Below are 72089 nucleotides of genomic sequence, written 5' to 3'. Positions count from 1 at the left end.
CTATTCCTAGTCTCGACCCCGACCCCGACCCGCCCCACCCCGACTTTGTATATAAATTATAAATTTTTAATATATATATATATATATATATTCATATTAATATTATAGACTTTATTAAGATAATTATGGATATTTTAATTATTTAAGTTCAAGATTTTTATTACTTTAATTCTTTAGATGTTCTAATATTTAATATATGATGCTCTAAATGTTGAATTTTAATTACAAATTATGAGAATTTAGCATTTTAATTATATTTTTTAAATTATATGTGTATTATTGTTTTAAATAGTAGAATTGATAATATTTTATTTAAATGAAGATTCTATTAAAAATGTTTAAAGAATTATAAAAAATGTATTTAATTGAAAATTTAAAAAAATGTTAGAGAAAAATAAAGGCGAGGAATTTTTCCCCGTGGACATCTCTGAATGCTAAATAAATAAGTTGAACTCAAAAGACCTTCATTAAATTTAGATATTAAAAACAGACGATAGGATACCCATAAATCATAAATGATAATAAATAAGTCTGAAACAAATATTAATAGTAAGTTTCAAATATCAAATTGAAAGTTGAAAAACATGGAAAGAATTCTAAATATCATGAGCGGAAGCATAAAACTGGTCCCTAGTGGCTCGTTCAAGGATTCCTCTTGTCATTCGCCAGTGCGTCCTTGCCCTTACCTGAAACATAAACATGAGAAAGAGTGAGTATAAAAATACTCAGTAAGTAACCCTACTACTAGGGTCGGGCTAGGCATCTATGTCACACCCCCTCCCAGATTACCATTTTATTCTGGAAGAGGAATGACCGTGATAGCTACTAGCCCTACTACCAGCACTCACCACCCAAGCCTTCTAATCTAGATACCAACTTATTCATTTAATTAGTAATATACGTAAACAGCTAACCTCCTCTTAAGTTCTTACGAAGATTACATAATTACAAGCATACAGCCAAAACGTCACTTTTATAGAAAAATATTCATAGGTGCCCCAAACATTTCTACAGAAACCCTAGTCCCTCACAAAACATGTGTATATAAACGGATTATCAACTTAAGTCTTTCAATAAGCCGAGTCTTTCGGTGGCAAGCAACAGTAGGATCAACCTTGAGGAAACTGACCACTACCTGAAAAGAGAAAACACATAAATTCTATGAGCTAAAAGCTCAGTGGGTGACTATATAATTGTAATGCAACAAGCGTAGCATCACTATAAACATGAAAATATACCAATGCGTAAACTCAAGCATTTGTCTCTATATGTAGCTGTAAACCAATCTCAGACATCATTAAACATTATTATTCCCTAGTTGAGAATGAGCCTAAACGCTCTAGCTCCCAAACCTTTATTAACAACCAAGAAACTCATACTTCGGTTTCTCATTCATAACTTCCTACGTGCACGTGGCCACACTAAGTACCATCATATTTTAGGTACTTCTGCTTAGATACCTTCTCAAATTTGTCCTTCAATATCGAGCTACTATGATACCTTCTCATATGTCCTTCGGTATCAAATTGGCCAGATACCTTCTCAAATGTCCTTCAGTATCAAATTGGCCAGGTACCTTCTCAAATGTCCTTCAGTATCAAATTGGCCAAGTACCTTCTCAAATGTTCTTCGGTACCTAATTGGTTAGATACCTTCTCAACGTCCTTCGATATCAAATGTGTATTTTGTAACACTAAATTAAGTTCCATTGCCTAGTATTTACACAAAAGTTGTTCCATTGCCACTCATTTACAACAAAACTCATTCTCTAATAGTCTTCCTCTAGGAACAATATATCAAAATCAGAAACATGGCTTTTGCAATGGTTACACAACATACCTTGGCCTGTGTTACACACATACAAGTCGGGACACATGCATTAAGTTATTCTCCAACCATTTGTTGCTTGAGGAAATTTAAATACATCATTAATGTCATTGTGCTTTACTTGATCATATATGCATGAGTATTGGAAACCTTAAGTTTACTGAGTCACTCATTGTTCATCAGGCTCTTATTGGTTTATACGCTTCCCCTAGCTCTTCTTGGCCTGAAAAGATATAATTCCCGATTAAACTACTTAGATTTCCTAGTAAAATATCTCAAATAATTCATTTATTAAAGGAACTTCCATCAATACAGACAGCTCTACTAGCAAGATCCCCCTGAGCGATGCTAGCGAGATCCCCTAGAGCGATGCCAGCGAGATCCTCTAGAGCGATACCAGCGAGATTCTTTAGAGCGAGATCAAGCTTTTCCTGTGAAATTCTTAGCAATACTCACCTCAATTCCTAGCAAGATTTCCCTCTAGAGCGAGATCCTCCTTACAAAATCAGCGAGATTTCTTTTATAAACGAGATCCTCATGCCCAAATCTCACTATAATTCTTTCTGATGAACTGCTTGCTTGTTCCTTACAAGCAGCTGTCTGCTTATGCACCAATTCCCTGTTATAACTTCAAAAATTCATAACTCAAAATCCAGAGCTCTTTTCAAGAAACTTCTTTAGATTTGAGCTTCCTTACCTTAAAATTCCAGCCTAGAATTTCTGATAGTTTTGCTTGGAACTTCCAAACTTCACCTCGGGCCCTGATTAATCTGTGGTTCTGCCTCTTCTGCAAATTCTCCACTTTGTTCTTCTCCCCTTGTAATCTTTCTCCAGCAGAACAACCTTGAAAACTAGATTCTCCCAGCTTTCAAATGGCACCGAATTCGCTAAATTTACTCTTATCAATTGCCAAAACTATGTTGTTGAAGTTTCACTTCCCTTTTTAACTTCCTGCCGCTTCTTGAGTTCAAGGAATTAATTGCCACGTCACTCCACACTTAGTGCCTCCAGCAGATTAATGATTGAGTTTCTTCATTTGATTTTTTTTTTTTTCCTTCCTTCATAATTCCTATAAACAACATGAATTTCTATTTAATAAATATGTAATATAACATTCCTTTGGCTAAACATGCTTATCTAGGGAACCTAAGTTTCGGGGTTTACAATTATCCCCCCTTAAAAGAAATTTTGTCCTCGAAATTTTACCTGATATGTCATTTGAAAAGTTGAGGATATCTCTTCCTCATTTGCTCTTCAGGTTCCTAGGTTGCTTCCTCGATCCCATGATTACGCCATAACACTTTCACCAAAGGAATCATCTTAGTTCTGAGTACCTGATCTTTCCTGTCCAAAATCTTGATGGCCTCTTCCTCGTAAGATAAATCTTCTTTGAGCTGCACCAGTTGTGTTGCTATTATGTGCATAGGATCAGGCACGTATTTTCTTAGCATCGACACATGAAATACGTCGTATATACAAGCTAGCTCCATCGGCAATTGCAACCTATAAGCTGCTGGACCAACTCGTTCCACAATTTCATATGGTCTGATGTATTGTGGACTTAACTTCCCTTTTCTCCCAAACCGAAAAATCCCTTTCCATGGGGATAGCCGGAGAAATACCCGTTCTCCAACTTCAAATTCTAGTTCTCTTCTTCGTTTATCGACGTAGCTCTTCTGTCTATCGCGAGCCGCCTTAAGATTATCCCTGATAAGTTTCACATTCTCTGTTTTTTGTTGAACTAATTCTGGACCCAGTAATTGTCGTTCTCCAACTTCGTTCCAACATACTGAAGTCTTGCAAGGTCGGTCGTACAATGCTTCATATGGAGCCATTCTGATACTAGAATGGTAGTTATTGTTGTAGGAAAATTCAATCAACAATAAGTGTGTATCCCAACTTCCTTTGAATTGTAGTACACAAGATATTAACATATCTTCCAGTGTCTGTATAGTTCTTTCCGACTGTCAATCTGTTTACGGATGAAAAGCAGTACTAAAATGCAATTTAGTGCCCATAGCCTTCTGTAAACTAGGCCAAAATTTTGAAGTGAACCTCCAATCTTGATCTGACACTATCGACATTGGGGCTCCATACTGACTGATTAACTATCCACATAAATCTTAGCTAGACGGTCTAGTGTAAAAGTAACTTTTACTGGTATGAACTTGGTCGTCTTAGTTAGTCTATCAACTATTACCCAAATGCCATCAAATCCTGAGGGTGTCTTAGGCAAACCAAAAAGGAAGTCCATTGTCACATGCTCCCACTTCCACTCAGGCACTGGAAGTGGATTGAGTAATCCTGCTGGTCTTTGTCTCTCAAGTTTTACTTGTTGACAGACTATATATCGGTCCACATATTCTGCTATGTCTTTCTTCATCCCAGGCCACCAATAAGATTTCTTCAAAGTTCTATACATCTTGGTGCTACCTGGATGCATGGCATAAGCAGAACTATGTGCTTCCTCTAAAATGGATTGTTTAAGCTGTAGCTTCTTAGACACACACATTCTCCCCTCCTTTTCTAGCACACGGTCTGCTCCCAGTTGGAAGTCAACCCTAATTCCCTTACTCACATCATCAGCAATCTTCTGCAAATCAGGGTCTTCCAACTGATCCTGCTTATGGTTTTATACTAAGGTCGATCTTATCTGAAAAGTAGCTATCAACCCTCCTGACGGTTCCACTTCTCTTTTGTGTCCACTAGTCGAGGGATAAAGTGGGACAAGCGATGAAATTTTCGTTCATACTCTACCACCGACATGTTCTTTTGACAAAGATTAAGAGTTTCCACTTCCTTTTGACATCTCACTGTCAAAGGGAAATACCTGTTGTAAAAAGTCTGATTGAATTACTACCATAAGACTGTACCTTTGATTGTTCTTTGTGTCGATTCCCACCAGAACTTTGCATCGTTTCTTAACATGAAGGTGACACAATTTACTTTTTTTTCTTCTGGGATGTTTATATGGCGGAAAATAGTTATATTTCTATCCAATTCAATGTTATAGTTGGATGAACAGATGATTCGTCAAATATTGAAGGATGGAATGTCCTGTATTCTCAAATCATTTTTTTTAACTCATACCTATGTTTACTAAATTATTTACTAAATTACTTGTTCAAAAATTCTACTTACCAGCGTATTTGGCATGGCTATGGGCATCACTTAACAAGCCGAACCATCAAACACCACGACTCTTCTAATGCAATAGAGCCTATTTGGCCCAAACACTCTGATACCAAACTGTAACATCCGGATCCTTACACATTATGATCCAACCGCTACGACATGCATACTTAGAATTTTCTATCATGAGATGAGTTTTGGTGAAAATTTCAAAGAACATATCTAAATTTTATTAATTAGATAGAAAAACTATATAAAAAGTTTATTTATCAAAACACCAGGATCCATAAAATATTAGCGTGGTGGTACAAAATGCATATGTCAATAATAATGAGTTTGATGGTTGGCCATTTGAGCGACGTCCAATTCTGCCATCTACGTTATGTCTTTACCTACAAAGTCTTTAAAAATATAGGATGAGTATATAATATACCCAGTAAGTAGTTCTCACGTAGGGTAGTGAACAAATGCACAATCACAAGCAACATGTCATGAAAACATATGGTTGGGACCGAAAACGTATAATAACATGTGATAGTCGGTTATGCTTCCAACATAAATCTCTCCGCCCTGATAGGAAGATGAGGACCTAAGCGGAAACTAACTCATCTGATGATTAGCGGGTCATGTAGTCAGTAGGGCCAGAGTCACATCCAATATCAACCATTAGCATAAACGTAATATTGGACTAGAGGGTGCAACCATACATACCCTGCTAGTCCCTAACATAAACATAATGTAAGATTAGGCTTGGAGGGGTGCAACCATACATGCCCTGCCAGCCCTGGAAGCATAAATTTCTCCGCCCTGATAAAAAGATGAGGACTTAAGCGGAAACTAACCCATCTGATGATTAGCGGGTCATGCAGTCAGTAGGGCTAGAGTCGCATCCAACATCAACCATTAACATAAACGTAAGATTAGACTGGAAGCATAACTTACACCTAATTAAAACTTGATTTTAACGTAATCGTGAACAAACATAATGCATGGGGTCCCTTGTAGAGAAACGTGTTCTAAACATGTAACGCAATATAACAATTAACATAATCATGCAACATAATAAAGGTACACTACCATAGAACATATAAAGAGAGGGTGAGATAAACTACTTACTGTGATCTAGTTATTCTTTATTATTTTTTATGATTTGATGAGTAGAGCTTTCCCTTTTTAAACTAGAAGGAAATTTGGGAAGAAATGTGGGCAGCACCTTACCCGAGCTTTTCTCTTTTAACCTCACAGAACTTCCTCACTCATACTTACTTTTTCACACGATTCTTTGTTACTGAGATTTGTTTTGAGAATGGGTTAAATCTTCAAGCAAAGGTTCCTATTTATAGTAGTTTTCAGCTCTTCTCAATGTGACAAATCATCCTACAGGTGGCTTCTTTAAAATTACTTAGGGTTTAAGGATTCCTCTCAATAAGACACCTAATCTTGGCTAACATTTACCCTTACGTCATCATTCTTTGTTTGTATTCAATTTTAGGGTTTTTCCATGTATAATCTATAAGATCGTGGCCAAATTCAACGCATAATCCATGCTTCTGTCCAAATCTCGCTCTTTCTATTCTTATAATCTCGCTCTCTCCAGCTTTCTCGCTGGTTTGCTCTCGTGACTCTCACTGTTGCTGTCGCTGGTCTCGCTCTCGCTCTCGCTGGTCTCGCTCCTGCTCTCTCCCACTGTCTCTCTTTACTCTCGCTCTCTCCAATTTTCTCTCCAATCTCGCTAGTTTTCACGCTTGGTTACCTTCACTGTTTGTGGATTCCACTTCCTCTTTTTAACTCTTTCAAATTTTAAGAGTATATGGGCAATTAATTCACCTCCAATTCTTCCAATGAGCAGTGCCCAAAGAAAAAGTTATCTACTGCCCGTTGTCTCCAGAATTAGCTAGCATCCAACTTCTAATTAATCCTCCCTCATTCTGCTCCTTTATTCATTATTTTTGGATAATGAATAAATTTCCTATTTTTCCCCTTCTAAATTTCCACCCGATTTTCTTATTAAATTTATATATTTTTCATTCTTAATTATATATTTTATTTGTTTTCCTGCATTCTAAATTAGGGTTAAGGTATTACATTTACCACCCCTTTAAATAAAATTTCGTCCTACTTAACATTTGACATTTAAATTCCTGTAGTGTATGCGTACAAATTTGGGTTGTTACACGTAGCATCACTATAAACATGAAAATATACCAATGCATAAACTCAAGCATTTGTCCCTATATGTAGCTGTAAACCATTCTCAGACATCATTAAACATTATTATTCCCTAGTTGAGAACGAGCCTAAATGCTCTACCTCCCAAACCTTTATTACCAACCACGAAACCCATACTTCGGTTTCTCATTCATAACTGCCTACATGCACGTGGCCACACTAAGTACCATCATATTTTAGGTACTTTCGCTCAGATACCTTCTCAAATTTGTCCTTCAGTATTGAGCTACTATGATACCTTCTCATATGTTCTTCGGTATCAAATTGGCCAGATACCTTCTCAAATGTCCTTCAGTATCAAATTGGCCAGGTACCTTCTCAAATGTCCTTCGGCGCCTAATTGGTTAGATACCTTTTCAACGTCCTTCAGTATCAAATGTGTATTTTGTAATACCAAATTAGGTTCCATTGCCTAGTATTTACACAAAAGTTGTTCCATCGCCACTCATTTACAACAAAACTCATTCTCTCATAGTCTTCCTCTAGGAACCATATATCAAAATCAAAAACACAGCTTTTGTAATGGTTACACAATATATCTTGGCCTGTGTTACACACATACAAGTCGGGACACATGCATTAAGTTATTCTCCAACCATTTGTTGCTTGAGAAAATTTAAATACATCATTAATGTCACTGTGCTTTACTTGATCATATATGCATGAGTATTAGAAATCTTAAGTTTACTAAGTCACTCACTGTTCGTCAGCTCTTATTGGTTTATACGCTTCCCCTAGCTCTTCTTGGCCTGAAAAGATATAGTTCCTGATTAAACTACTTAGAATTCCTAGTAAAATATCTCAAATAATTCATTTATTAAAGGAACTTCCATCAATACAAACGACACTACTGGCGAGATCCCCCTGAGTGAGGTTAGTGAGATCCCCCTGAGTGAGGTTAGCGAGATCCCCCTGAGCGATGCTAGCGAGATCCCCCCATGAGCGATGCTAACGAGATCCTCTAAAAGGAGATCAAGCTTTTCCTGTGAAATTCTTAGCGATACTCACCTCAATTCCTAGCGAGATTTTCCCCTAGAGCGAGATCCTCCTTACAAAATCAGCGAGATTTCCTTTATAAACGAGATTCTCATGCCCAAATCTCGCTATAATTCTCCCTGATGAACTGCTTGCTTGTTCCTCATAAGCAGTTGTCTGCTTACGCACCAATTCCCTGTTATAACTTCAAAAATTCATAACTCAAAATCCAGAGCTCTTTTCAAGAAACTTCCTTCTACAAGCTTGTTTAGATTTAAGTTTCCTTACCTTAAAACTCCAGCCTAGAATTTCTTATAGTTTGACCTGGAACTTCCAAACTTCACCTCGGGCCCTGATTAATCTGTGGGTCTGCCTCTTCTGCAAATTCTCCACTTTGTTCTTCTTCTCTTGCAATCTTTCTCCAGCAGAACAACCTTGAAAACTAGATTCTCCCAGCTTTTAAATGGCACCGAATTCGCTAAATTTACTTTTGTCAATTGCCAAAAACATGTTGTTGAAGTTTCACTTCCCTTTTTAATCTTCCTGCCGCTTCCTAAGTTCAAGGAATTAATTGCCACGTCACTCCACACTTAGTGCCTCCAGCAGACTAATGATTGGGTTTCTTCATTTGATATATTTTTTTTCCTTCCTTCATAATTCCTATAAATAACATGAATTTTTATTTAATAAATATATAATATAACATTCCTTTGGCTAAACATGCTTATCTAGGGAACCTTAGTTCGAGGGCTTACAATCTATGTCCTCTAGATGCCTACCTCTAGTGGAACATAAAAATTGCTCTAGTCCTCATGGGACACATACATACATGCAAAACTGGTTTCTATCCTACTGTAGTTAAGTATGCCCACTACCTCTGGTGAATCCCAAAGGAAATACAATATCTGCTGAATCCCGAAGGAAATACAATATTTGGTGAATCCCGAAGAAAACACAATTTGGTGAATCCCGAAGGAAACACGATATCTGGTGAATCCCGAAGGAAACACAATACCTAGTGGGCATCTAACTAATCAGTAAAGACACTATCACAGTCTCAACATCACAATTATCACATTATGGTTTTATAACATACATATATACCTCAAAATCATGGCTATACAACATGCATATATGCCTCTATATCCTCATATCAAATACACCCTCAGTGAATCAAGTATCATTTCTTACTAACATGCAAGTCTCTACGTGCACAAATAAATCTTTCATATTCTCATACAAGAATATATATCGGTCATACTATACTATCCATCTATCATGTTATCGTTCTGTCATAATATTCATCTATCATGCTGACATATATCTAGTGTCTGGCCCGTGGACAGTTCCAGTAGTAAGGTTACTTATTTTGATATTAGGTTGAACCAAAAAGCAATTGAATCTTTGGGAAATTCTTGAATCCTTAATCAAGCCAAATATTTGACCAACTAACCCCTTCTAATCTCCACAATCTTTGAATTAAATCCTAGTACATAAACCAAAATAAAATTTAACCTTTAGGTTCACACCTAAGCGTTTAATCATGCCAAAATCAGCAACAAAACTTAATAACTTAATTCGTATAAATTACATTCGAATTGAACAAGTCACAAAGCCCCAAATCTTACCAAAATTCTTGCCGAAATCACCTTAACTCTGCTTGACAGCATGCTAACGACCTTTTAAACTCCTTCAAAACTTTCAAATTCAACCTCCAAAATCATGATTGAAATGATAATTAAATACATTATTTATTGGGTATTCAAGATCCTTAACAAAAACATGAAAATCATTTAGATCTTATCCCAAAACTACGAACCTCACGACGACGTTCAATAGAGGACAACGACTGAAAGAGAGGAGGACCAACGGCAAGCAGATCTGGCGACGTGAAGGTTGGAGCGGTGCGGTTGCAACTTGATGAAGGAAAGAATGTGGACGTCAGCGGTCCGGCAGCCGAAGTTCATCTAAACCAGAGAGAAAGTGAGAAAGTGGGGGTTTGAAAATTCAATTTTCTTTTCTTTTTAATTCTCCACCACACAAATACATAAATACTACATACATACATACATACATACATACATACATACATACATATATATATATATATTTCCTTTCCTTAATAAATATGTCATATCAAACTCAAATCTTTCACCTCTTCTCCAATTAATTAAATAAACCTAAAAATAAATTCACCAATTTTAAATCACTTCTTTCCAAATTAACTTGAATCCAAATTTACAAATCTTTTTAAGTACTTGATTTAATTACTTCCAAATAAACCAATTATCTTTTCCTAATTCATTACTTAAATTTTAGATCCAAGTTCCAAAACTAAAGAGGGTAAAATCTTAAAACCACAATTTCCTCTTTTCCCTTTCAAATTTCACAAAAACTCAAAATTTCTTATACAAATAATTCAATTATCCCTTCCAATTAATTTAAAGCTCATACCCAAAGAATCCACATTAACCAATATAACTTCTTCAACTGTAACAATTTGTTTCCAAATTCCAAAGATTAAGAAACTAAAACTCAGCAACTTGAGATAATTAACTTTAATTTTCCTAAAAAAAATCGGGATGTTACAATAAGATTATTCCTATCTCTAGGAACACTGCTTACTTTACTTAGTGAGTTCCACTCCTTACGCTTTCAGGCAGTGGTTATAGCTACTCAACTCATAGATAAGCATTGCGATAGCCTCGCACTAAGCAAAGAGGATTGACTTGTTATACTCATAAAACGTACACCTCTCGATGGGTTACTACATGCATCATATCTTTATGCCGAATGATTGAGTATGCGATAACTCTTGCAATCTACACTTAATTCTCTGCAAAGGAAGTAAAATATGATCAAGAAGAAGATGGTGATGAAGACAATGTTGAAGGAACTAAAGAAATGCATTGGTTACAAAATGTATTAATGTCTTAAGCCAAAATGTAATACAATACAAAGATAAGAAGGAAGATGGAGGGCTAGATGTAGGCAATCTCTTATTTCCATCAAATGTTCGTCAAGGATGCTGGTGGTGCCATGGAAGGGTGGTGGAGTAGTCTCCCGCGAGCTCTATCTCTGGCGAAACTCCGGTCGTCACTCGGAATAGGCTGTTGAGGTGAAGAATCCTCAAAGAAAATCTTTCTCATGCTCTCATCTGTGATCACAAGGATCTTCCTTAGGGCAGAAGTTCGGATGCCTTGAATTTAGGCTCTAAAACTTTATTTATAGAGCTTAAACGTTGATAGCATTGGTGGTCCCGCTCTGAATCACTGCCATTTTTTATGCGGTAGGTGAAATGTCAACATCATCTTATCCTTTTGATACTCCCAAGGTATATGTTCATGCTTGTTTTTCCGAAGTACCAACGCATTCTACCCACCTTGCGATCATTCTTCTATCATGATTATTACCCTATAGCTGCAACATCCATGCGATGAACGCATGCGATCAACCTTGCGATGGTCTGGGATTCAAACCAACATGCGATCGATTCCTGCGATAGCTACGAAAATATACATTTTGACGCAGAATAACGCATAATATTAGGTTAGCAGAGATTTTCAGTGCTGATCGACGCAAGCACACTTTTCACATGAATTCTTAGTATTATCAACGCATATTCTACTCGTTAGCCCTCATAATTCTAAATAAAAGGCTACAATAGCTTGTATTTCTGCCAGCTATCAGGCCCCACCCTCTCATTGACCCGAGAGGGATTTGGTTGGTTGATCAGATCACAAATCAATTGTTCATTAGAGGAAACTTAAGAAACAAGAGGTAATCTCGAGGGTAAAACAACCATTTGACCCAGTCGTTATTATGAACAACCTGTGAAGGGTTAACTTACTAATCATGATTATAACGAGTGGACATAATATATCTACAGTGAGGGGGTGCAACTCTAGGTTTTAGTGGAGTGACTCAACAATTCACGAATGGGGGTTAATTTGGTGTAAAGAGTTTAGCCAATTAATCCAAAATCATTGGAGCCCATGATCTGTAGGTCCACGAGGTCCCCCTACTAACTCATAAATGGATTAACCTTAGAGTAGCGTGATAAGTTCATTTGAAATGTTCAAATTAGAATTAAGGGAATTAGTAATATGTGATATAATTACACGTTTAATTTTGGAATTAAACAGAATTGGAGAATCAATTAATATTTAAATATGATTTAAATATTAAATTCATGAATAGGGATTCATGATGGTGAAATTTGTGTTAAATTAATTTAATATTTGATATTGAATTAATTAGAATTAATTAAATTGTTTAATTAATTATTTATTATTAATTTTATTAGAAAATTAACTATTGAATTAATTCTGTAAAATTAATAAAGATTTCATTTTTTAAAATAAAATTGATTTTGGAAAACAATTTAGACATGTCAAAAATTGAAAAAATGGAAAATGGAAAAAGTGGGATTTCTCCACTTTTCCATTTCCAAGTAGCTCACTCATTATCCACCATTTCCTTGAGTCAAATTTCCAAGCATGAGGTGCAACTCATGCAACTATCTTCTTTGCATGATAGTCTTGCAATAAATAGAGAAAATTGAAGTGGAAACTGGGCATGCAACTAATGCACTTGATAAGTTTTTGCTGAAGAACGTCTTCTTCCATGGTGCAGCAGTGATTTTGTTCTCCAAATTCCCTTTATTCAAGCTTATTTTGAGTCTCACAACTCAATCTAAGGCACCAAGAGAATAGTAAAGAAGGCCTTAAGGTGATTCACAAGTTGATTTGGAGAAGATTTACAGTTGGAATCAAGATTCAAGTGGTTCTACAAAGATATGTCATGAAACCCTCTTATTAGTTGATGAGCATGCTTAATTTAAAGCCAAAATTAATGAAATATAATGCTTATTGATCCATTTCACTTCTTCTACGTGTTCTCTAGCTCTAACATATAGGTGCTCGTGAGCTAATATGAACTCAACGTTGTCGTCATCATCCCTTATGTACACTAGAAATGATGGCTGAGTAAAGTTTTCCTTCAATGCAATCTCAACATTATATCCATCAGGATCTATGCTGGATGCAAGATATATTCAGTCTACGATTTCGTTGTATGTTCTTGTGATCGAGACAAGGATCCCTTTCACTATTTCCTCAATATAGAGTGTCTATCGTCGTTCCACTTACCCCCGAACTAAATATACAAAACTTTCCTGCGATGTAGTATTGAACATAGTTACACCATAGAATGATTGACCCGCACGTGTTTTGCTTCTAGTGACAAGTTTTGTAAGTTTTGATTCTTAGTTTGAACTTATGGCATTTGGACCTGTTAGGGCAATACTTACTGAGATTGGGCATGTTGAACTATTTGTACCGCCACTATATCCTTTAACGTTTGCATCACAGTTGTTGTAACAACATCCCCTATCTATACTTCCATTGTAGCATAATCATCTAGGAAAGCAGTTAGGATCTATGTCTGTAACGACCCAGATTTGTACGCATACAGAAAATTAAATATCAAATAATAAGCAGGACGAAATTTTATTTAAAGGGGTGAAAATTTAGAAGGAAAAAATAAATAAATTGGAAATTGGAAATTTATTCATTATTCATTATCCAAAAGATAATGAATAAGGGAGCGAGCAGGAGCGAGAAAGTGGGAAAGAGCGAGAGTCACACCAGCGAGAAAACTGGAGAAAACGAGATTCTGATAAGAGAGCTGCGCGATCGAAGGAAGAATTGGAGAGCGAGAAACCCAGCGAGCGATGCTAGCGAGATTGAGGCTGGCGAGAGTAGAGAGAGCGAGATTGAAGGAAAATTGGAGAAAGCGAGAATTGTAGCAAGGAAGTTGGAGAGAGCAAGAGTAAAGAGAGAAATTCTTAGCGAGACAGTAGGAAAGAGCGGGAGCGGGAGCGGGAGCGAGAGCGAGAAAGTTGGAGAGAGCGAGACAGAAGAGAAAATTTGAGAGCGAGAGTGGAGAGAGCGGGATTTCCAGCAAGAAAGCTGGACAGAGTAAATTCCTAGCGAGAAAACGGGAAAGAGCGAGATTTTAAGAGCAGAGTGAGCGAGATTTGAACAGAAGCGCGAATTATGCGTTGAATTTGGCCACGATCTTATAGATTATACATGGAAAAACCCTAAAATTGAATACAAACAAAGAATGATGACGTAAGGGCAAACGTTAGCCAAAATTAGGAGTCTTATTGAGAGGAATCCATAAACCATAAGTAAATTTTAAAGAAGCCACCTGTACGATAATTTATCACGCTGAGAAGAGCTGAAAACTACTATAAATAGGACCCTTTGCCGAAGATTTAACCCATTCTCAAACAAATCTCAGTAACAAAGAATCGTGTGAAAAAGTAAGTGTGAGTGAGGAAGTTCTGTGAGATTAAAAGAGAAAAGCTCGGGTAAAGTGCTGCCCAAATTTCTTCTTTTGATTTAAAAAGGGAAAACTCTGCTGATAAAATCATAAAGAATAATAAGGAATAATTAGATCACAGTCAAGGTAAGTAGTTTATCTCACCCTTTCTTTAAGTGTTCTATGGTAGTGTACCTTTATTATGTTGCATGGTTATGTTAATTGTTATATTGCATTACATGTTTAGAACACGTTTCTCTACAAGGGACCCCATGCATTATGTTTGTTCACGATTACGTTAAAACCAAGTTTTAATTAGGTGTAAGTTATGCTTCCAGTCTAATCTTATGGTTATGCTAATGGTTGATGTTGGATGCGACTCTGGCCCTACTGACTGCATGACCCGCTAATCATCAGATGGGTTAGTTTCCGCTTAAGTCCTCATCTTCCTATCAGGGCGGAAAGATTTATGTTGGAAGCATAACGTTTATGCTAATGGTTGATGTTGGATGCGACTCTGGCCCTACTGACTGCATGACCCGCTAATCATCAGATGGGTTAGTTTCGCTTAGGTCCTCATCTTCCTATCAGGGCGGAGAGATTTATGTTGGAAGCATAACCGACCACCACATGTTATTATACGTTTTCGGTCCCAATCATATGTTTTCATGACATGTTGTTTATGATTGTGCATTTGGTCACTACCCTACGTGAGAACTACTTACTGGGTATATTATATACTCATCCTATATTTTTACAGACTTTGTAGGTAAGGACACAACGTAGATGGCAGAGTTGGACGTCGCTCAAATGGCCAACCATCAAACTCACTATTATAGGCACATGCATTTTGTACCACCACGCTAATGTTTTATGGATCCTGGTGTTTTGATAAATAAATTTTTATATAGTTTTTCTATCTAATTAATAAAATTTAGATATGTTCTTTGAAATTTCAACCAAAACTCATCTCATGATAGACAAATCTAAGTATGCATGTCGTAGCGGTCGGATCATAAGGTGTAAGGATCCGGGCGTTACAATGTCTATGGATGCACAAGCACATTCTAGGGCTGACTTCTCGATGCAATTCCTTGTCTCCCTGACCCCGAAAGGTCACGTGGTTGAGAGAGATCTTGTGGTGCAAAAGGGTTTAGGACCTAAGGGTCCTGGATTTCTGGGTCCTGAACTTGTGGATTTCATCCTCCCTGTCTAGCATTCTTACCTCACCTGCTTCTTTCTCTAACTCGTGGTGTCATCTCCTAACAACCATACATAACCCAACTGTTGGGATTGATGTCCTAAATCTCATAGGGTCCTATAGTTTGTAAATGTTTTGAACAAACTTATTGTTTATTTAATAAAATATTTGATATTTTATTCAAACTCATTGTCTATTTAATAAAAATATATGATATTTTATTCATATTTTAGTTGTATTAACCATAAACCAATAAACTAACATCCAAGGTTATCTTGTAACTTAAACATGTATGTAGAGACATACGGGTGGATCATGTTTAAATGATAACCTAAATGGTCTGTAATAGATGGATAAGGTTGGGTACCTTATACTGGTGACACTACGAGTATGACCCGTTTTGTAGGTATTACAATTGTTGTAAAGTGCTACAAATGATCTGATCCTGATCATTCATGTATAGACATGTGAGCGGGGATATTCTATACAAAGATGTGTGTACAAGACCGGACCACGAAATGTTTAGTCTCATTATATAACACTATTCATAATAGAGACTTAAATTTCACTAGGATGACCATAGGTAACATGACCTGAATCCTGAGTGAGTTGTAAACTTCTGCCTGTGAGGGCAATCCTTTGATTTGTATGGGTGAGAGTGGCCAAATCATTGACTCAACAAGACTACAATTTTAGGGTTTCGGCTAATTGGGGAGTTAGAAACACTGCTACACAAGAAAGAATTTACTCTTTTCCCCAGACAGGGTAAGTAGATAAATTGCTCCCTTAATGTTGATTATGGGGCTTGAACAATGTGGCGTCACACCTCTCCTGGCCCGAGAGAAGTTTAGTCATAGTTAGACTATGATCTATTATTCATTAGAAGGATAAGTGGTACTTAAGGAGTTAGATGTAACTATAGGGACAAAACGGTAATTTTGGTCTAGCTGTACTTATGAGCAATTTGTGAAGAGTCATCGTATTATTGATTGGTTATATCAAATGGACACAGAAATATATCTGTAGTGCAAAGAGTGCAGCTATCAATCTTTAGTGGAGTGCTCGACAGTTAACAGACGGTGAATAATTTAATTAAAGAGTTTGATTAATTATTCATATACGGTTTGAGCTTCAAGTTATGGGTCTATGAGGTCCTCTTAGTAGCTTAATAAGATTAAATGAGAATAAGTTTTTGGATTAATTTGAATTGTTCAAATTAATAGAGGGAATTAATTATATATGATATAATTAAGTTATTTTTAATTATATATGATATAATTATTATAATGCATATAATACATTATAGTTTTAGTGAGAGAAAATAAATATTTGAATATGATTCAAATATTATTAATATGAATTAGATTCATAATTATTAAATTTAATATAAATGTGATTTATATTAAATGTCATATAAGAGAGAAAAGAAACTATAAGTTATATTGTATATGATACAATATTAAAATTATAGATTATATGTTATATTTGATATAATATATAATTTATTATATATCATATGATAAGTTAGTTATCATATATATATTAAATGTTATTTTTTTAAATCAGTGAGGGAGTTATAACTCCTCCCATTTTTCTCTCCATTTGGGTGGTTGGTGTGTATTTGGCTTTTGAAAGACAGGAGAGAGTCTCCTTCATCATCATCTTGTTGATCGAAATATAAAAAAAGAGTTCTGCAAGTTTTTGGGTTGTTGGTGAATGATCAACAAACTTCCTCCTTTATACTCATCTAATTTTTCTCATTCCAAAATAGCCAGAGCCCACCACTCCTGAGTTCTTTGCCTTAGAATCCCAAGGAAACCTTTATATTAGTGTTCGCATTCTATTCGAGAGATTCTTGAAGAAGGTCTTCAAAGGTATGGTTTTCTAAAACCCTAAGTTTTTTTTTTTTTTTTTTTTTGTTAAATCATGTTGTAATTTTGTAAATGCATATCTTGTTCTTTATTTACTGTAAAAATTTATATTCAATAAAAAATGGGATTTGGGACGATCTTGCTTCCGCTCAAGGTTCCCTTCGATATGGGATCCTTCACAACCTTTATCAAATTCTTAGTCAAGAAAAACATGTCGGTTATGAATCTAAATCAAGCAAAGTTGTGTGCATATAATTCTAGAAACATTTTCTTAAGAGACATATCTGCCAATGACGAAGAATTCATTATTGTGCCATAGAGATATTCTAGACTAACACTGTAAGTTATTCTACAGAACTTAAGAACTTGGTCACTGATACCAACTGTAACGACCCAACTTTCTAAGACTAAAAGATCGTTGCCTCATGCATGCATAGATCTCAAAGTACCTCCTAAGTAAATTTTGGCTAAAATCAAAACTAAAGGAAAATAAAACCCAATCATTTAAGATAATAAATTTCAATTTACTTTAAGCTTGGGATGTTACATAACTAGTCACGCTGACAAATATATACAAGTTGGGCCCAGACTTGCACCCTACAACCTCGAGCGCCAAAATATTCTTAACATCACTGTCGTCACACGTAACTATAAATGTATGTCAAAGGATTGACTTATAAATAGCCCTATTCGACCATCCAAAAAATGGAGTAAGTAATCTCCAAAGGAGAGATCTGACCTTACTTATTTTTTGTAATGACCCGAGTTCAAGAGGGGTACATGAATAAACCGATATCACATCCGAATGAGAGGGATCCTAAGGACATAAAAGTATGGTTAAGAAAGGCTTAAAAGAATTGAAAGTTACTACCTATACCAACAAGATGTACCTTCCTTTTCGGTGGCTCAATCATAAGAACTCTAAAGTTAAGTTAAACGTGCTTAGCTTAGAGCATGAGGACAAAGCATACTGAAAGGGGACGCAGGGGAATGTCGGGTACATTATAGTTTTTAATTTTGAATTAGTTGATCTGTAAATTTTAGAAAATACCATATGGATAAAAAAAAGTTAGAAAAAATATCCATTTATATCTCTAAACTTTAAAATTATATCAATTTAAATCATATCATACACTAATAAATGTATAAATTTTAACCGGGTCCATTTCCATCTCAATTCACGTCAGGAGGAAAACACGTGGAATTTCGAAATGGTTGGTTATGGTTACAAAGAAATCCACAATTCCAATCAATTTTGAACTTCAAATCTACTTCAACTCAGAGTTGAAAGAAGAAATCATGCAGAAGCAGGGAACGAAACAATATAGTTCAAAATCAGTTCAGGATTTTCATTCTCCGGAGCATTAGAACTTGAACTCCACTGGAGCCGTTAATTCCGATACAGTGAATCACCAAGTTTCTTCAGAACCGAATCCGCGACGATCTTGTAGGCTGCTTCAGTCGGATGAATGCTATCCTTGGAAGCATTGCATTTCACAGAGGCCCTGCTTCTTTAAATCCACTTCCACATCAACCTTTGTCGGTATGCTCAAAACCTGTTCGACCAAATTCCTGTAGTTCAAAATGGCTCTCAAAATTGCATTTCCTCTTACATATTTACTGCTTTTGATTCAATTTTTAGTACCATTGACTGGGACTTACCATATTTCTCAGGATTATTGAGCATGTCGTTCATGGGGGTGTAGATGTCGGCATACAAAATTTTGCTTCCAGGAAGCTTTGGCGAAAGCTTCTGATTAGGCTTTTGAATCTGAGTTTTGTTCTTTCGAATATTCCGAATTGATAAGGTCTGTTGAATGGGAAGACAACCAATTGGAGGGAGGCCAGCGACCACCATATTGCGACCTCCAAGTTGGTAAATTTTCTGTCCATTTTCAATTAAAAACAGAGTTATAAGTGTTTATTTTCTGTAGTTCAAGTGTTTGTTTTGGTGGTACAAGTAAAAACTAAGAATGTTTTTCAAGTAACTTTTAGAAATAGGACTAAAGCTTAGATGCCTAGGTTTTTTTTTTTTTTTTTAATTAAAGTACAAGAATTGATTCAATACAAAACTAGATATAAAAGGTTACAATTTAGACTCTAATTGATAACTATTTGGTTCGTGGTTTTTCATAAACACTACTTTTACTCATGTTATGATATCTACTTTTCTTTTTTTTAGATGTTTTCAAAACCCAAGTTGAGTTTATGAAAATTAAAATAAAATAAAATAAAATAAAAGATAGTCTTTTCATATAAACTATGGTCTGCCTATTGTATAATGTACCTTGATCAAGCTTTGTAGCCTATTCTGTATAAAATCTTGGTAACCACTAATACTATAGTGTAGCCGCCTTGTGGGAATGTCATAAAAGTTGAAATTGAAGTCATTGGTTCCTGCACTAATCACAACAAAAGCATTCTTAATAATCCTTCTACTTTGAGTTGCACCCACAATCTTTTGAAGCCTTTCAGTGTAGTTCTTGAAAAGATCGATTTGTTTCATCACAGGAATGACTCTAGATATAGTGGCTGTCAGATCGTCGAAGCCAGTGCCAGCCGATGCAAAACTAACCCCTGTTTTCACATCATCATTCGAAAGTTTAGGATCCAAAAATGGAGGAACAAACTCCTTTATCCCTAACCTAGAGGCCACCATATCAGGAATGAGTTTTCCATCACTGAACCTTCCAGTAGTAACATGGCCAGGAAAATCTTTGCCATATGGAAAGTAATTGGCCTTGAAAGGGGTTGAATGAAGTTGTTATTTCCAGTATCGACGGTAGAATCACCAAATATGAGAATGGCGGAGAATGACCGAGGGCTTTTAGGCTTTAAAGCACTGCCTGGTTTGCTAAGAAATAGCAGCCAAATTATGTCGAATGATAGAGCTGCAATGAGGTAATTCTTAGCTCGTGCCAAAGCTATTGTTCTTCAAGTTCTTGTCTTTGATATTCATCTTTGCTAATTGGTCCATATATTTATAGGTTTTGAAGGATATAACAGTTAGCTCGTTATGGTTTTTACATGGTGTTATTTAGGTGTTATAGGCATAAAGAGTAAACCGTTTTATGCCTTCGTCGCCTTTAAAGATGGTAGCAATTTAAAGCCATTGAATGTATTTTGAAGTAGCTGACTTACGTAGTTATGATTGATTTGGCTTAATTTGTTTCAATTTTACTAATTTAGTTTATTCAGTGAATGTGCCAAAATTGCTCTGAGTTGTAAATACTTCATCTTGTGTATACTAGATCAATTTTATTGTTAGTGTTAATTAGGAAAAAAATACTTATTTGGTCTAGAAACTTTGAACGCAATTTTGATTTTGTCTTCATGAATGCATAAAATTTTGTCAACCTATATCTCGAAAAAACTTTTTGAAGTGCAACCATATATGTCATATTGAGCACAACTCAATTGGTCAAGTTATTACATCGTCGATCAAAATGTCTGAAGTTCAAATCTTCACACTCTACATGTCGTGTTGAACTTAAACAAAAAAAAAGTGCGATCATATATGGTTCACACTAGTATTAGGGTCGGAGCACATACGATTATCTTATTATTTTTTTTTTCCTTTTTTTGAGTTATGTGGAATGTATGTCTTTTTAACCGTTGACAATTAACCTTTCAAATTAAACATCTATCATCCTCATTTGTTATTTATTGCTTCTTTCTTTCTTTCTCATCTCTTTGAAGTTGAAACATGCAAGAATGGAAGGAGCAATGTCACCACCTACAAGGATAAAGATCCCAAGCTAACGAATGACTAAACAATATCAAGTTTGACATGTTATTAATAACGACATACATCAAGTATTGAGTGTCGTTATATCTTAAATAGTATTGAGTGATTTGATGTGTTTAATTATATAAATATAAGATATATTACCGTTGTTCTTGTTAACTGATTTACATATATATAATATTCATCATTTATGTTTAGGGTCTCTGAAATTTATGATTAGGTATGAAAATCTTCATCCAAACAGCAATGTTTATTCAAAATTGATATCATAGAGTCAATTTGTCATCATTTATAAAGTAACTGATATCTAAAATCAAAATTGTTATAATGTATATTTCGTTATTATAGGTGAATAAATTCTCTAATTAGGAATCATATTTTGCCAAATTAACGGAATTGAAATTTTTCTTTCCTTGGAAAGAAAATTCTAGACTCTCTTCATGATGTAAATAATCTCGCTTATTATAAGTCTTTTTGAAGAAAAAATATGTTCTTTGACACTTCTGCTGGATTTTCAAACAAAATGTAACATCACTATTGTTGTACGGTTGTCGATGTTTGAGACCATAGATATTATTAATTAAACATGATAGGGTAATATATTCAAATAGGGGGTTGAATCGTGCCTTAGATGCCCAGAGGCAAACATGAAATTATTATAGACAATAAAATATTTAGATGAATGTCTTTTCAAAAAGAATTTATTGTTTAAAAACGAAATAAGATTTAGACATAGAATACTTAGAATATTGTTTTTTAAAAAAAGAAATCTAATTTCAATGTTTTCGTGGATGGGATGTGCATTAGTCATGATTAATGACTATGCTTTGAATATATATAAGTGGCTTTTTTTTTTTTTTTGCAAAATAATACATAGTAGGAATGAGCATGATAGGTCGAAAAATTGAACTGATCGATCAAGTCGGTCAGTCAAAAAAAGAGAAGAATCGGTCAGTATCGGTTTGAAAAAACAATAAATTGATCGATGATTGACTTTTATTGCTCGACGGTTGAAGTCGGTTTGAATATTTACTAAATCGATCATAATCATTTCGATGGCGATTTGGTTGGAAAACCGACTCCAACTGATCCGATGCTCACCCCTAATTTTGTAGTTGTATTTCGTTTGTATTTGTTACTTCAAGTTGTAGAGATTTTTTTCTATTTTTTACGGTTCAATAGTTTGTAAACCAAACAAAGAATAAAAATAATAGGCTTTTTAAAAAAAAAAAAAAAAAAATCAGCAAAAATTATACAAAATAGTTTTTTCCATAAATTAATTTGGCGTTCAATAATTATTTAACCAAAGCACAAGTGGTTTAGTTAAAAACTACTTTTATTAATGCTATTTTGAGGGGAAAAAATACTTTTTGAAATAAGTGTTCAAACTGGAAAGGTGTATCATTCTCTGAATCAAGTCACAACCAGTTACTTGAACTTTGTAAAATTGATAATTAATATAACACAAATCACTGGATTTTCAAATTTTTTAATTTTGAATGATGTATACAATGGTTTGTTGTGTTAATTTAATATTATAACTATTTAATTAGGTATATATCATAAAAGCTTACAAATTTGAAAAGTATCTAAGCTTACATAAATACTATATTCTTTTTCTATTAAATATAAAGTCTACATCATATCATATCAATCTTTTATCATATATACATTTTTTTGGTTTTATTGGACCAAAACCATCTATGTGAATTCATTACCCAATAATTTAAATTCCAGTTTATGTCTTTATAATGTGACTAAGCCTATGTTATTAAATAATTTTACTCAATTGTATATTTATTTAAGTTAAATAAATTAAGTATCAATCTAGCTTAGCCTGAGTGTAGATACTTTTGATTGAGTAGTTGGAAGTTATTTGAATAGTTTATTTTATGTTAAAGTGAAAATAGTTTTAGTGGTAATTGATATGTAGAAAATCGGAGGTTCATATCTTCCTACTCCACTTATTGTATTAAATAGTCTCGAGAATTTTTTACGGATAGTCCTTTTTCAAGGGTCAAATGAAAATTAGCATGAGGTTTAAAAATTAAGAAATGTTGGCATTCGGCTTATATCAGCGCCATGTGAAGTTACCATTTTGGCCTTTTTCCAATTTTTTTCCTTCTTCTATTTATAACCTTTTTTAAAAATCTAATCTGCAGCTTGGGAGAATTTTCTTTTTTTAATTTTCAGTGGACTTCTTCTTCCTTCTTCTTCAATCTACCATTTAAAAAAAAAAATCTACCCGATCCTCCTTCAATTTGCAGCTTCTTCTTCAATCGATTCATCTTCTTCTTCAATATGTAATTTTCTTTAGAAATAAGGAGAGCGGGAGCAAGAAGCAAGAAGCGGGAAGTGAATGACAATTGACATAGTGTTGTCAACGAGATCGAGAAGTGAGAAGCTAGAGCGAGAGCAAAAATCTTGACGCGTGCATTCTTTGGGTCAAAATAGTAATTTCACGAGGCATTGACGCAAGCAAAAGACAAAAATCCATTGATTTTTAAATTTTGGGTTAATTTTCATTTCAAAAATCCCAATAGCCTCATTTATAGGTTTATTAAAACAAAAGAATAATAATAGTACTGAAACATGCATGTTGAATTAAAAATAATATGGACTGTTTGGGCAAGGAGTTGGTTATTATAATCCTAGATTATTATAATTAGGTTATAATAGTTTGTATTTTTGGTGTAAATTATAATAATATGTGTTGAGGTGTAAACTATTTTAGTTTGAGAATAAAATAATAAATACTATAGCAAAGAATAAAAAGATTGATGAATGTATAATAGTAAAAATTGTAGCAAATAGTAAATACGATAGAAAATAGGGGTTCTGAAATAGTGTTTAGGACTACAAAATAGTATTTACTGTAGCAAGAAGTGGTTATTATAATCTTAATATAGTCTTTGCTCCAAACGTCCACCCGATCTTTTAAATAGAACTAAAAATAATAGTTTGATATATGTCTTGTATTTTAAAAATACTTTGAAATTTATAGTTTACTATCGTGTTTATTATTTTCTTTCCTGCAAAAGTTTAGTATGAATATTGAATAAATTCATTTTTTTAAGAGAAATTATTTTTAATGACAAAATTATTGAAAATATTTACAGATATAACAAAATATCATAGTCCATCTGCGACAGACTACGATAGACTACAATCTATGTCTATCATACCACAGATAGACACAGATAGTAGTATCGCGATCTATCGCAAATAGACAGTAAATTTTTTTTATATCAAATAAATATTTTGATTCATTTTATTATATTTGAAAATAACCATTCTTTAAAAGTACATTGGATAAGACATTAAAGACTACAAAATCATCTTTTTACACGTGGACTACATTCATTATGAATACTTGAATAGATATAACAATTTAATGTATAACTACTTGCACCTAGAAGTCGTGTCAAGTTAGTGAAAAAATCTATATCTCTATTATCCTATTATTTCTCTATAGCATCTAAATTTGAAGAGTCGTGTCTCAAACAATTGAAAAGAAAGATAAAAATTTTCTATATAATGTTGTCTATACATATTATAAAATTATAGAGTAATATGTAATTATGGAATAAAGTCAAATTGGAAAGATTTTTTTATAACAAATTATAAATTATAAATTTATATATTTATAAATTTGAAAAAAAAAACTAAAATGTATATGAAAAGTAATTTTTATAGAAAATTTAATTTATTAGTCAACTTTGAAGCACTTTTTTTTTTTTTTTTGGTTCTACTATCATTAATTTAATCAAATGGTCTTTTATTAATTTTGATATAATGCACTTAATAATGAATATTGGACAAAAGTCTTACTTCATAAGATAATGATGGATTTCGCATCATGAAATCACCTAAACAATCGTAGCAGCCTCTTTGAAGTTGAAAATCATCACTACAACGATATTTTTTTTTTTTTTTTTTTTTTCTATGGTGACATTTTTCTTTCCCAACATTAAAATTCGTCAAGATAGATACCAATTAGTAATGATAGTTGACATGTATTAATAATATCAATATAAAGATAATAGACAATTCGAATGATAAGTACGCATATTTATCGTCGGCTTTTGTAAATGATAAATCCATGCTTACCATTTACATATAATATTGTCAAACACGATAAACGATATCAACAGTAAACATGCATTTATCGTCAACACACTCCTGCCAATAAATAAGAAAATTATTTATTTCCTTTATATATAATCTTTGGAGTTGTATCAGTTAAAATCTTGAACTAATGATTATATCAATTTTAACTCTTAAATTTTATGAGTTTGTCAATTTGCCACTTTTCTTTAGATTTCGTTCGAAAAATATCATTTGATTCTTATAATTGTTTGAATTAGACTTCTTACTAGTCGTTTAAAGACTGTTTAATAAGATTATATTTGAAAATCGTCAATACATTAATTTATACACGTGTAGACTTCTACAAATGTTGAACTATATTAAATGAGTATGATAGAATTGATACATAGATGATTTTTTTTAAAAAAAAAATATTAATTGAGAATGCAAATTAATTCACTTTAGGGCTTTAATAAATAAAATGGTAAGTCTTATCAAAACAATCTATATTAATTTAAGATTTTTTGTAAAACATATTAATTTAATTGTTGCATTAAATTGTTTTGTTTCCATTGTATAACTACTTGCGGGATATTTTGTTGAAAAAATAAGAAAAACAAAGAAAAATTATCTTTTTAATCTCCGAATTTAGAAGAATATGTGCATTTGGTCTCAATAAAATTATTTTTAAAACTATTTAATCTAAAACTATTTTTATAGATAATTTTCAAGTAATTCAAGTAGTTATACATTAAATTAATGTACAACAAACTTACCATTTTCAATAAAATGGTAAGTCTTATCAAAACAATCTACATATTCTTCTTAATTTAAGTTTTTCAACAACAAACTATTTAATCTAAAACTATTTTTAGAATTTATAAACATATTTTTTAATTCAAAATTTATAATTATATAAAGCAAAAAAAAAAAAAAAAAATAGTTCAAGGACTAAAAATGTATGTTTTGAAAAAACACACGTTGATGAGAAACAACAATGCAAATGCTTAAACACAGAACCTCTCTAGACCCTTGCTCTGATACCATATTAAATATCAATTGATCTAAAAGCTTAAGTTAATAGATGAAAGCAAATTAAATTTAATATCTAACATCTTGGATTACCACAAAACAAATGGTCTCTAACGATAAAACACATTTTCTTGTTCCTAGCTAGGACTTGTGAACTTATGGCACGTATACTTGCTACTTGCTAGGAATGAGAATAGATTTGGTTGAACCTAGTTAATTCTCATCGATGGTGTTTACCAAAATCAAGATTGAAATAAAATATGTGACTCACCCCAAACTTAAGAATCAATCTCATTCTCATTCATTATTCCAAGGACTCATACTATTTTTTTTTTTTTTGGTTACTTTATACCGTTCGCCCAAGATTTTTTTAAAAAATAATAATAACAAAAATAACGCCATAAGATAATGAAAAAAAAAAGACTCTCAACGCAGTTGTTCTCATTGTCAAGTCTATGATCTCGGATCTTGAATCTCTTTCTTAATTCTCAGGTATTACGTGATAATTTTTCTGATATTTTGATAAAATTTTAGAAGTTGAGTAGTTTTATTAAGGTGGTTACTAATAGACATCTATCAGTATCTATTAGTATCTATCATTGACATTGATAGATGTCTGTCAATAATAGACAGTATATTTTGTTATATTTGAAAATAGTACTAATAATAAATCGAATAAAGTGAAAATAATTGTAAAGGGCTAATAGATGGTTTAAATTATTTATTTATGAAAAATTGCGGTTTAAATAAATACCATCATCGATTAGTCGAAGATTCAACTGATAAAATTTCAAAGGATGTGTATAAATTGATTTTCCTTTTTCTTGTACCAATTAAGGTCCAATTAGAAAACTAGTTGTGAATTTTATGTATCAATTTAAAACCAATTCAAACATGGAACTAAATCTATCATTTTTTGAAATCTCAAAAGTCCAAATAGAATTTTCAACATGACATATATTGTTTTAATAGGATGAAAATTGTTTTAAACATGTATTAGTTTTATGTGATTAAATATATGTTTTAGAGTAATTTTAAATATCACAAAAGTGATTTTAGCGATTTCAAAATCACTTCCAAATATGTCATAAGTTAAGTATTCAATGACTTTTAAAATTTGGAACTTATTTAACATGTTTAAAGGTTCAACTTAATTTATGATTTAATTTAAATTTATTAAATTGTATTTTTTTCTAAAAATTAATTTTAAAATTTTGTCCAAGTTATTATCTACTCAGTACTTGAACTTTAAATATATTCAATAAGTATGATACTAATTTTTTGTCGACATGTCGACATTTTCACACTTTTAAGGGTTCGACATCAATATAAAAGGTGAATGTGTTGGGTTTTATGTCCAAAAACTTGTGGTTTGTAAATAATAAAACTTATTCTGAAAATTCAATAAGTTGTTATTGAAAATATGTATTGCTTATTTGTCGACATGTCGACATTTTCACACTTTTAAGGGTTCGACATCAATATAAAAGGTGAATGTGTTGGGTTTTATGTCCAAAAACTTGTGGTTTGTAAATAATAAAACTTATTCTGAAAATTCAATAAGTTGTTATTGAAAATATGTATTGCTTTTTGTCGACATGTCGACATTTTCACACTTTTAAGGGTTCGACATCAATATAAAAGGTGAATGTGTTGGGTTTTATGTCCAAAAACTTGTGGTTTGTAAATAATAAAACTTATTCTGAAAATTCAATAAGTTGTTATTGAAAATATGTATTGCTTATCTGAAACCCGAAATTCCATTTTCCCTTTTAAGCAGGAAATAAAATAGATTAGCTAAGTATGAGTTAGATCCTAAGATAAAGAGTAGGAAAATTCTAAGTGTTTAAATAGGATTTGTTAAATGGCTTTGGAAATAAGCCATAACTAGTAAAAATTTGGCTAAGTATAACCATGCGTTGGAAGCCAAGGAAAAAAATGACTAAGGGTTGTCCATGCATTGGCCTTGCTCATTTAGAGGTTATTTAGGGCGTTGAAGGAAACTAAAGTGTGGCCAAGAGAACAACGCATGTGGCTCGAAGAATGCGATGGATGCGACAGTGCTATGCGAGGCATGCGGTGATGCTACGCGAGGGCATGCGGTGCAAGGGCATGTGGTGATGCTACGCATGCGGCGATGCGAAGGGGTACGGCCGAAGGTATGCATCGATGGTATACGGCAGCACTCTTGAGAGGTTAGAACAATGCATGCGGTAGCCTCAAGTTGCGCGGACAAGGGTGCTGGGGCGTTGGAGTTGCGCGCGCTGGTTGTTCATGAAGGTATGCGACGATGAAGGCATGCAGCGATAGAGGCATGCGGCGATGGAGGCATGCGGCGATGGAGGCATGCGGCGATGGAGGCATGCGGCGATAGAGGCATGCGACGATAGGGGCATGCGGCGATGAAGGCATGCGGCGATGGAGGCATGCGGCGATGGAGGCATGCGGCAACGCTATGCGTTGATGTCATGCAGCGATGGATACGTTGGTGTCATACAGCAGTGCTATGCGTCGGTGCTATGCGGCAACACTATGCGTCAATGCTATGCGGCAACGTTATGCATTGGTAGTATGTGGCAACAACATTAGGTGATAAACTATGCGGCGGTAAAACGAGCCAGGATGGACGCATGCACCAATTGGTGGTGTCCGGACATAGGAATGTTGCAGCAATTGGATGGGCGCATTTGTGGTTAGATGAACGCATATGAAGGATGAACGCATATGAAGGATGAACGCATATGGAGGATGGACGCATTCAAAGTCGTCATCCGGACATGTGGCTTGTTAAAAAGAAATCTTAAGCCTTAAGCAATTGAGGTGGATGCACAAGAAGACATGCAAATGTGGGCGTTATGCGTTGGTAAAAGGGGAAGAGGACACCTTGGGTTGCGATGACGTAAGATTACATTAATAATTTAAGGAAAGGATACTTGGACATACGGCCAAGTAGGAGGTGTCGGCCTTAGAGAGATCTTGGATGCTTATAAATAGGGCCAAGGACTTCAAACCATAACTCAAATTCTCCTCAAAAGACATTCAGAAGAGTGTATGAAGGCTGATTGAGAGAAGACTATGTGTTGGATAGCAAGACCATGCGTCGGTCATGAAGTTCCAAGAGAAGGAGATGTTGTCGGACAGGAAGGTCTGGAAGTAGCATCAACTTGGGAAGAGGCGTTCTCCCAGAATACTCATGCGTTTGGAGTGATTTCAAAGCCATATGAAAGCTAAAAGAGTCTAGTTTTCAGGGTTAGGCTTTCAGAGAAGAAGCTCTAAGGAATCCGGCTGTAGAATGAGGAAAAGATAGAAGGGTTGAGCTGTCGGGTAAGCTTGAGCCAGTCATGATATTTTGAAGATTCTGGCCAAACCACGAGAAGTTCTAAACTAATATTTTGAGGTAAGCGTCCTGAAATATTTTAGAGCATATTTGTAGAAGAAAGTAGCTTGAGATAAAGCTTAGAACTATGAGTAATCTGAGCTTCAAATTAAATCTAGAATTTAGGGTGCAAGAGGAGCCCGAGAAGACCAAGGAACTTCTAGAGAGAAAGGTTCCTAAACGACCAAGGTGAGTGGTAATTTCCTTTAAGTCTTAAATCATATCTTTTAGAGTAAATTATATATCCTTATGTTATGAATGAGTACCTAACATATGAATGAGATTATGTGATCGGGATGGTCAGGGGGACAATAGACCTGGTTTCTGAGCCCGAAAGTAATATCTCACGGGATGGTCAGGGGGCCGAGAGGTCTATTTCCTGAGCCTATAGGATGAACCTCGTATGAGATGGTCAGAGGGCCGACGGGCCTAGCTTCTGAGCCCATGCGCTGGGAGCTATGTGCATATAGGAGACATTGTTAACAAAAGGGAACTCAGCTGAGTAAGCGTTCATGATTAGTATTAGTTAACTATCTACTGTGTGTGTAGGTAGACAACGTACTCATTCTAAGTAGTTATCAGTTTAGCTATCTACCGTGTATGTAGATAGAGTTGAGAACAGACTCATTCAAGGCTGAGGTTTGAATGTAATCTTGTATCTATGATATGCTTGTTTTTATGAGTTGAAATAGACTCTAGAAGTCGCTTACCACTCACGGCTAAGGTCAAGGTTTGCCACAAGTCACAGTTACACTTCCAGAGGGTTTTAAAGAATTGTTGTTGTAAACTTTGTTGTTAAGTCTTGAAGTTGTATAAACATTACATTGTTGTAATAAAATGGGCCTACTTAACCAGTTGCTGCTATCTCCTTGACTTAAAGTTTATTGAGTGTATGTTAAAGAAGTTCGGCTGGACAGTAAGTATCACAAAAGGGTGGTATCTGTGGTTCCTCACGCCTCTCCTCGGGCTCAGGAGTGCGGGCTCGGGGAGGGGTGTGACAGCTTATTTCATTTTAGAAATCTAATAAACTAAAAGATCTATGACTATTTCATGAGTATTTGAACTTTATGTGGAGACATAAAAGTGGATCAGGTTCAAGTAAATAGTCAAAATGATCTATAGTATATGAATGAGGTTAGGTGTCTTATTCTGATAACACTATTGGCTACGACCCACTCTGTAGTTGTTATCAAGAATTATAAAGTGCTACAAACGATGTGATCTTAATTCATACATGTTATGACATGAGGAGTGGGGATGTCCTATGTAATGGGTTTGTACAAGATCGGACAACGAAATCAGTCACTCTTACTTTATAACATTGTTTGCTATTTAAGACTAGTTATTTCAAAGCGATTACTTAGGTAACTTGACCTTAATCCTGAGCTTACTATGAACTCCTGTTTATTCGGGATTATCCTTAGATTTTTATAGGTGAGGGTTAGCTCAACAACATCGACTCAATAAACATCCATTTCAAGGGTAAGACCGTGTAGATAGTTGGGGACATAGGGTGCAAGATGGAATTAACTCCTACCCGCTTTCAAGTATAGTAGAGAGGTTGTTCCTTTAAGTGCTAACTTCGGGTCTTGAACAAGGGGCCCCACACTTTCACTGGCCCGAGAGAGACTCAGTTTGTTGATTGGATCACAAACCAATTGTTCATTAAAGGATCAGTGGGACTTAAGGAACAAGAGGTAATCTCGAGGGTAAAACAGACATTTAACCTAGTCGTTATTACGAACAACCTATGAAGGATTAACTTACTAATCATGGTTATATCGAGTGGACACAGTATATCTACAGTGAGGGGAGTGCAACTATGGGTTTTAGTGGAGTGGTCCATTAGTTAATGAATGGGGGTTAATCGGTGTAAAGAGTTTAGCCAATTAATCTTGGATCATTGGAGCCCATGATCTGTAGGTCCGCGAAGTCCCCCTACTAGCTCGTAAATTGGTTAGCTTTAGAGTAGCTTGATAAGTTAATTTAAAACGTTCAAATTAGAATTAAGGGAATTAGTAATTATGTGAGATGTAATTACGCGTTTAATTTTAGAATTATACGAAATTGGAGAATTAATTAATATTTAAATATGATTTAAATATTAAATTCATGAAGGTGGAATTTGTTTAAAATTAAGGGTTGTTTTTAAATATAGAGAAATAAATTAAAATATCTACAAAATATAGCAAAATTTTAGAACTACCAATAATAGAAGTTGATAGACACTGATAAACTTTTATCAGTAATATTGATAAAAGTCTATCGGTGTCTATCAGTGTCTATCATTGATAATTCTAAAATTTTACTATATCTTGTAAATATTTTCAATAGTTTTACCATTTGAAATAATTTTCCTAAAATTAATTTAATATTTGATATTAAATTAATTAGAATTAATTAAATTATTTAATTAATTACTTATTGATTTTATTTAGAAAATTAATTTTTATAAAATTAATAAAGTTTTCATTTTTCAAATTTAAATGAATTTTGGAAATCAATTTAATATTTGAAAATTTTGGAAAACACAAATTTGAAAGTTGGTTTTCTCCACTATCATGAAGTAGCTCTCACAACATTCACTTCATTTAAGCTTCAAATCTCTAAACATGAGCTGCATCTCATGCAACCATTTTCTTTGCATGAATGTCATGCAATAAATAGAGAAGATGGAAGTGGAATTGTAGCAAGCATCAATTGAGTTTTTGCTGAAAAATTCAGTTTGAAGAAGATGTTCTTCAAGTGGGTTGTTGCAATGAGTTCTTCTCTAAGTTTCCTACATTCAAGCTTATTTTGAGTCACACAACTCAATCTAAAACTCCAAGAGAATAGTAGGAAAGATCTTGAGACGGTTCAAATTAAAAAAGTTCTACAAAGGTATTGCTTGAAACCCTCTTATTATTGTATGAGCATGCTTTATTTATAGTCAAAATTAATGAATTAGAATGTTTATTGATCCTTGTTGCTTCTGCTGCATGTTGATATACTCCTACACAATGAACATTTCAATTATATAGTAAAAAAATTACGAAACATAAAAATTTAAATTGCAAATTTGATCTCTACGGTCAGGATAAAGTAGAATTTAGTCTCCATGGTTTATAATAGAATTTAGTCTTTATGGTTTAATAATTAGATTTTATTCTTAAGGTTGATTTTATCAAACTATAGGGATTTTTTTATGAGGTTTTATCGAACCATAAGGACAAAGGGGTCTTAGGTTGTTTGGTTTAAAGTTTTATAGATGTTTAAGAATAAATTATGACAGTCAATAGGATGTTTGGGTAAAAGATGTTTGGGAATAAAAAATGATTGTATTTGATTATGCATGAGAAATGCTATCAGAATTTTATGAACAAAAATTATGTTTGTGTTTTATTTTTTAAATTAAGGGTTTCTTTGGAATACATTTTCAAATGTAAATGTTTAAATAAAAATGAATTTTTTGAAAAACATTTTTCTTTCAAGTCAATCCAGACGGGCTGACAACCTTATATGAGTTTAATAGATTAAGTAATTAAAAAATAAATATTATTCAATAAATTGATAAAAATTAATTAGTTAAAAATCAATAATAAGTTTAATTATAAATATTTGAATTTTGAGTAATTTATATTAAAAATAACAAATTAATATATTTAATGAATGTCATATTAATGATAATCTAATACTTAATTATTTTTTTTTATAATTAATTAAGTTTAACATTAGTAATTTTAATTTTAAGTAAATAATATAAGAAAATATATTTTAATGAACAACATATTGACAAGTGAAAAATAAAATAAAATATGATATATTAATAAAGAATACTAAAAAAAAGTTTTATAATCATATTAATAACGAATGAAGTAATAAAAATTAATCACAATAAATAATTAATTGATTGTAAATAATTAATAATGATTAAATGTTGTTAATAAAGGATGAAATTAAAATTAATCTCATTAAATAATTGATTATAAAGATAAAAATAAGTAATCAATTATTGTTGTTGAAAAATAATTTTTTGTACTAATTAAATTTAACTAATCATAACTTAATAGTTAAATATATTTAAGATATTGTTAACTAATTAATTAATAACTTAAATAAGTTAAGTAAATATTTTAATAGATTATTATTACTTTCTTTAAAATATATTTATTTTAATTTTATTAAATTAATATTAATTAATTAAGTAACTATATTCAAAATAAAATTATATATAAAGTGAGAAACATAGGAAAAAAACAAACGATAAAACTCATAATTTTGAAAGGAAAAAAACTATATATATATATAAAAAAAAAAGAATGTATGAAAATTGTTTATTCTCAGGCAAAGTGTTAAATTGTGGAAACAAACGTTGGTTTTGCATCCATGTGTCAATTCTCATCTAGAAAAATCTCAAACCAAACGATCTATAAATTCTAATTTTTTCCAAATTACGGGAACCAAATTTATAACTAAACCAACCTAAAAAAACAAATATGAATATAATACAATAATAAATATTTTAACTCGTTTAGAAACATAAAGGTTTTTGTTAATTTAAATAGTTTTTTTGAATTTTTTTTATAATTAAATATCCATCAACATTTCGATAAAATTTAGAGTAGGATAGTGGTCGGTTAATAAATGACTAAATTTTAACTTTTTTTTAATTACCACCCAACCTCTGTTGTAATTAAATGTCTTCACATGGAGGGTAATATAGTCCTTTACCCTCTGGCAAAAATGGCCCCACTTCCCAAAGTCCACGTGTCACTTATTTCCTCAAGAACGCCCAGTTATGGGGTCCACTTGTTAAAACGTTCTTATCCTCAACATCACCACTTATCAGCCGTCCAATCCATCGTCTCCAAGATTGATCCAACGGTGTATATTTCATCTCTACCCTGGACGACTTGTTCGATGTTTAACTCCTCAAATTTTCTCTTTAAATATCATTCCCACTGCCGCGTCAAAGCTCTTTCATACTCAGACCCGCCACTTCCTCGGCCGTGTCGGAACTTCATCCTTCGGCCATCTCTTCTCTTTACCTTTGATTCGCCATTCCTTATGGGCTTACTCGACCAGCTCTGGGACGATACCGTCGCTGGACCGCGGCCGGAGAGTGGCCTCGGCAAGCTTCGGAAACACTCAACGTTTTCTAGTCGACCTAGCTCCGGCAACAAGGGTACGCTACGGCCTTTTTATTCCAGTGCTTGCCATGGCGGACTCTTAATCGAACTCGATAAACTTCAACTCGAAACCCTAATTATAAGACAATCATGGAATATTGATTAATCGATATGATTTTTTCTTGATTAAAAGTGTTTAAACTGTAGGCCGCTTATTCAATTGAGATTCTAATTTGTTGTTATAAATCGCTTAATGAGAAACGTACTGTTGATTTTGCTTAAGAAATAGCCGGCAGCTCGGATTTGTCTAGCAATTTGACGGATCTATACTTTTGAACTAAAAATATGCTCAATCGATACCTCAAACTCCATAGTTTCCATGTTGACTTTTCTAATTTTCTTGTTATTTCTTAATGAACTCTTTTTGATTCAGAGCTCGATGGCGGCAGCGCTAGATCGTACGGAGAAGATTCTTCAGAGTCGCCGGTGAGGATCACAAGGAGTATTATGATAGTAAGGCCTCCAGGATACCAGAACGGTTCGCCTCCTATTTCACCGGCCGGATCCAGTTCTCCGGCGTCGCCCTTTTCTGGTAAGAAGCAGAGTCGTACCTTTTACCTTTTCGCTTTATCTGAAATGACCGATATGACCTTCCTATAGAATCCCAAAAAAATACCTAGGCTAAGATTTATCTTTCCAATACAAGCTGGAAATAAATTTTTTGTGTACTTCATGATTGGACAAGCACAAGGATGGTGGTTCTAATTAAGCTGGAATTTCAGATTATGGCTCCATTGAAAAGCACTTCTGTTTGTTTAAATCAGATCTCCATACTCCATAGAATAGTCAATACAATGGCCTTGCCATTTTTATGGGGAATCATTAGCATCTTTCAGTTCAATCGTTTTCAATTCATTATATGCTTCTTTTCTTGTGGACATCATAATAGATCTCTAATGTGGAAAATTGGGCCATTTTGCACCACCATTTTTCTGTTCTCTGGAGTGGAAAGTAGGTTGCTCTTGTTCATTAGGTGGGAGGTCTTGTCAAACTTAATTAAAGAGATTTCGTGTGGATCTGCCTCTTTGTTATAAAAAGTTTGATGAAGTAGGTGGAGAGTAGTGGTCGAAAACGTAGAGCTTACTTCATAAACATGCATGTTAGTCAAACAAAAACTCTGTATCTTGTGAAAACATTATTGCAGACTAATGATCATTATAACCCTGTTGACTGATATCCTTACATATAAGTTTTTCCTCTGATGGGTCGCATTTTCTGTGAATAATATCATCTGGAGATTCATCAAATGTTGAAAACTTTTAACTTCTTCTGTAATTTTGTTTGATTTCTCATAGTTTGTTGTAGATTTCTAGTGATCCTAATCTCTCTTTTTTCAAGAAAAAATTTGTCTGGTTGCCATACTTTGTGAAGTCGTTTATTCATTAGAAATTGATGCAAGTACTGATTGAATTCATGTCTAGCTTCTTTTCAGTTTGTGTTTGTTTATAAGTAATTTCTTCCTTTTGGAGGTAGAGAATCCTTCCGGTTTAGAAGAAGGTCGATCTCCGAGGTATACGCAAAGGCAACCGATGGTGGATCCGGGAGCCCTTCTTCTCCTCACAACATGTGAGATTTAAGCTTTTGAGCTCTCTTATATTCCCCTTTCATGAATGTTTCTTCAAAACCTTCATAAATTTGTGTAATTTTTGTGTATTGTTGTAATATGCGGCTGCTGTAGTATGCATGTGAATTCAGAATGAAGGTGTTAGAAAAATGTTTTGTAGGAAGGAGGATCTTGGAATGTGTAGATGAGGGGTATTATAGTCAATTTGGTATCAATATGTAAATATTAGAAGAAGAAGAACAAGAAGAAGGGCATCTTGGCTGTTTCATCTTTCATCTGTCAACTTTGGCTTGTCACTCACTGTTGTTGGTTTTGTTAGTGGAATGAAAAAAGGTAGTTCTTTCCATGTGGGCCTTCTTTGTGGATTGTCATTCATTTTCAATTGGACAGTGCTTTGTAAATGCAAAACAGCACTCTTGTCTTTTGGGTGGTGGCCACAAATCCCCAAATCAATTCCTTGGACAGATAGATGCTTTTTAATCAGTAGTGCTCTTTCAGGTTTTTAATTTCCATTCCATTGAGTGTTTTGTGTTGATTTTGCTTTTTTAATTCTTTTCTTTTTAAGAAAACGATTAAAAATAGTTTTCATCTTTCACAAATAGCATCATTTGTAATCTGCGTCGAGTGCGATATTGAGATCAAAACAAAAATTTAAAACCTTTTTTTTAATTAAGCCTCCATACCAATGAATTTTTTGGCCTTTTTTTGTGGAATTCTGGTCAAGATCAAGATGGGGAGTTATAAATGGGACAAAGGGAACTAGAGATTAGATTGAGGATTTGGATTAGGAATAGGGGATTTGAAGAATTACCTATAAAATAAAAGAAACAAAAGAACTCTTGGTACTTTACTTTCACCCCGAAAGTAAAAAAATGGATGTGCGGGAAAAAAGAAGTTAATTTTTTATTTGAATCTTGGGTTGTTTTGGTTGGAAAATCAAATTTTTGGAGGATGTTTTTGATAATTTTCTTGAATTTTAACTTCAGCATATGTAAGAACTAGGGTAAGGTATACTTTACTAGTAAATATTTTGTTAAGATGTTATTTTTGGTCCTATATTTGAAACTTGTTTACTCATCTTAAATCATAAATCAGGCTTCTAGTGTTAGTTTGAAGTTACTATTTTTTTTTTTAATCAAAATTGAAAAAATGACAACAATAACTTCTTTTGAAATACCATGTTGGTCTATGCTTTATACTTTTAGATTTACACGTCTGGATTTATTCTATTTGAGTTTTTATACTTTTAAATTTGGGTAAATTTTTTTTGTCTGGTTTGATAATAATTTCATTCTTTGTTTTTTATTTTTAAAAATTAAACATGTTTTTTTTCCTTTTTTTTTTTATAATAATTTATATCTTTTTTTAAAAAAAAAATTAGTTAAATTCTAAAAATAAAAATACATTTTTAAAAACTATTTTTTTTATTTTCAAATTTTGGTTTGGTTTTTTAAATCATTGATAAAAAGGTAGATAACAAAGGAATAAATTTGGAGGTGGAAGCAGGTTAATTTAAAAAAAAAAAAAAAAAAACTAAGGTTTTGTTTGTTAATCATTATTTTTTTGTTTTTATTTTTGAAAATTAAGCCTTTAGACGCAATTTATACCTCTGAATTTCTTGATTTTTTTTTATCTATTTTTCACCATGGTTAAAAAATTAAGTCAAGTTTTGGAACTAAAAAAAATAGTTTTCAGAAAGTTATTAGTTTGAAATTGGGTTAAGAATTTAACATTGTACTTAAAAAAATATGCAAATCAGTATAAGAAATGTGGATGAAATTGACTTAATTTTCAAGAATAAAAATAAAAATCTAAATAGTTTCCAAAGGGAGCCTATGATTAACAAATGGATTTTTAATCAATGTTAAAACTTAATTTTGTGTCCTAACAAGTTAAATTTTTAATTTAGTGTTCCTTGACCTTTTCAATAGTTTTTAAAAGGTACAAAAATATATTTAGTACAAAATTAAAAGTTCAATAATATATAAGACAAAAAAAAAATAGATTCTTTAACTTCTTTTAAAAAAATTATTGAGTATTCTAAAAACCTATTAAAATAGATTAAATACTTTTTGAAGTGTAGGGTCAATTTGATAAAAACAAAGAAACTTGAGGGGAGAAATTTTGTAATTTAACCTGAAAAGTACTAACATATCGAAATTTTATGAATGTTTTGGCTATTTGATGGGGTAAGTGTAATGCTTAATAGTAATTTATTTTTCTTAACGAAACTTTTTGAAATGATTATATTTCTAGCTTTTAAGATTTACTATATGTGTGTTGGATAATTTAAAAGATTCTCTTTATTTATTATATTTTATTTTATCTTAATTAATTATTTTATTTAAAAAGTTGATTGATGGGTGAGAAAAAGTTTGTTTTCCTCTCCCTTTCTTCAAGGAAATAATTGCCTTACTATAGGCACTTTTAATTGTCTTCTTCGATAAGATGAACATATGATCTTTTGTAAGCTATAAGTCTAAAAGTATCTGTGAGATTGTTTAGCTGCACACAAGCTTTCTTGTAGTGTTGCATCAAGTGGAGTGTCGAAAAATTTACTGGAATTTGGGTAAATCTTCTCTAAGAATAGTATTTAACGGCGTGCCTCAATCCAAAATCATAATATTTTCAATCCTAAACTTCTCATTAACTTTTGATTGTTAACTTGTTTTGACTTTAAAATTACTGTTGAACTTGCTTCATTGTTTTATTGTATTATTTTTCATGTTTGTTAAATAGGTCTATTTATTTGGAATTCTTTTAAATTTGGCAGCAAGTCAACACTGGCGACTAAAGCCAGCCACTGGACAATTAAAATTTAAATATAGATATGTTATCATTTCAAATAATAATAATAAATAAAGATATAATGGGATGAGTTTATCCCAATCTTCTTTTGTATTTTTAATGGATTGATTCAAAACCGTGATATATTGTTTTTTTCTTTCAAGTTGGAGGTCGGATAACTTTTCTTGTAGAAAAGGCAAAAATATCAAAGTTAAGTCAATTATTAAATTTAATCATCATGATTATTTATATTGAATAAAAAAATATAATCTTAAAAAATAGAAGAGTTCTTTTAAAAGTAATTTGAAAGGCAAATCATTTTATAGAATCTATAAATTAGGAAATGCTGTCCCAGTAAAAGAAAAACTTCATGTGTAGGTCGAAATTAAGAAGTTGAATCTATATGGTGGCAGAAGTGAATTTAGTAAGGTCCGAGGTCCAATCTTTTACCTTCGTGATTGTTATACTAAAAAAGACACAATTTATATTAAGTATGTTAGGGCCGGCTTAAATTGACTTGGAAGAAAAACGTTTTTCAAAAAATTTATTTGCATTAAACACTTTGGAGAAAAATGTATTAAAATACACTTATAAAGCTATTTTGAGTGGTTGTCAAACACTTCAATTTCTTCTAAAAATGACTTATTTTTTATATTGAACATTTGAAAATGTATTCCAAAATATATCCTTAGTTTATTTACTTCAAATTAAGATTTTAAATTTTTATCAAAATTCTCTTAAATAACTAAATCTGACATCTATATAAGTAGTGAATCAATATTTTAACTTAATCGTAAAATTTGATAAACTAGAGAAAATCATCATCCAAATATCATTAATGTGAACATAAATATTAATTTATTCATGGAGTTTTTCCATAAGTGGGTCAAAATAAGACCCCATACTACACCAATATTAAAAATTTCTAATATTTAGAAATCTATTTGACATGGGAGATTTTAATATAATATGGCAATTATTATAATAACCTTCCAATATTATCCTCTTTATTATTTTAAAAAATAGTACCAAAAATATTTTAAAAAATTAAAAAAAAAAGTCCATAAAATAATATTTATGTATACAATTAATGTTGTCGAAATTTTTTTAAAAATAAAAAACAAAAACGATTTATGGATTCTCGAGAAGAGAGGAGCAGAGGTGAACCACTCGAACTGATTTGAAAAGGGAGGACGGAGAAAAAAACGTCCTTCGTGCAAGTTTTTTTCCATAAGTGGGTCAAGTGAAAAAAACTTGCACGAAAGACGTTTTTTTGATCCAGGACGAGGTGGTACTTGTCAACTTGGGTGGTTTAAAAACAAATTGAAAAGAAATAATGTGTAAAAATAATAATGTGACAAAAAACCATGTATGACTGAAAATTTTATTTTATTATTTTCATTTATTTTAAAAATAATAATAAATTAAAAATGTTAACAAAATTTTGATAATTTTGTAACTTTTCCACCAAAAAAAAAAACAAAATCTTAAAAGGAAATAATTTGCTTGAAAATTTTCAACTGATTTTTCTTTTTTTTTTAAAAAAAAAAATAAACCTTGTAGGTTTGTTTTGAGACCTGCCAAATTTAAAATAAATTATATAATAAATACATGCCAAACTTCTAAAATAATAAAAAGAACAATAACTAATTGTCATAAGGATATTTTGATTAGATAAAAATAAAGAAAAAAGGGTGATAACCCATGAATAAAAAACAAAGTTATTTGAGATATTTTCTAAAAGAAAGAAAAAAAAAAAAAACTAAAAGTGACACATGTAACTTTTTTTCAAAAATAATAATAATTAACTATCTTTTTTTGTACGGGGAGTATGAGACTTAGATACAACCTAGACTGCACCTAAATATTGCTCTTTTGAAAATATGCGCGAAAGTTAAAGTCTATTTGATACAATTTTTTTTTTATTTCTTTAAAATGAGTAAACATTTATTTTTAAGTATTTTTTTTACTTTCATATTAATATAAGGTTTAATATTAATATAAATTCTTAAAAAATATGATAGAAACTATTGACATATTATATATAATTTCATTGACATTTAAAAGCATATTAAGATCTAAAAGATGTGAAAATAATAGAATAATTGCAAAAAGAATGTAAAATTAGAAAGGATAATTAAAGAAAAAGAAATAATTTAGTGGACATCGTTGTCAATATAGTTTAGAATATATGTTTTTGATGTTTATGGTGGCACTTCTTGTACTTTTCTTTGGCATTTGAGACACTTTTGGAATATAATATTAAATGGGCACCACATTTTCTTTTCAATTACCATATGTGATTTTCTAAACTGTGAGTGGATTCCAAAGCAATAATTGATTTCAAAATAATTGGCTTCATTCATCTCTCTCATTTTCTAAACTTACATATATCACTATACCATTTTATTTATAATTATTTCTAACTTTCATTGCATTTAAAACTCCTAATATATAATTGGGTAAATAACAATACACCTCAATTTTGAGAATTATATCAATAATAAATACATGGTGCAGCCTTGTTGAACTCAATTAAAATTTGATACATGTAAAAAAAAATTAAAACAAAATGATTAAAAATATATATATATATATATATATATATATATTTTGTATTTTTATAGAAAGAGGAATATGGAATTTAGGTGCAGCCTTAAATTAAGAGAAATACTTTGTTGCAATTAAATATTGCTCTTAATTTAAATCTTGAACTTTCCTGAGTGCATTAATTTAGATTTTCCTCCAAATTTTATTCAACCAATATAATTTGAAACTTATGATTTGTGTAAATTAAACTCTTGAATTTTCATAAGCCAATCAATTTAGACCATTTTTTATAATCACCTTTAAAAATGATCAATGCATTTAATTTGTCAAACGTATGTAGACTTCTTAAAATGTCGGTTTTACAAAATGGACGACTAGAACAGATGTGTGGACCATTTTCAAAGGAAATTTCGCCTAGAACTTTAAATGGATTCATTTATGAAATGTTAGGGGTTCAATTGATATAATTATAAATTTCACATAATATTTTTCCAAATGCAACGTAATGGTGAATGTAAATTGATATACTTACAAAAGTTGAAGATTTAAATTGATATAATTATTAATTCATGGTTTAAATTGATAGAACTCTTAAAATTTATGGGTATAAATTGTTAATTTTTCTAGGCAATTTGAATGGGTGATTGTAATGGGTAGAACTTTTAAGGCTAATAATTAAGTATATAACAACATTTTCTCAAAATGCTAATATAAGGAAATTTATTAGTAATAGACTCCTATTAGCAATGTAATCTAATCAACGATATAGTTTATCCTTACTAACTCTAAGAACTGAATCTAAATTTTTCAATATCTGCAAATTTTTTTGTATTGTACTATATAAGTTAATACTTTAAGCCTAATTGTTATATTTACAACTACTTTAATAAAGAGCATGGGCCCAAATAATTCTACCAAACTTAGGGACCATAAACTTTGAAAACTTAATGTGGGCCCAAATGAAATTGAAAGCAAGATTGGGCCTGCAAATTGAGATCGACCCAAGACGTAGTTGTTGGACCGGTATGACAACCCTAGATAGGGGTGAATAGGGTTTAATTAGATCTTTTTCTTAAATATGCTCAATTTGATCTAATTAGATATTTTTAAATTAAATTGATAAAAACTCTAATTTATGGTAAATAACAAGATTGATAAAAGTTATGTGACAATATACTCCATCAATCTCAACCAACAAAATCAAGCAATTAAAATTAAATGCAAGAATAACTAGGAAAGAGATAGAGAAGAAGATACCATGATTTTTATAGTGGTTCGGTCAAATACAACCTATATCCACTTTCCCAAACGCCTCTTGGGACTTCGATTAAAAAAAAATCTTCTTTTGACTCTTTCCATGGATGAGAGTCGAACTGCTACCTTGCTATTTTTATGGGTTCAAGAGCAACCCAATCCTTTCTACAAAGTTAGAATCCAACCGTTACAATGTTTTGAAACTTTAAATCACATAATGAAATTCTCTAAAAAGAGTGGGTATATAAGATTGAGCTCACACACTTTAATCTCACAATACAGTAGAAATTTCTCTCCAGAATAAGATGAAAAGAAAGAAATTGGAAGCTTGTAGAGAGAGTAACAATAGTGGTTTTTTTTTGGCTAATTTTGAGGATTGTAAAATGTGAAAAGTTGTTGAAATTTGGAGAAGAATATGAGTTTAAATAGAGAGGAAAAATGTTTAGAAACCATAATTAATCTGGACCATTAAATTTTAGAAAAAAATCAATGATTAAGATTTTAAACTAAACTAGCCGTTAAACATAAACAAAATATATATTAAATTCTTTTTCTTTTGAAATTCATTTTCTTTTTAAAATTAATCCAAAAATAAAAAACACACCATGTGTCAAAAACTAGCTGTTAGACACAAACATAAAATAATATTATATTCATTTTTCATTTAAATTCATTTTCTTTTTAAATTCATCTTCTTTTTAAAATCAATACAAAAATTGAAAGCCCACCATATGTCACACCCTTAATATCCATCATTCAACCAATATATTGCCACACGTTTACATGCAAATGGTCTGATTATGCCACGTCATCCACCACGGTATTTTCCAGTTAAATTTGTTTTGGTCATATCTTTTTCGTTTGAACTCCGATTTCAGCAATTCATATTGCGTTGGAACTTTTATTCCGAGCTCTACACAATAGGCACTTCAAAATACTTAAATTGTTAATGAATAAAAGCAGGTTTGTTATCATCAAAATATTAATTAATTAATTAATTAATTAATTTGGGATTAAGGGCCAAAAAGCCAATAATAGTAGGTCGACTCCATAAGGGAACAACCAAAATCTATGTTGGGCTAATCATATAGTGGTATGGTGGACTAAATTCTTTCCGATTAAAAGAATCTCTTTCTAGTTGCTTTGGACTAATAGGATATTCTCTAGAGAAGAAATAGGGTTAATAAGAAAAATGACATATTTTAACTTTTCATTTGTAAAAATAGCAAATCAACATTTTATTTATAAAAATGACAAAACAAATTCAAAATAAATAATAAATGAATTTATAAAAGTCTAAACTACCCCCAACCATACAAATGAGATTGCAATTGACTTATTAAGAAATATTCGTAATTACACTGTATTTAAATCAAACATCTAAAGACTATCAGTTGGCCATGCTCTGAACACCACACCGACCTCTTCTCCAACAAAGTTGCCCCTATTTTCCTCTCAAAAATCGGCTCCTCCACTAATAGTGGCGACATCTCCAACTTGAATTTTGTCTTCATCCCTTGCTCCATCGAACGTGGCTCTCTCTCCTTCCACTAATACTTCACCATCAGCTTTGACTTCGACTCTTTCTCCACATGTTTCATTTATGGCTTCTTTAGAGCCACTAGTGATCACTCCAGTTCCATCTTCTTTTATCCCAACTCCTTTGACACAGGCTCCATTGTCGACCTCAACTCCTAACAATGGTGTAGTCGTGAATAAAATCACGGTATCTGAATCCATCATCGTAACCATAATTTCCTCCATTCTACTATTTTAATTGTGATTGGTTGATCTTTCTTCACTCTAAATATTTCAAACTAATTAAAAAATCAAAATGCAAAAAACATAAAATAAGTTGAAAAAAGACTAAACAAATCAAAACAAATAAATAGAATGAGATTTGAAAAAAAAATAGATTAGTTTTGATATTTAAAAAAATAATAATATGATTCGATGATTTAAAATAGGGGAGATAATTTAAGAGAAAATAAAGATGTATGATTATAGAAACATGCAAAGGAAAAAATTAGTTACACTTTGGACGATGGTTTTGTAGTCATAAAAGGTCTTTTGAAAGTTTTTTGGGATACTTCCGATGAGATATTTACGTGACCAACAAATACATATGCTCAACAAATACACTAAACTTAAAAATAAATACACTACAATTAAAAATCGCTTTTGAACTTACCCAAACTTAATAATATTTTTTTCATGTTCTAGACCTGAAATATCAGTTTATAAAGCAAGGACTGGATTGATAAAAACTTTATCTAAATAATTATATTCATGAAGATGAAAATCCTAATTAAAAGTCATCAATTGAAATTACTAACCAATTATGGTGTGGTGTTGATATCAATTGTAGAGATCTCATGAACAGAAAAGAAACAAACAATATTCGACGATGGTATATCCTTCCTTCATCAAATTTGTCAAGGTGGGTTTAAGACCCCTAAGGCAAACCAGTTAATATCAAACCGTCCATATGCTTGGCTTATCTTTTCATAATGGCTCGATAGGAATCACTTTGGAAAGAAGAGACAATAATGAAAATTGAAAATGATGTGTTCGAAGCAACAAAAATTTCAATAAATCAGAAGTCATAATAGTAGTTATTTTCATCCCACCTACCATTGAATAAAACTCTTAATCGTTGAACAACCATAATAAGAAAATGTTCAATACAGAGGATGAAGAAAGCTAGGGATATGTGTTTTATTCTAATATTCTTTTTTAGAATAGGTGATATTATTATACAACAACAAGGGGGATACCACAGCCCGGGATCAAGGTATCAAAACATCAAAACACAAGCGAAGACAGGGTAACAAAACCCAAAACAAAGCCTACAAAATAAGATCAGAACAAAACTAACAAAAAAAAAACTTGCAGACCACTAGAGAGAAAGCTAGAGAAAAGAAACAAAAAACCCACAAACAAGGGACAACAGCAAAACAAAGAACAACGGGAAGTACAACAAGAAAAACATCCGTAAATCCACTATATAAGACCACGAAGATCAACCCGCTAGGAAGTAGCACGAGCACGAACCGTAGAGACCATAAGGTGAACCAGACCTGACACCGACCTCGGTCTACTTCCATGTCATCGCCGATTATGTTCTTGTCAAATGTAGCATATGGAAGCACACCAGAAAATACGGAATAACTTACTACGCACCCCTTTACCCGACTCCATCCAACACAACTAACTAACTCCACATCCTAACCCGCCACCCAATGTGACGAGCCCAACTGACGCAACACACCAGATCACACCTCTCTCCTAAACCCACACTCAAAAAATAAATGATCTCGCGACTCCAAACTTCCTTCTATGACAACACCCCAACTCCTCAACCAATCTCGTGTATCCAACTTGTCCTCACAGTTAACCACGCCCGCCCACAAAATACCAGCCCAAGGCACCCTAGGACGATAAGGATGCAAACTTTCCCACGCACTAACGATAGAAAATCGATCACTCACATCCGACACCCACACCCAATAATCTTTCCCCTCGGGCCCCACTGCCTAAATAAGACCCCATATCTCAAGAAACTCCCAAGACATTGTAGGCCAACTCCAACCCCTCTCACCATCCATGAATTCCAACAACCGCACCTCCAAACTACTCCTTACATCATAAACCACCGTAGACCCATATGAATCCAAAATCGCACCCCCGGCAGCCAAGGATCCCACCAAACAAAACAAGACCGACCATCGCCAACCATTAAACGAACCAAATGCTTGAATTTCGCAAGATAACCCTCAAGCACTAAGACCTCCTAACCTCACTTCGAACAGCCCACAAAGACTGCCCACGCAAATATTCTAATATTTTTTTTCTTTGAAACAAAAGGATTTCAAAACAATTTAAAGTCCATGAATCTTGATTAAGATTAATAGAAAGTATAATAAAAATAACAAATCTTAGTTAGGATACTTAATATAATATGATATTTTAAATTTTAAAACAAGATTTGAAATTAGTTGATTTACATGATTCAAAAATTCAAAAAAACTATTAAATCGCGATATTTATGAAAAATTATCCGAAATAATGATCCTAGTCGACATTGAAAGTCGGTTGAAAGTCTCCTTAATAAAGATATCAAATTAATTAGACTGCAATTAAAAGAGATGGTGAAGGTATTTTAGAATTTCAGAAAATTGGACTCACATGACATTCATGCATTTTGCTATAATGTAAAAGAATCTCGTCTTTTGCTATTTTTTAAAATGATAGTATAATGACTACTATATACCTTATAATTATGAAGAAATATGGGGTTATGCTTCTAGTGGTAACACGACGATTCTAAAGGGATCAACTAAGGTCCGTTTAGCTGATTGCTTTGGTCGATTCCTTAAGATTCAAGTTGGAGTAATTATAAATCCAAAAGGATGAACCAAAACTTTGGAGTATTGGTGAGGCGACCGTTTCATTTAATCTAACGGTCCAAAGATCTCCTATGGATTGTTGGAGAAAATGTCAGGAAGTCCCTATCTTCCGTTATAAAACTAACCCACGCCTCATAAATACAGGAAGATTGGTTAGCCGTTAGAGTCAGAGTTGGATTCCTATATAAAAATTTAATAATTGATCCGAATTTTGGTATTTTATATATTTCACTTTTATATTTTATTTTTTCAAACTCAGTTGAAAATATGAATTTCAAATTAAATCTCATTTTCGATGCTCTATGCCTCTGACTTTAATAGCCGATTGATTTTCTCAAAATCTGACAGGAAGTTTTTTAAAATATTAAAAAAAAAAAACAATTAAAAAGTTTTAGTTCAAATAACAAGTTTTCTCCAAACTTTTATTTTGTGTAAAAATTCCTTTAAGTTTTAGAAACATCTAATAAGTTGTTAAATTTTAGATTGTATTTAGTTGATGTATGAAATTTTAGTCTTCTTTCAATACATCTTTGACATGTCAACAAACTTCAAAGTTAATAAATCTAGACATAAACTTAAAAGTACGTGTATAATATCAAATATTTATGTCGATTAGACAATGTATAGATACAATCGAAAGTCTTCGCTCCTTAGAGACGTATTTGACTGGAATATGAAACTCAAAAAACTAAACTTGTAATTTAATAATAAAAAAAAATATTAGGATTTTTTTTAAGTTGATCATTATGTAGGGTAGAAATTTAAATTTTGATCTTTTTATTGAAGATATCATACCTTAATCAGTCGAATTGTATTCAAATTAGGGGCAGTTGCAAATAGAACAATTCGAACCCAAAGTATTAATCGATATAGCGCAATACAATAGAATTTGCAAATATAAAAAAATTTAGATAAGCTCTCGAAGGTTATTGGTCGATATAACACATTTTAAATTATTAGCCTAAAAGTGCTACCAATTCCAATTACCCAATTTATTAAATATGTAAATAGATAATTTGCCAATATAAGCATAGGTCAACAGACATAGTATTTGCACAACTATCCTTAAAATCAGAGGCTCGGTTCCCCTACCCAATAAAAGAATAATAATAATAATAATAATAATAATAATAATTTACTAATAAGATTAAGGCCCATTAACATTAAAAAAAACCATTATCTCAAAGGGAAAAAAAACATTAGAAACCCAAATCTCATGGGCCTGAAACCAATTAAGCCCAAATATTCTTAATTGGGCCTAGGCCCAATGGACAGAAATGGACTCTTGGTGGGGAGTATCCATCAGCACCAAAAAATCCGCCCCTCTACAAATCCAGGCATCGTCTTCTTCTTTCTTCGTTTCTCTGCGAACTGTAATTTGCACCGAAGGACTTCAAAAATGGCGGAAAGGACAAAGAATATAAATATTTGTCACTTATTCATGCTGCTAAATTTCAATCTGTTGCTTTCCTCATCATCTGGTAAACTGATTCTCTTTCTTCCTTGATTTCCTTCTTTGACTGTTCTGCAACATAATTTCTATATGATTCTTGTGTTCATGTTAGATTCATTACTAAATGATTTCTGATTGTGTCAAATTGAAATATATTTGGTGATCGTGCCTGATTTCCAGAGATTGCTGCTGGGTTTTCATCTAGAGATTTTTTGGATACTTCCTTTGTGTAATTTTCGGAAAATTAGATGATGTTCTTTCCAATTTGTTAACTCTTTTGTTTCATATATGGTGAAATGGTTGTTATTCTGAATATCTGGAATCAGCCATCTATCAATGAGTATTACTCGATGAGTAGAGAATTTTCTTTTCTTATATAACACACAAATTTGTGGCAGTTTCTTCTTTCTTGTGATCCTATAGGTTGACTTGGTTAAGTTTGGATGAACTTTGACGTTATATCTGCCTCATTTATAAGTTGAATAAGTAGATTCTTTCATCTTATTGAATTAAGAATCTATTGTTCAATGCTGTATTTCCATGCGTATTTGTAATTTGGTTTATATGTAAGGTAGACATAGCTATGTAGTATTCTTCATTGCTTTTTTCAACTTTATTTAGGGAATGACTTGTATCACGTTTCACATTGCTAATCAAAGTATGGATCGTGAGGAATACTAATCTACCTCTTTATTTATTTATTTTGTTGCAAATAGGACTTGTTTTACAAAATTGTGTTTTTCTTGTAGGTGAATCGAATGATGTCTGTATTTCGCAAGGTGGTCGTTTCCCACCCTTCTCACTGGAAGGAAAACCTCCAAAAAAGGTTAGCAAAGCACAAGATTTGACACTTTGTCGAGTCTTTCGAAAGAGGACTTGCTGTGGTGTAGCCCAAACACACCCGGCTTTGCTTTCTATTAGGAAGCTAGCTTCAACAGGGGAAGCCAACCAAGATTGCTTGCAATTATGGGAACTTCTGGAGTGCTCAATATGTGATCCACAAGTTGGCGTTCAACCCGGACCTCCCCTAATATGTGCCTCTTTCTGCGACAGAGTCTTCAAAGCATGCTCTGGTGCTTACTTTTCTGTTGATGCTAAAACGCAGGTGAGCAGATGGTAGTGACCTGATGATTCTTTTAATTTTTTTGGCTGATTATGCATCCTAAACAGGATTGGAGTTTGACCTACTGCGAAAATTTTAACCATATGAGGTTTCTAAAGCCGATTGTCTTCATAGCACATAGATCTTGACACCCATTTTAGAAGGAAAAAGAAAAATAGCGTCTAATTACTAGTAAAACTTTGGTTTAGTTATAAATTTTGGATTATGCTTCTATTTAGTATTTGCTATGAAGGCCATCAACAAAGCATTAACATGACATACCATCAGCCTATTTAGTTATATAGCACATCCTAAGAAGCATGGATAAAGATTTGATCCATGGATACAACATGAAACAGGCACGGTGACACATCATTTCTTCCAAGTCTAAAACACTGACATGACTAGGAGACACTTATCAAAATATACTTTTTTAAAAATATATATCATTTGTATACAGTATGAAAATTCAAAGTTAACAAGTCTGTGAATTTATATGCTTAAAGAATGAGTTTGCTCAAAATTTATTATTTTGTTCAATATTATTATGTGCCTATTTAGTATATGCTTAACAAGTGTACTATATGTGTTTAACAAATGTTGGATTAATATTAACTTTGTACAACTAGTATCCAACACATATCTATTGATGCTACAAAGTGTCCAATACATGTTCAACAAGTATCGAATTGTCCAAGTATCCAACATGTGTCAGACACAGACACATTAGCCAAACTAAAGTATCCATGCTTCTTAGAGCCCATCATTCCAAGTCAGGGCAAAGTTTATATGATGGGCATGCCATATTAGTATTTCAATAACAGTATTAACTTCAAGAATTAAATAAACACAATGTTCAAAATTGAGGCATAAAATAATCCTTTAGCCCAGATCTTAAATTTTTATGTGGGCTTTCTAGGTTATTTTTGTTGTTATTTTCACATTATAATATGATTGGAACTTCATTAAATTTTTATCAGTTTATTTCTTCCATTTTCCTACTTGCACGATTTTCTTTTTACCAGCATAATGAGAAGTAAAATCATAGACTTGAACCTTAGCCGCAATGCAAGATTAAATATATTTCCTGATTAGATTTTATGGTTCAGGTTCTAGCACCATGTGGAGTGAATGACTTTGTGTGTGGCAGGGCTTCTGAATGGGTCTCAAATGGCACGGAGCTCTGCAGCGCTGCAGGTTTTTCAGTTAAGATCTCTAATGAAGAAACCTCTTGCTATGGTAGTAAAGCCAGACTAGACTCCATTGCTAATTCGTGGAAGACTTCACCATCGGTAGTGTCCTCCCAAAGAACGGGTTACATGGGTTTGTTGGAGGATTTCCAGCAATGGGTGAAAGAAATGAGTTTTCATGAACGGGTTTCGTGGCTGATCGGGTCCATGGTACTTTCAGCAGGGCTTCTGTTTGCAAGGTTGGGGAAGCTAAACATTTACATTACATGGTCTTTTATCTTCAAAGACTTGAACAAAATTTTAGTCCTTCATTCTTATAAGTTTGTCGATGGCTATGCTTTAGGTTTTACCTTCTATAAGATGAGAACCGGTAATGCAATGAGTAAAACTCAAAATGTAGTTAGAAATATAAAAATAACGTCTTATGTCCTTAGTTCAAATAATTCATATAATTACTCAATCGAATTAAATGTTAAGACCATGTTAGTGCTTGATGTTGAAGATTCAAAATGTTTTTTTTTTTTAATTGTTACATCTGTTCTATTCGTATACTGTCTATAATGCAGCAAAAGGCAAAGTCATAGCCAGCGCCAGAAATATGCCGCTATTCAACGAGCAACGAAGAAAATTGAAGCAACTATGAGTCAAAATTCAATTGGTACTCAAGGAATCAGGAAAGGAAGCAGAAGATGACTGACACCTTTACATCTAAAGACGTTTTGTTAGGCCAATTTGTGAGGTAAAACTACCTATTTTCTATTAACTATCTGACCGCTTAATGCTTTTTTCACTCCGCCTCTTCGTCGTACTCTTCTCTCACTTGCATTAGTTGAAGTTCACTATTTTGCAGAAGCAAAAAAAAAAAAAAAAAAAAAAAAACTCTGTTCTTCAACAAGTTCTGATGCTTGAAAAGTAGCAGCCATGGTTGCTTTTCCATTTCAATGAAAGAGAGAAGATAAAAAGTGAGTTATGTAGCTGTACAATTGTAGGAAGGAAGGACTGGAAATTGTGATAATATTTCTGTTGAATTGTGTAATTAAGATAAATCTCTTGTCAAAATCAGCCATATTCAGTTTTTATCTTTTTGTAGAGAAGGATTTTTACCCATAGAAGGATTTTTGGTGAGAATAACAGTTTGCTGATGTGTACTGAACTGATGAAGCAGCAGCTTCATTAACTTGGTAAATTCTGTAACTTAGTTTTCATATTTATTTGATTGTTTTCTTCCCCTTCCTGTTCATTGGAGATTGGGTTGAGCTTTCTACGGTGAGATATAGCTTCACTGATGTAGTGAAAATGATCCTCCACCCAATCACAAAGTTTGTGTTAAGAGTTTTGATGAAAATTCTTAAATATTTTTTCGGTTTGTTCAATAAATTATTGTTGTTTTATTCATTTTAGGTTAAATACAAGTTTAGTCAAAGAACTTCAAGTTTATCTATTTGGTAGGTCTTTGAAAAAAAATTAAAAGAAAATGTTTACTTGATCTATCAATTTCAGTTTTGGGTTCAGTAGTAATAGGATTGTCATATTCAAACTTTTTAAAATTTAATTGATCTGATGGATGTAAAATTGAATCTTTTGAATTTTAAAATTTTTAATTTTGTGTTTAGTATGTTTATACATTTCTTTTTTAAAAAATATTAAATAGGTCGAGAACTTAATAGTTTCAAAATTTGAAATTAAAAAATCTATTAGATATAAAATTAAAGGTTAATTTACACTTCTTAAAATTTACAGATCTAATACATTTTTCAGACCTATTACACTGAAAATTGTATGTACAAAATCAAGCTTAAAGTTCGACTTTTTTTTACTCTAAATTTAAAAGGGAGATTAACCTTTGTTTATTAAACAAAGAAAATCACCCCAAGTAAAGTCTTTTTTATATCCATAATATTCAGAGAGCAAAACTGTTGTGTAAATAATTCTCAAGCAAACTAAGAACATTTTATCAATGACACAAGAACTAAATTACACATCAAAAGTGTTTTTTGTTTTAACCTTATTCTTTATATTATCTTATATACCATATAAATATTTTTCAATTCTTTAAAATTATGGTTTTGGTCCTAAACTTTCAACCAAAAACAATGTCACAGGTGGAAGTTGATCAAATTGAAAGAAGAAAAGGAGAGATTTCAAGAGGGTATTATAACATTAGAAATTCACTCAATCACTTATAATCACCATGGAAGAAGCAATCTCTTTCAAATCATTTCAAAAGAACTCTGAATCATTGCCTTCCATCTTTACACAACTTCTGCACTCCAATTAGCCAAGCCATTGGAGACCACTGGAATCTACCACCTGTTCGGCTACCGGGACAAGGACATACTCGAATTTTTACAGCTTCAATCGACAGACATCCGGCATGGTCATTACAAGCTTGAAAACTATGAAGTACAGGGCACGAAAAACTCCGTCGTCTCCAAAACAACTCGAGCTTGATTTTCATCTTCCAAGTATCTAAAAGGAACACTCCTCAAAGTAATCAAGATCTTCCTATTTTGGGAGGCTGCTCAAGAAAAGATGGAGAAAATTTTCAACACAACAGTCTTAATACGCCTGATTTGGCAATGCTTGACCGAAATTGAAACTAAAATGTCAGATGAAGACGTTCGCCGGTTCGGTATCATACCTTCTTAAGTATTACTCCCGAACTGCTGCCTGATGCTTTTTGTTCGGGTTTCAATATCTCAAAAGAACAAACAAGAGATTCATCGACACTCAATAGAGCACCTGCATTATCAAACTCTCCACCGTAGTTTGGAGCAGAAAATATGGTGACCAACCTTCTTTTGGCAAAGAATTCATATCCATCTTCCACCACCTGTGTAATAAAATGAAAATAACTCAAAAATCTAAACAGCTGGATAAGAACAAAGAACTACCTACAAAGCAAACATTTGAGAACAGAAATGTTTGAAACCATTTGATTATTCCCATCGATGCAACAAAATCCAAGAGTATTATACAAGACTATCAAATTGACTTCTGTATTTGAATCATAGACAATTTCGAGGTATGCCAAAGAAATAAATAGTGAAAATCCAAATATATACACCCTAGTTGTTCGATCGCAATAGCAATTTTCATAGTGGTGCGGTGATTACAAAATTAAAGATGGAAATATTCCTCGACATGTGCAGATTGACAATCTCTATAAACGTCAACAAAAAGCATACATAAAACAACTCGAAAAGACAAGGCAACATTTCATATAGAATTAGTATTAAACTTCATGAAAAAACATGTTTACCTGATGACCACGACAAATGAGATCAAGGTCATTCTTATCTAAGAAGTCAGCTACTCGATCTGGTCCAAATGTACAAGAAACGCCTCGATCACTGTCTGCCCATCCCTGAATACTAGGATCAGGATCAGACCAAAGCAGATCACAGAGAAGACCATTGTCAGGAATCTCGATCGGCCTTGGAAGTTGTGTAATCTGATCCAAACTTTTCAAATCTGGAGATAGTCCTCCATGCATACAAAGGATCTTATCATCAATAAGTGCAGCCACAGGCATGCAGTTGAAACAATCGGTAAATATTTTCCAAAGCCTAACATTAAACCTCCTTTTACATTCATCATAGAAACCATAGATTCGGTTGATCTTCGCATCTTCGTGGTTCCCCCTCAAGAGAAATACTTTATTTGGGTGTCTTATTTTATACGCCAAAAGTAAACATATTGTTTCCAAACTTTGCTTCCCTCGGTCTACATAATCGCCAAGAAAGAGATAATTTGCAGAAGGAGGGTACCCACCATATTCAAATAGTCTAAGAAGATCTTTGTATTGACCATGTATATCACCTGGAAGAAGCCAGCAGATCCCAGATTTAACAAGAGTCAGCATATGAAATAAGGTTATAATTCAACATAATTGGATGTCTTTTATTTATCATTTCAAGCTCATAACCTGATTTATGAAAGAAAGCTTATCAAACCAAAAGAAGAAAGTTGTATCAAAAGTCCAGCATTCAGGGCCGCACAAGAGCTCGATTCATTTAGATTCACACTGGCAAATACCCTAAGGGAATGTTTCATGTTTATCTTGCAGGTCGGGTTTATATAGCTTTGGTAACAAAATTGTGCCTACATACGATATGTGAATTTACTCATCCAAACTACATCTTTGCTAATTCTACTAACTCCATAGCCGAAGCATTGCAAGCCACACTGAACCGTACATTAACTCTAAAGCTCAAACCAAACATAGATCAAGCCTACCAACTCCTTTGACTCTAATAAAACCAAGCCCACAAAGCACATAGGTTTCTTCATCTAAATTACAAGTTTGTCGATTCTACCAACTCCTACACCAAACGTTTAAAACCCACCAAACTACACACTATCCTTTACAAATAGCATACCATGAACTTAAGTCTAATATACTATCTTCAAGCTACACATTTCCAGATTTCCCAACTCTCAGCTTCACAAGCTCGAGCTTATCAAAACTCCAAACCAAACATTTAAACAACAATTAACCATAGAATTTGCTAAGATTATCCAAAAACAGCAGTAGAAAACATTACGATCCACAGATGAAAAAGAAGCAAAAGAAGAGAGAGAGAATCAATACTGACCACAGATGCGAATAGGAGCACTAAGGCGTAAGAGATTTGGTTGAGAGAGGAAAATTTGCCTGGCGTTGACACAGAGATGGCGAATTTCAGCCTCTGAAAGCTGGACTTGTTTGCCCCCTCTCCCTTCCAACAACCTTCTAATTATATCATCCAAAACCCCCTTTTCAATTCCTTCCATTGTCATCATCCTCCTCTAATTCTTCTTCTTCTTCTACAACACAGTTTCCTCCAAGATTCACACCAAAATATCAACTTCTCTGCCCTAGAACTTTCCCTAATGGCTCAACTAACCTGTTTTGAAAAGGAACTTAGCTCTTCAAAATAGGGAAAATCAGTCTTGACTGTTTCAAGTTGAAGAGAGATCAAAAGGGTATGTTCCAAACTGGAGAAAAGTAAACACCCAACTCTTGAAAAGAGGTAGAGAATCAAATCAAAGTCGATATACAATGAATTCACACAACAAAACGAAGAAAAACCAAAACCCTACAACAAGTTTTCAGATAGAAGAACAGGAAAGAGTTTAAAAAATAGGTCAACACAAAGAAGCCAAGCAACAAATTACACGTAATGATTCTGATTCACAAAATCTCGGGAGGGAAAAGGAAGAAAACCCCCATGAGAGAGAGATATTTACAGACAAATTTGAGAGAATCAAGCTCTGAAGATGGATCGGTATTCGGTATTGAGAGATGAGGAATATCTTGCTATCTTACATTTGTTTTTCAGGTTGAAGTCTTCAAATGAGAGCTGACCCGCGTAGGATAGCAAAATGGCGCATGTAAGAAGATTTGGGAATTTGATGGACAATCATGAATGGATGTGCTCTGTTCTGAATTGGTTTCCATTATTATTATTATTATTATTTCAAAACTACATGAATTTCCTCTAAGGAATAGATGTTCAATTGTTCATAGTTCATACCAATCCAATGATTTTGTATAAATAAATTAAATTTCTTTTTTTGGAAAGATTCAAACTGATGATGAATCTTAATTGAAAATGAAAAAGGAGAACTTGACAGGGAGATTGGTCATAATTTGGCCTCTTCCTCTTGTATAAATCTTGACATAAAAGTTAAGTTGATTGAAAATTTATAATTTGAAGTTATTAAAAAATGTTTATTTTTATAATCATAGTAACTAAGATGATTATTTCTTTTTACCAACCTCAATATTAGGCAACGGTTATAAAATAGACTACTTGAATAGAAAATGAAAGATTCAAATATAAAAATAAATATATGTTTCAAAAATATTCCTAAACTTTTAAAAGTTGCAATATTACTAGAATTTTCATGAAAGTTTCAAAAATGCCCATGAAGTACAAATTCTTTATAATTTCGAACGGCAATTTAAATGGTTGATGGTGAATGTCGCATTATTTGAGTTCTCAATTTCTATTCAAAATTATAAAGTTTAGAATTTCATTGTTTTAAAATATTTATGAAAAAATTGGGTAATATTGACCTTAGATATTCTTGAAATGAAGGCCGAATTTCACGAACATTTTGTATAATTTAACCCAAAAAATATTTTATTTGTGCTTTTTTAAAATATAACTGAGATTTGATATGGAAGGAAATTTTGCGATTAGACGTTTATCTTTATCCTTTGGGAAGTAATTAACTTCAAACTCATATTTCTTAATCTGTAATATATTGTTCTTTATGAAAATTATTAAATTTTGGTTACATTTGTTTTGGTCTATAATTAGCCATATGTGTAGTCTAACTTAGTCACAATTTTTCGATGAAATATCAATTGGTTACAATTCGTATGACGAATTGCATTTTCGTCGCTTAAATCTTGTGATTGTTTTTTTTATTTTTGTTACAATTTGGGACGAATTATCTTTTCAATCGTCGCAAACTTAAAAACTCAAAAAATGTGTGGCAAAAGAGTTTTCATTCCACCCTTCCACCGTTCATCATCTTTAAACTCTATTTTAGGTTTTCTTTTTTAACAAAAGGCATATAGAGACTGAGTTTGATAGTTTAAGGGTGCAAGTTCTTCCGTTTTAACATGGAGATGGGAGATTCTTCCATTTTCACAAGTGAGGGAGGGAGGTGGTTCTTTCAATTTTCAGAAAGGTGCGTACATTTTAATTTTAATCTTCTTTTAGGTTTTGTATTTTAAGGTATTTCTTCAATTTCAACTTGTTTGTTTTATTTTGTTTGGAGTTTTCTCTCATTTTTAAGTTTTTTTGTTTCCTTTTTGTTTAGAGAACATCGTTGGAGTTTGAATTATTTTTTTATTAATCCTATGTAAAATTTTTCATTACATTTTCTTAGCTTAAACTTTGTTATTGAGAAATATTTGTGTTATCTAGAGTTTATTTGTGTGATTTAAGTTTGATTTAGAGCTTTTTGTTGGATGAAAGTGTGATTTTTAGTTTAGTGTGTGTTCAAAGTATGATTGTGATGGTTATTTATGTGATTAAAGTTTGATTTTGTAGCTTATTATTGTAGAACTAGAACTTTATTAGTGAGCCTTTTGAAGTTTAAGATTTGATTTTGAGTGTATTATATGTTTAAAGTGTAATTTGGAAAATATTTATGTGATTAAACTGTGATTTAAAATATATTTATGTAGGTAAAGTTTGATTTAAAATTTATTGTATATAATTAGAACTTTGTGGATGATTATTATGATCTACCTTAAGATTATATGTATATCATGTTTAAAAAAAATAATAAAGAATTGTATTATTCTTCTTTACAAAAGAAGTTTGTTTCCTATATTTTGACATTCTTCTTTCTTTACACATTAATCCAAAACCCTTATTCAATATCCAATAAACCACCAATTAACTTCAATCATTTTTTTTATTTAAAAAAAAAAACTTCAATCATTTTTACATTATAACACAAAGAATGGAATCAAGAGCAATGGCATTCAATACTCATATTTTAATATAAATAGATAAAGGGAACATTCTATTTTCCTTTGATTCTATCTCAAATGAAAAATAGCCATATCTCCACTAAAATGGGAATAGGACAAGGAATATAAATAAATAAAATTATCCATTCTAATTTATTTATTAGAGGGAACAACAAAAAAGGTATTCTTTATCTCAACTTTGAATTTAATCATGTCCTTGTTCTCATCCTAAACATTATATTTCACTAACTTTTTATCCATAAAAATATTTTAATTATGGAGAAAAATATCTTGTTGATTTGTTAGTTTGATCTAACTTTTCTTTAGTCTTTAAGCTTTAAAATGTTATCCATTTTTAATTTTTAAATTTGAGTTTAATTATAATTTAGTCTCATAAATTTTAAAATGTTGTAATTTTATCAAATTTAAAATAATTATAAAGTAAAAATTTAAAATTTAATTTAATAGGGATGAAAAAATAGTAAAACTTAATTAATTATAATTTTCTTTAAATTAATTAATAGAGATTAACAATAAAAACGAAAAGTGAGTATTTAGTGAAAATTTGAGATTAAAAGTATAAATCTTGAAATTTAAGGACTAAATTGAAACAAAACTCAACCCTCAAGGATAAAATTGTTACATTTTGAAACCTATGGACTAATAATCAAATTCAAAAGTTGAAGACTTGTAACATTTTGAAATTTAAGGACCAAATAAAAACTAGATCCGAAACTTAGGGACCAAAGAGGTAGTTTTACCCTAATAATGATGTGTTATGTGAAAATTTACGTCAATGTTGATGTGTTGATTTATTTATTGCATAAAAAATCTAGAGTATTTGTAAGGTTAAAGGGACCACTATCATAATGAAAAGTTAATGAGAACTTAATGCAAGAAGGCAATGGTTTGAGACTTTTGATAGTGTGTTGGACCATTATCAAATTAGAACTTCCCTAAGTTCCTAACTATGATTTAGAATAGGGGAATTAAATATGACAACCAACCATATTATATATCGCAGTATCTTAGTGGTATGTAAGTTCGAATAATATCAATAAGAGTATAGCTTAACTGGTATAAAATTTATACCTCAACTTTGAGATTAAAGGTTCGATTCTCCCATCCCATATATTGTAAAAAAAAGAAAGAAAGAAATAAAGAAAGAAGAAACCGAAAGTGGGATACTTTATTTGCAAAGTACTTTGGCTAGACAACATACAACAATAAATATATCTTAGATTTTATTTTTATCGACTAAGGAACATGTCACTTTGTGGTCACATAGGCCCGTTCGATAACATTCTCATTTTCGATTTCCTGTTTCTTATTTCTTGTTTCCTCTTTTGAGAACAAGAAACAGGAATACGTTTGATAACTATTTTTGTTTCATGTTTCTTGGAAAAAAGAAACAAGAATAGAAACTCGTTTGATAACTATTTCTTGTTTCTCGTTTCTTGTATTTTTTTTTCTTACATTTTTTTTTCATATTTTATAGTTTAAATATAATCTAATTATATAAAATAAAAAGATATATAGCATGAATTAAAGTACAAAAAATAGTTATAAAATATTTAAAATACGGAATACACATAAGTCCCAATGTAAAATTAATATTGATAATACAATTGTTTCTATCATTCATATGTTGCTAAATTTTAATTTACAATATTATTTCTTATTCAAGTCATTTGTTTTACATTTTTAATGATGTAACAATTATATTATTATGTAAATGTCGTGGTTGTAAAAATATTAAAAGGAACCTAAAGAAAGATCTTAGTGAACAAAATTTATATTATTATAAAATTATAAGTGGTTTCGTGTGTCAAAAAAATTTCAAAAATATATAAAATGCATTTTGCAAAATTTAAAATTTAAAATTTAAATAATATTTATATATATATATTGAAAAGGAAAATTATTTTAAATGACAAAACTATTGAAAATATTTATAAATAATTGCAAAATATCACAGTCTATTTACGATAGATTGTGATAGACGGTGAAATTTTGCTATATTTGTAAATATTTTGGTTTATTTTCCTATATCTGTAAACAATCCTATTGAAAATTTGAAATTTGAAAATTAAAATAATATATATCTAAATATTTAAAAATTCAAAATTCAAAATTAAATTTGATATATTTGTAAATATCTTGGTTCATTTTCTTATATTTAAAAACAACCTTATTGAAAATTTGAAATTTAAAAATAAAAATAATATATAAATCTAAATATTAAAAATTCAAAAATTCAAAATTTAATTTGCTATGTTTGTATATATTTTGATTTATTTTCCTATATTTGAAAATAACGCTAGTGAAATTTTGAAATTTGAAAATCAAAATAATATATAAACCTAAATATTTGAAAATTCAAAATTCAAAATTAGATTAAAATATAGATATTAAAAAATAATAAATAAAATAAATAAATAATTATAAAAGAAATATAAAAATTAGAGAAAAAGAAAATATAAAAAAATATAAAAAAAAATAAATATAAAAAAAAGGAAATATAAAAGAAATAAAGAAGAAAATAAACAATTATAAAAGAAATATAAAAAAGTATAGAGAAAAGGGAAACATAAAAGAAATAAAGAAGAGAGTAAATATAAATAAAAGAAATATAAAAAAATATAGATAAAACGGAATTATAAAAAGAGAAAAATAATTTTAAAAAAAAAGGCTTCATATAAGATTTGATCCCAAGACTATGTAGTTGAGAAGTGAATTGAATATGCTTCCACACCAATGAGCCTATTATAGGAACAACTTTAAATAAAATAGAAACGGAACCGACGAAACTATTTTTATAGTTCCTCAATTTTGGTCCTACTTTTAGGAACGTTTATCAAATTTTGGGAACAAGAAACATGAATGATTATCAAATACATTAGTTTCTTAAAAAATGAGAAATAGAAACAGAAAACAGGAAACAGAAACGTTATCAAACAAATTCAAAATAATAATAAGAAGTATTATAGTGATTGTGTGGACTATAAAAGGTCATGTAAATTTTTTTATTCATTTTTAAGCATAGCAACCTTTGATAGTTAGTGTTCAACCTCTATTTTTTTAAAAAAAATGTTATGATATCTTAGCTATTTGGGATTTAGGCTGTCAATAAAAATAAAATAAAATAAAGATCATAAACAATAGCTTAGCCATGTACTCTTTTAATTAATTAATTGAAAGGTTTTAAAAAGTAAATCTTTATTGATACTTGATTCTTATTGGAAGATTCTTCCAATTAAAAATGAAAAATGAAAAGGAAAGATATGAGTGAGATTTATAATCTTCTAAGGTCAAAAGAAAAAAAAAGTGGATTTGTGTCTATTTCAAGATTTACAATGTCGATCCGAATAAAAATATCAAGATCTTTTGCAAAAATATATAAAATGTAGATGTTGATGTATATTTTTTAAATCAAAATTTAAAAAATTAAAAACTAAAAAATAGTAAATAAATATACTACCATTTTTTAAAAATAATAAAATGTTACTTATTTATATAATATTCAAATTAGTAACCTTTGGTTGCTTACTTTTTCGAGTTCCATGAATTTTTTGTAATATAATTAAAATGTTGATTCGTTAGTTGTTTCTAATTGGGCATATCATCTTCATTAAAGGAAGGAACTATTCAAAATAGGCGGTTTTCCAATTTGCCAAAAAGAGAAAAAAAGTAATGGACTTTTTAAAAATATATATTTATTATTTATTATTTATTATTCCATACAGTTAAATTTCTATCAACATTTCCATTGACATTTTTTTGTAAGGAATGTCTGCTTCTTTTAAATAATATAATAATTATTATTTTCCTATAATTTTTTAAAGATGTCAACTAAATTGTTGCACAATACCAAATACAAGTGATTAACTGAATTTTTCTTCTCAATTTCCTTTTCCTAAAAATAATATTGAAGTATAAGTTTGGTAAATGTTGTGTCTAATAAACTTTTTAATGTAATTTCTTATGTCGTACGTAAAAGATTTATTGCATTAATAACTTATTTTATACGTTAAAACTTCAATTCCTAACCTATACATTTGTTAGGTTATATTTTAAAATATACATTTTAGAAAATCCTCATAATTGAGATCAAGTGCATGAAAAATATAGGGAAAAAAAATACATTTTTAGTCCATGAGTTTTGAAGTATAGGTGCATTTGGTCCCTCATATTTCAAATTGATCAATTTAGTCATTGATTTTTCATGAATAGTTTGAAAAAAGTCTCTACACTTTTAAATATATTAAATTTAATAAAAATTTTGACTACACAAGCTAGGGCAATATTAGTTATTAGATAATTAATATTTTTTCTTTTAAATAACCAAATGTAGTAGATGGTTATTGATCATGGTAACCGTGAGGTTTTAAAAGGAAATCGGTTTCCTATTTTGAAAAAAAAAAAGTTTTTTGCAAAGTTTGAAAAGTTTTGAGTTTTCTCTCCGGCGAAAAGAAACTCACGGAAGTCGTCAAGTAAATACAGATTTATAAATGACGGTTGGGCTAGGTAAACGATCGTCCAATGTTTACTAAACGATCGCACAACTTTGTTAGACGATCACTGGCCCAAGGTAAACGATCATGTAGAATTGACCGAGCTTAATGATAGAGCTAAACAATCGCATAGCTTTTGCTAGATGATCGCACAGCTTTATCTAAACGATTGGGCATCAACCTATGCGATAGGTCTCCGACTTCTCCTACTTGCCCAGTCGTGTACACAATCTGTCTTTCCTGTAAGACCCTAATTTTAAATCCAGGGTAGTGGGTTACTAAGAGAAGGGGAAAAAAAAATCTAAGTAGTAAAATATTAAAGAAATATTACTAAAAGAAATATGTATTGGATCAAGACAAAATGGTAAGTATTGTTTATGTGTTAGTGCTATGTTTCTAGAGGTTGTGTAGAAATAGAGAGGATCAAAAGGTGGCCAAGTGAAACAAATGTTTTAACTATGGACAACACATGTGGGTTGGCTTAGAGTTGCGTTGATTGTTGAACGCAAGGGGTACGTGGGAAGCGGCCGTAGGCTTGCACGCGTGAGGGTGGCATGCGTCGATGCCCAGCATGGGCGTGCACTGACGCAAAGGCACGCGGGCATGCGAAGGTGCACGGGGTAAGCTAGGACTCGGGGCAAGGTAGGCGCTGAAGGGTGGCATGCGTCGATGCCCAGCGCCCATGCTAAGCGGACATGCGTCGATGCCAGCGCCCATGCCAAGCGCCTATGCATCGAATGACCGAACGAGCCATGGTAAGTTGATGCGGCCAATCACTTATGCGTCAATACGGACCAAGGCGTGTGGCGAAGGGGCTTGCGGCAATGGAAGTATGCGTCGATGGTCGAAGGCATGCGTCTATGATGCACGGAAAAGCTATAGCATATGACAAGGCTAGGCGTTGATGGCATGGACCTATTGCTTGATAGAGGACGACCAAGAATATGCGATGGTTAGAGCCACACTATGTGATAGTAGTAGATGGATGGACGCATGGACAAAAGAAAAGTTGTGTGACGGAGGCGAAGGATGCGATGATCAAAGGTTGCGAGGAGGCACCATTCAAGTGATGCGTCCATGGGCATATTAATTATTATAGATAAACATTCTTAGGCACTGAGTAAATGAGGTGGAGGAAGAATATTTCATGTAAAAGTGACTCTTATCAATTTAAGCAGGAAGTGGAAGATGGAGATTTCATGCAAAGTAAATAATTTTGCTAGCAAATTAAGGTTATTACAACTCAAAGCATTGCTGGAAGGGATTTTGTGTTGGCAGCTAAAAGAGGAGACACTTGTAGGTTGAGGTGTCACAAGGGGGAGAGCTCAGGGAAGCTATAAATAGAAGGGTCGGACGTGAACAATCTATTCATGCCATTTCCAAAATCTCAGTTTTAAGAGTTTATTTAGAGTATTTAGCTTAGAAACTCAGGCTGCCAAAATAATTAGAGTTCGAAGGAGTCACAGTTGCATCGATAAACTTGGAGACTCGCACGGACTCATAAGCTTGCCCAGCCCAACGCATCCATCGTAACACTGTGGCCAACCGTGCAACACAGCATCAGTCCAACGCGTCGACCATGACGCTGCGTCCATCCGTGCAACACAGCGCGCGCCAACCCAATGCTACGGCCAACCGTGTAACGCAGCACGCACGCCTTCTGCACAAGGCCGGACGCCTCAGCTGCTTGCTAGCATCCTTGCCCACACCACGGTTAAAATAAACTCTTAAGGGCTTCTTTTGAGGTTTTGACTAAATCTTGAGTAAGGTAAGCTGGTGCTTTTAGTATAAAGAGGTATTTTGACTATTTTAACATTATTTAGTGATATAACAATATTAATTGGGAATTTTCATTGAAATGGAGGAAATCTCAGGGAAATACTCTCAAAGTAAGTTCCAGTAGAAAATCTTGCAAACGGTGAGTGGTTATTAAGATTTATGCATTGTTGTATGTATAAATGCATAAGTATGTACAAGATGCATGATTGTAATGTTACTATGCTTGCCATGATATTGTCTGTATAATTACTATGGAAACTAAGATTATGCCCGAAATATATAGTTAGCATGCTTAAAAGGGTATTTGGTGGGAAAATATAGTCGGCTTCGATCGACGGAAAATGATAGTCGGTGATGACCGGCGGGAAATATAGTTAAGTTACCTAAGCATAGCTAGCGGAAAATAGTTGTCGATGTGCACATAGGCGGGAAAACGGGATATTGAAAATTTTCCATGAAAAGTTATTATTATTGTTATCATATGCCAAGTATAGCATGTGGTTAGAGGAAAATGCTTGATCAAGATTACATGTGAGCATGCATAGATTATAATGAAATTGTTGATTATATGATTGATTTCCCAAAAATATGTTTTTTTTATAATTAAAGCTATTGTTATTTTAAAAGGCACCACTCACTGGGCTTATTAGCTCATACTTTTCCAAATGTTTTTCTTCTATCTCCCCCACCCCCCCCCCCCCCCCCCCCAAGGTTGCGAAGCAGGGCGATCAGGAAAGAGTCTTTCAACCACCAAACACCAGGACTTGGTAATCTTTCAAGGCATGGCTCGGATTATGTAATAGAAGAGTATAGAAAAATTTGACTACATGTATAAAATTGGTGTGGTTATTGTAGACATGTTAAGGTTTCTAATAGATAAAGGGTAAATGTTAAATTAAAAATATTGTTTTAAAGTTATATTGGTATGTCTTCATGCTCTCTTCTAAATCTTGGGTTAAGGTTAGGGAGGGAGTGTGACAATTTGGTATCAGAGCTAAAGTTTACGTAAAACCTGGGAAGTTGAGTCTAGCATAAGTATAAATTGAAACTAGTGAAAAGAAAAAAGGAAAACGGGGTAAGTTAAAGCCAAAGCGGTGTCGGGAAAAAGGCTTACCTAGGGTATGGAAGCCGGGTAGTACCAGAAACTGGTCTAGGTCAGAACCTAAAAAAGATAGATATAATGATGTACATTAGGAAAATATGAAATGAATAACAAAAGATTGGGTAGGGTTAGGAAAAGAAGTAAAGGACAATAAGTGGACATAGGAAATTTCGAGGAAAGGAAAAAGGGAATAAAAAAAAAAAATTGATAATAGTCTAAATAATGTCCACTGTAGGAAATGGATCCAAGCAAGCAGACTTGGTGGTGGAACGACTCCTGGACGCGAGAAGAAAACCGCGGCGCTAACTCAAGGGAAATCCTTGAGATGTCTGAACATAGCGTGAATAATAATATCGAACACCCTACTACCTTGACTAATACAAACTTAGTGGAATCCTGAAATAATAAGGGATGTCCAAGATGTGGTAAGAATCATAGCGGTCCATGTTTGATGGGGACCAGAACCTGTTACGGATGTGGTAGGTACGACCATATTTGTAAAAATTGTTATGTTTTTCAGAAGAGAACAAGAGAAATCCAGGAGCAATTCCAGCGGGAGATGGCTGAAGGCTCAAGCTCCGAAAGCAACAATGTATTACCAGAATTGACAGTAGATCAAGAATGGGCACGAGTGGCTAAAAAGTATATTCTTCGGCAAATAGTAATAGAATTCGAGGAACAACCTACACTTAAATCCAACAATGTAGAATCTTACAAGTTTTGTATTTTCTGTAAAGAAATTGGCCATGTGCAGGAAAGATGCCCATGGAGAGACGAGCAAATGCGAATTAACTTTGAAAAACTATATCTACACGACAAGAAGTAGATAGAAAACTGTGAAGACTAAAGTTAGCTAGTGATGTAAATAGGTTTATAAACTGTGTATATAAATAAAGGTAGTATGTTTTGTTGATAATGTATGTTTAATTTATATGTGATTGGTTGTAGATAAAATGCTGAGAAGTGGGAAACATAGAACTGGGCAACCCTCTGGAAATGAAAGTGAAAGTGCCTCAAGTCATCCGAGAGAAAAGACAAGGGAAGAAGAATAAATGGATAAATTCACCCAAAGACTCCAAGAGATTTTGGGGATATACAACCTGATCACGAGAAAAAATATGGGATAGAACGATTGAAATCGTTAGGATCCACAAACTTTGAAGGAACAAAAGACCCTGCAGATGCAGAAGTCTGGATGAATCAGTTAGAAAAATGTTTTGGGGTAATGAGATACCCTGAAAAATAGAAAGGTGAGTCCATGAACATTCTTACTACAAAAAACATGTTGAAGATTGGTGGAAATTATTGAAGAATAGAAGAGGGGACCAAGAAGAAATGTGTTGGGAAGAATTTCGAGAAGCATTTTTTGAGAGATTTTATCCTTGATCGTTCCGAGATATGAAACAAGATGAGTTCCTACAGCTCATGCAGGGAAACATGACTGTAATAGAGTATCAATTAAAGTATATTGAGCTATCCAAGTATGCTTTAAACATAATTGTGGATGAAAATGAGCGTTGTCGGAGGTTTGAATCAGGATTAAGACAACAGATTCGAACTCCTGTCACAGGAACCGTGGAGTGGGAGAATTTTCAAAACTAGTAGAAGCCGCAATGAGAGTAGAAAAAAGTTTAACGGCAGAAGAACTAAGACCAGAAGGGGGCTCGTCCATGAGTAGGTGGCGGAAGGAAGAAACAAGAAATTTTACTCCCATAATAGAAAATAGAAATGTATGGAAGAGAAGAGGAATCACAAATACTAAAGCAGACCTCGAACGAGAAAGCCAGATACGGGAGTCAATGGCGAGTGTAAATCAAAACCGAGATGCCCGATTTGTAATAAATATCACTGGGAAAAATGTTGGAACAAACCCAAGAATGATCGCATACATGTTTTAAGTGTGGTAACCCGGGACACTTTAAACGAGAATATCCCCAGTTGATGGATGGATGCTGGAAATAAACCGCCGCCAAACAACTCGGGAATGAAACCAACAACTGCCGAGGGAGGACGGATTGTTGGAGGAAGAAAAGAGGAAACATGAAAAATGACGTTGGGACAATTATATAGGTTAGCTCAAGCTAGGGAGGAAGATTTACCAGATGAGGGAAAAAGGAAAGAGAAAATTCTAGAGGACTAGGATAGAAGATGTTATGTAATAAAACTGTATTAAGCAAATCAATTAATAAAAATTTTGTTGTAAATAAGATTCGTTTAATTTTGAGGATGAAATTATATTTAAGGGGGGTGGAAAATGTAAGCCCCTAATTCTAAATCCAGGGTAGTGGGTTACTAAGAGAAGGAAAAAAAAAATTCTAAGTAGTAAAATGTTAAAGAAATATGTATTGGATCAAGAAAAAATGGTAAATATTGTTTTATGCGTTAATGGTAAGAAAAAATGGTAAGTATTATTTTAGAGGTTGTGTGGAAATGGAGAGGATCAAAAGGTGGCCAAGTGAAACAAATGCTTTAACTATGAACAGCACATGTGAGCTGGCTCTAAGTTGCGCTGATCGTTGGACGCAAAAGGTGCGTGGGCAACGGCTGTAGGCTTACACGCATGAGTAGTTGACGTAAGGGCGTGCACTGACGCAAAGGCACGCGAGCATACGAGGGTGCATGGGGTAAGCTAGGACGCGGGGCAAGGCAGGTGCTGGAGGTGGCATGCATCAATGCCCAGCGTCCATACCAAGCGACCATGCGTCGACGCCAGTGCCCATGCCAAGTGCCTATGGATCGATGCGGCCGAACGAGCCATGGCAAGTTGATGTGGCCAAGCACTTATGCGTCAATACGGACCAAGGCGTGTGGCGAAGGGGTTTGCGGCAATTAAAGTATGCGTCGACGGTCGAAGGCATGTGTCTATGATGCATGGAAAAGCTATAGCATATGACAAGGCTATGTGTCGATGGCATGGGCCTATTGCTTGATAGAGAACGACCAAGAATATGCGATGGTTAGGGCCGCACTATGTGATAGTAGTAGATGGGTGGACACATGGACAAAAGAAAAGCTGTGTGACAGAGGCCAAGGATGCGATGATCAAAGATTGTGAAGAGGCACTATTCAAGTGATGCGTCCATAGGCATATTAATTATTATGGATAAACATTCTTAGGCACTAAGTAAATGAGGTGGCGGAAGAATATTTCAAAAGTGACTCTTATCAATTTAAGCATGGGGTGGGAGATGGAGCTTTCATGCAAAGTAAATAATTTTGCTGGCAAATTAAGGTTATTACAACTCAAAGCATTGCTGGAAGGGATTTTGTGTTGGCAGCTAAAAGAGGAGACACCTGTAGGTTGAGGTGTCAAAAGGGGGAGAGCTCAGGGCAGCTATAAATAGAAGGGTCGGACGTGAACAGTCTATTTGTGCCATTTCCAAAATCTCAGTTTCAAGAGTTTATTTAGAGTATTTAGCTTAGAAATTCAGGCTACCAAAATAATTAGAGTTCAAAGGAGTCACAGTTGCGTCGATAAACTTGGAGACTCTCACGGATGCATAAGCTCGCCCAACCTAACGCATCCATCGTAACACTGTGGCCAACCGTGCAACATAGCACCAGTCCAACGCGTCGATCGTGACGTTGCGTCCATCCGTGCAACACAGCACACACCAGCCACGCTACGACCAACTTTACAACGTAGCACGCACGCCTCCTGCACAAGGTCGGATGCCTCACCTGCCTGCCAGCATCCTTGCACGCACCACGGTTAAAATAAACTCTTAAGGGCTTATTTTAAGGTTTTTGACTAAATCTTGAGTAGGGTAAGCTGGTGCTCTTAGTATAATGAGGTATTTTGACTATTTTAGTATTATTTAGTGATATAATAGTATTAATTGAGAATTTTCATTGAAATGGAGGAAATCTCAGGGAAATACTCTCAAAGTAAGTTCCAATAGAAAATCTTGCAAACAATGAGTGGTTATTAAGATTTATGCATTGCTGTATGTATAAATGCATAAGTATATACAAGATGCATGATTGTAATGTTATTATGCTTGCCATGATATTGTCTATAGAATTACTATGGAAACTAAGATTATGCCCGAAATATATAGTTAGCATGCTTAAAATGGTACTTGGCGGAAAAATATAGTCGGCTTCGATCGGTGAAAAATAATAGTCGGTGACGACCGGCGGGAAATATAGTCAAGTTACCTAAGCATAGCTAGAGGGAAATAGTTGTCGATGTGCACATTGGCGGGAAAACGGGATATTGGAAAGTTTCCATGAAAATTTATTATTATTGTTATCATATGCCAAGTATAGCATGTGGTTGGAGGAAAATGCTTGATCAGGATTACACGTGAGCATGCATAGGTTATAATGAAATTGTTGATTATGTGATTAATTTCCCAAAAATATGTTTTTTTTATATTAATAAAACTATTGTTATTTTTGTAGACATGTTAAGGTTTCTAATAGATAAAGAGTAAATGTTAAATTAGAAATATTGTTTTAGAGTTATATTGGTATGTCTTCATGCTCTCTTCTAAATCTTGGGTTCAGGCTAGAGAGAGGGTGTGACATTTCCTCCGTTCGTCTGCCTCACACCAAGTCTGAACAGAGCCCACCCTCTGGATTCTAACACCGAGAATACCAAGGTCGCCTTGTTGGTGGTGTCAGACTCAACTCGAAAACGTTGAGGTTTTTCGGAGGCCGTTCGTGGTGCTGCGGAGGCCAATTGCTGTTGCAGAGGAGATCGTTGAGGACGAGCGCGAAGAGTTCGTGCTGTGTTCGTGCAGTGTTTCAGTCATGTAGATCGAAAGCTCGTGATTATAGTTGTTCGATCAGAGTCGCGCATCGGAGTGTGGAGACGCGTCCTCTTATGTGCGTTCAGTTTGCTCTCTGGTCTTTATGTTGTTTCATGCTGTAATTTCTATATATATTTGCATAACCTCTTATATTGAAGTCAACTGTAAGTGTATTGTTGATTCATGATTGTAATTTGGAATAGTCTTGCTTCCACTGCTCATGAAAATCGCGTTTCCGATTTCCTTCAATCTGGCCTACATCCGGAGGTTTATTTCTAACCTGGTATGGGGGGTGTCAACCCTTTCAAAGACTGATGAAAAAGGGAGAGAAATTCGAATGGGATGAGGCCTACCAGAATGATTTCGATAGCAAAAAGAGGTACCTGATCAGCTTTCTGTCTTAGGAGCCCCAGTAGCGGGTAAGCCATTGATAATGTACATCGCAGCATAAGAGAGATCATGAGGGCATTATTGGCACAAGAAGGAGAAAAGGGAAAAGGGAAAAGAATGCGCTCTCTATTACTTAAGTAGGACCTTAAATAGAGCTGAGATCAATTATTCCCCTATCGAACAGACGAGCCTTGCGCTCTTCTTCACCATAGATAAGTTGAGGTACTATATACAAGCCTTCACAGTTCACTTAATTGCGAAAGCCGATCCATCAAGTACGTCTTGTCCAGGCCAATCATCTTGGGACGTTTAGCCAAATAGGCAATCATGCTTCAATAGTACGACATTGTTTATGTACTGCAAACGGCAGTTAAAGGGCAGGCGTTACTTCTTGGCAGATCACCCAGTTCCATCGAATTGGGAGTTAAGTGAAGACTTGCCCGAAGACAAAGTTCTCTTCACAGAAACCTTAGGGATGTGGGTCATGTTCTTTGACGGTGCGGCACAGAGAAGTGGTGTGGGGGCAGGTATCGTCCTCATTTCGCCAGAAAAGCACATGTTGCCTTATTGTTTCGCACTTGCCGAGTTATGCTCGAACAACGTTGCTGAATACCAAGCCTTGATAATTGGTCTCCAAATGGCCTTAGAGATTGGGGTAGCTTGTATACAGATCCTTCGGTGACTCGAAGTTGATAATCAATCAACTCCTATGCCAGTACGAGGTGAAGCATGACGACTTGAAACCCTACTTCACTTATGCTCGCCAGTTGATGGAAAAGG

The 72089-nt window shown here is 32.9% G+C and overlaps 4 protein-coding genes and 1 pseudogene across 7 annotated transcripts; 2 read left to right on the top strand and 3 right to left on the bottom strand.

Annotated features, from left to right (window-relative positions):
* Positions 1 to 3699: 3699 nt before the first annotated feature.
* On the bottom strand, positions 3700 to 4995 carry LOC150035700 (uncharacterized). Its single transcript, XM_090314404.1, has 4 exons — positions 4969 to 4995; positions 4160 to 4447; positions 3883 to 3935; positions 3700 to 3799 (listed from the first exon to the last, which is right to left on the bottom strand). The coding sequence occupies exons 1-4, from the start codon at positions 4993 to 4995 to the stop codon at positions 3700 to 3702; spliced, it is 468 nt and encodes a 155-aa protein (XP_090170530.1).
* A 14481-nt stretch (positions 4996 to 19476) lies between these two features.
* LOC120069949 (GDSL esterase/lipase At2g30310 pseudogene) lies at positions 19477 to 34851 on the bottom strand (annotated as a pseudogene).
* LOC120069950 (Dormancy/auxin associated family protein) lies at positions 34749 to 36886 on the top strand. 4 transcript variants are annotated; one of them, XM_039021794.2, is made up of 4 exons: positions 34749 to 34974; positions 35352 to 35510; positions 36452 to 36544; positions 36703 to 36886. In XM_039021794.2, coding segments are annotated over exons 1-4 (372 nt in total). In that variant the 5' UTR covers positions 34749 to 34856; the 3' UTR covers positions 36705 to 36886. The 4 variants fall into 4 exon arrangements, with proteins under 4 accessions (XP_038877722.1, XP_038877720.1, XP_038877721.1 ...); XM_039021792.2 differs by having other exon boundaries at positions 36448 to 36544; XM_039021793.2 differs by having other exon boundaries at positions 36452 to 36705.
* Positions 36887 to 48864: 11978 nt separating this feature from the next.
* On the top strand, positions 48865 to 52026 carry LOC120069948 (folate receptor family protein). The gene is made up of 4 exons (XM_039021790.2): positions 48865 to 49023; positions 49745 to 50100; positions 51207 to 51526; positions 51854 to 52026. Exons 1-4 carry the CDS (start codon positions 48942 to 48944, stop codon positions 51978 to 51980), a joined length of 885 nt encoding a protein of 294 aa, XP_038877718.1. The 5' UTR covers positions 48865 to 48941; the 3' UTR covers positions 51981 to 52026.
* Positions 52027 to 53094: 1068 nt separating this feature from the next.
* LOC120069947 (serine/threonine-protein phosphatase PP1) lies at positions 53095 to 57091 on the bottom strand. Its single transcript, XM_039021789.2, has 4 exons — positions 55886 to 57091; positions 54550 to 55109; positions 53929 to 54120; positions 53095 to 53805 (listed from the first exon to the last, which is right to left on the bottom strand). The coding sequence occupies exons 1-4, from the start codon at positions 56070 to 56072 to the stop codon at positions 53782 to 53784; spliced, it is 963 nt and encodes a 320-aa protein (XP_038877717.1). The 5' UTR covers positions 56073 to 57091; the 3' UTR covers positions 53095 to 53781.
* Between the last annotated feature and the right edge of the window lie 14998 nt (positions 57092 to 72089).

This window comes from Benincasa hispida, chromosome 6, assembly GCF_027475165.1.
Source record: "Benincasa hispida cultivar pf3 chromosome 6, pf3_genome.v1.1, whole genome shotgun sequence".
Taxonomy (NCBI): domain Eukaryota; kingdom Viridiplantae; phylum Streptophyta; class Magnoliopsida; order Cucurbitales; family Cucurbitaceae; genus Benincasa; species Benincasa hispida.
Note: the sequence above shows the minus strand (reverse complement) of the source record. Positions and strands in the feature narration are given on the sequence as shown.

Bases quoted from the DNA above. Each gene is read 5' to 3' on its own strand.
- LOC120069948 (XM_039021790.2), top strand. From the start codon at position 48,942: ATGGCGGAAAGGACAAAGAATATAAATATTTGTCACTTATTCATGCTG. The intron at 49,024-49,744 runs GTAAACTGATTC...TTTTTCTTGTAG, and splicing joins GTTGCTTTCCTCATCATCTG to GTGAATCGAATGATGTCTGT. The intron at 51,527-51,853 runs GTTGGGGAAGCT...TCTATAATGCAG, and splicing joins GCAGGGCTTCTGTTTGCAAG to CAAAAGGCAAAGTCATAGCC.
- LOC120069947 (XM_039021789.2), bottom strand. From the start codon at position 56,072: ATGATGACAATGGAAGGAATTGAAAAGGGGGTTTTGGATGATATAATT. The intron at 55,110-55,885 runs GTCAGTATTGAT...GGCTTCTTCCAG, and splicing joins TGCTCCTATTCGCATCTGTG to GTGATATACATGGTCAATAC. The intron at 54,121-54,549 runs GTAAACATGTTT...TTTATTACACAG, and splicing joins TCATTTGTCGTGGTCATCAG to GTGGTGGAAGATGGATATGA.
- LOC150035700 (XM_090314404.1), bottom strand. From the start codon at position 4,995: ATGCCCATAGCCATGCCAAATACGCTG. The intron at 4,448-4,968 runs GTAAGTAGAATT...AACCATAAGCAG, and splicing joins TAGCCATGCCAAATACGCTG to GATCAGTTGGAAGACCCTGA. The intron at 3,800-3,882 runs GTTCACTTCAAA...ATCCGTAAACAG, and splicing joins GTGTCAGATCAAGATTGGAG to ATTGACAGTCGGAAAGAACT.
- LOC120069950 (XM_039021792.2), top strand. From the start codon at position 34,857: ATGGGCTTACTCGACCAGCTCTGGGACGATACCGTCGCTGGACCGCGG. The intron at 34,975-35,351 runs GTACGCTACGGC...TTTTTGATTCAG, and splicing joins ACCTAGCTCCGGCAACAAGG to AGCTCGATGGCGGCAGCGCT. The intron at 36,545-36,702 runs GTGAGATTTAAG...AATGTTTTGTAG, and splicing joins CCTTCTTCTCCTCACAACAT to GAAGGAGGATCTTGGAATGT.